Source organism: Eulemur rufifrons, chromosome 6 (assembly GCF_041146395.1).
Source record: "Eulemur rufifrons isolate Redbay chromosome 6, OSU_ERuf_1, whole genome shotgun sequence".
Classification (NCBI taxonomy): domain Eukaryota; kingdom Metazoa; phylum Chordata; class Mammalia; order Primates; family Lemuridae; genus Eulemur; species Eulemur rufifrons.
In genome coordinates this window covers 5,732,725-5,804,813 of record NC_090988.1, presented here as the reverse complement: position 1 = coordinate 5,804,813, position 72,089 = coordinate 5,732,725, and the positions used below count along the sequence as shown (strand labels likewise).

At 42.2% G+C, this 72,089-nt stretch overlaps 2 protein-coding genes across 2 annotated transcripts in view; both read left to right on the top strand.

Moving 5' to 3' along the window:
* LOC138383637 (beta-galactosidase-1-like protein 2) overlaps positions 1-2,084 on the top strand; it is a 3,046-nt gene extending 962 nt beyond the window's left edge. The window contains exons 3-6 of the mRNA XM_069468634.1: positions 137-245; positions 883-999; positions 1,108-1,171; positions 1,806-2,084. Of these exons, the coding sequence (XP_069324735.1) occupies positions 137-245; positions 883-999; positions 1,108-1,171; positions 1,806-1,813 (298 nt within the window). The 3' untranslated portion in view covers positions 1,814-2,084. The remainder of the gene's footprint in view (positions 1-136; positions 246-882; positions 1,000-1,107; positions 1,172-1,805) is intronic.
* Positions 2,085-38,623: 36,539 nt separating this feature from the next.
* Positions 38,624-71,553, top strand: GLB1L3 (galactosidase beta 1 like 3). The gene is made up of 20 exons (XM_069468632.1): positions 38,624-38,655; positions 39,330-39,455; positions 39,612-39,824; positions 43,032-43,100; positions 43,693-43,788; positions 45,090-45,198; positions 48,581-48,673; positions 51,173-51,254; positions 52,194-52,258; positions 59,567-59,651; positions 61,552-61,689; positions 62,230-62,310; positions 63,005-63,111; positions 63,964-64,104; positions 64,443-64,514; positions 65,026-65,104; positions 65,560-65,647; positions 65,968-66,079; positions 71,253-71,369; positions 71,500-71,553. The coding sequence occupies exons 1-20, from the start codon at positions 38,633-38,635 to the stop codon at positions 71,551-71,553; spliced, it is 1,950 nt and encodes a 649-aa protein (XP_069324733.1). The 5' UTR covers positions 38,624-38,632.
* Positions 71,554-72,089: the final 536 nt, after the last annotated feature.

Here is a 72,089-nt window from a genome sequence, read left to right as displayed (position 1 = left end):
GACTATCCAGATGAACCCCTCAGTTACTGAGGGGAGAGGGAGTACCAGGCTCCAGGGAAGAGGCTCACCTCCAAGGTCACAGATGACGCATTAGAGAGAAAGGTGTGACCATTCTCCTGGTCCTTGACTCTCTTAGGACAATTCCCAGGATCTGGAAACCAGTCTCATACCAAATTGAGGGTCCTGCCTTCTTCCTCGGTTTCCTGAAAGTTGGGGAGCCCAAAGACACCTTCATAAAACTGACGGTTAGTGCCATTTCTCTCCTGTCTATGTCCCCCCAACCTGCTATCCCCAAAGGACCTGTAGAAAAAAGGCTCCTTGGTGCGTGGGCTCTGCCTTGCATGAGGGAATACCAGGGCCCTCAGCCACTCTACAGCCATCCAGGCGGCTGCCCAATCCCGTGCTCCCTGGGTGGGGTGGGAGGAGTGTGGGGCTGGCTGGAGGAGCCACTGCCTGGGGACTGTGGGGAGAATTGCCCAGTAGTGCCCAGATATCATCCACCATCCAGCCTGTGGTGGGATGTTATAGGTAGGATGCCAACACACAGCTGCTGCCACTCCTGAAATTCTCCAATGCTAGCAATGTTTTGGGCCCAGCAGGTTTTGAGGAACAGCCTATGGGGAACAGGCATGGGAGGTGTGGTGGAAAGCAGAGCCCTCCCCGCGAGGCCTGCCCGCTGAGCCAGCCCTAGGCCGACGGCTACTGCACAGAACTCTCAGGGCCTCCCCCCCGGCCTTGGTTGGTCATCCGTCCTGGCCAGGCATATCTGTGATTTGGTGTGTCTGGGGTGTGAGGGGTATGTGTATGTGTGTGGTATCTTCTCCCCTTGGGTCTTTACTTCTAGAACTCAGGTCTTGAGTCCTCCATTCCACTTTTTTTCAGGGCTGGACAAAAGGGGTTGTCTTCATCAATGGACAAAACCTAGGACGCTATTGGAATTTAGGTCCCCAGGAGACCCTTTACCTTCCAGGACCATGGCTTCATTCTGGGCCAAATGAGGTGAACACTGCTCATGGCACCACACACCTCCCCGTCCACTTCCATGGGTCTGCCCGGCCTCAGAGGCAGAATGTGAATCTCACGACCACCCCACCTTCTTCTTGACAGATCGTCGTGTTTGAGGAGTTGAAAGGTGGCCTAGAGATCCAGTTCACAACAACACCTTTTCTAGGTATGGCATTCTGAAGAGTCATTTGCAGCATTGCAGACAATACTTGTGGGTCTTTCTAGCTGAGACAAAGGTGAAGTAGGCGTGGTGTGCACCATCTCCGAGGACCCTGCCTGGCATGATAGATAAGCTTTCTCTTAGGCCACCCATTTTAAGTTGACCTGACTAACCTGTTCCTCTAACAGCCTAAATCTAACTCCCTCGACCTCCCTTCCAGACATTTCCACGGTATTTTTGGGATCTCTGTCTCACTGTATACTGATTCCAGCACCCTCCACTTCTTGCAGTTTCTGAAACGCATCAAGCCTCCTACTGCCCTTTCTCCTGCTGCCATGTTGGATAACTCCAAAGCACTTTTCCCTGCACCCTCCCTGGGTGGCCACAGCCAGAGAATGCATGGACCAGTTACACTGGGCCCAAGTGCTACAGACCTCCTGTGCCTTCCTACTGATGCCTGTTGCCTGCAGCCCCTGCTGCCCCGGCTCCTTTTGTTGAAAGCAGGATTCAGACATCCTTTTGGAGAGTGGCCATCCCTCCCTCCTTCCCATAGAATCTTTGTGGGCCTAAGCTGCCACTTCTCCACCCTCCCTTGTTGGGCGTGCGATCTGTAATAAGCCAATCATACTTTCTTCTCCAGGATACTGAGTCTCGCATGGTGTGGAAATGGGAAATGGGGTGAGCTGAGTCATTTCAACAGTGGTGCCGTGAGTAGCTATCAGTCCTGACACCCAGGTCATGGGAACTGTCCTGGCTTCTCTGTCTGTGCCAAGCCCTGCCGGGGTCTGCCATCCACCCCTAACCTGCCCATTCCTTCCTCTTGTGGCTTCAGTTGGCTAACCCATCTCTGATGTTTACAACAAGATAAATCTACCCAATGCACACCTTTGTCATATTGCTATGGTAATAGCTGTTTGACCCCCAAATCGCATGTTGAAAAAAATGAGAAGGTGTTCAGAATATTTGACTTCACAAGTGTAAACCTGGAAAAAAGTGATCTTTGTAAGAAATCAAATAAAATATAAAAGTTAATGCAGGAAATGTCAGGAAGCTCATATATACTTTGTGTTTTCAGTGTTTAAGAAAAGTGCTTTCTTTTTACTTTTCAGTGGTCTTTCCATTCCATTGGGTTTCCTTACTCAGGGGAAGCCCTGCTTCTTTGAGACTCGTGGCAGCTGGCTCTGCCTTTCCTTATCATCATTGGCACCTGATTCCCCTCCCTGATGATCCCCCGTCCTACTGCCATCCTCCTGCCGATGGCTCCAAGCCTTCTGAACCATTGCAGAAGGCAGAGAGAGCCATTTGAGCCCCTGGGGTGATCTCCTGATGGCACAGCACGGGCAGGTGGAGGGAAGACCTCTGGAGTTTTACTCTTTCAAGCCACTACAGGTTCCAGTGTGGTATAAACAGGCCCGGGCTTAGCTGACAAGCTCTCTGTGAGGCTTGGCAGAGTGCGTCACCATAGAGGCAGCTGGCACTGCACTGGGGGCCGCACAGGGGAGCCCAAGCCAAGACCAAAAGGAATCCAGCCAGACCCCAGAGGCTCGGTGAGCTCCCATGGGAGCTGGGGTGAGGCCATTGCACAGGGGCCGCCAGACCGCGGTTGGCCCAGAGAGTTAAGGTCATGAGTACACCCCTCGCAAGCTGCACCTGTAAATAAATGCCAGGGGCCAGCAGTGCCCACATGGACAAGGTCCTTCACAGTCCAAGCAGGTCATAGGGCAAGAGCTGTCTGCTCAGGGGTCTCCCTCGCTGCGCCACCCCAACCCTGTCTCTCAGCTGAAGCCCACGGAGGAGGAAGCAGTACAGATGGCAGCTCAGCTCCATTTGTCCATCTCTTCCTTCTCTTTCCCCCATTACCCAGAGCCCAGAAGCATTCCCATGTCATAGCCTTGTCCTTCCACAAACCTTAGTGTGCAGCACAGTCACCTGGAGGGCTTGTTCAAACATGGACTGTTGGGCCCTGTCCCCAGGATTATTGATTTGGTGTGTCTGGGGCCTGAGGATTTGCATTTTTGGCAAGGTCCCAGGTGATGCTCCTATTGCTGATGTGAGGATCCCACTTTGAGAACTTTTTCCATAAAGCAGGATCTCAACCTCAGCACTCTTGGCCCTTGGGACAGATAATTCTTTGTGGTGGGGGCAGACCTGTGCATTGCCAGATGTTTAGCAATATTCCTTGGTCTCTACTCCCTAGGGGCCAAAAATGTCTGCCGGCATTGACAGGTGTCCTCTGGGGATCAGAATCCCGCAGGGTGAGAACCACTTCCGCGGGGCATACCTGATTCTCGCAGTCAGAAATGGTACTTTTCCTATCGTCCAGGAAAGCACTAGGAGTTGGAGCCTCATGGGTCAACCCTTAATAAATAAAGGGCAAAGATGAAGGAATTTGGAAAATCCTCTCTCAAGACAATAGTCGATCTGTGACCCTATTTTTCTTCTGCACAATCCTAGTTCTGAATAACAAACAGTTTGCTATTTCTTTATTTCTCTTTGTTCTAGTTTTGAAACAAATTCTGATATTCCCACAGATAAATGGATTCCTTGGGTAAATTGGGGTAAAGTTCATGTATGTGGGAGGCTGAAGGGAAAATCATCACATTGCACTTTTACAAATATTTCTCCCTTTATACATATAAACAAACAAGCATGGGAAGGGGGGTGCTGCAGTCCTGTCTATAAAAGGGACAGCTCGTCTGCTGCCAGGCCCTCTTTTCCTCTTCATGACCTCTCAGGGGGACCGTCAAGTATGCTCTTCTGAGCACTGGGAGAGTGTTAAGGGGGATATAATGGAGGTGATGGAGGTGGTGGTGGTTTTTCCCTGATAACCTGAGGTCCATGCCTTGGTGGAATGCCAGATCACAGTATAGAAGCTGCAATTTCTCTGAGTTGAAGCATGAACATTCATCTATATGAATTTATTATTTATTTACTTAGTTTTAGAGACAAGGTCTCACTCTGTCACCCAGGCTGGAGCACAGTGGCTCGATGATAGCTCACTGTAACCTCAAACTCCTAGGCTCAGGTGATCCTCCCACCTCAGCCTCCCAAGTAGCTAAGACTTCGCGTGCATGCCACTACACCCAGCTAACTTTAAAAAAAAAAAATTTTGTAGAGACAGGATTTTTCTGTGTTGCCCAGGCTGGTCTCAAACTCCTGGCTTCAAGTTATCCTCCTGCCTCGGCCTCCTGAAGCGCTGGGATTACAGGTGTGAGCCACCACGCCCAGCCTCATCTATATGCATTTAGATTTGACATTTTAAGTAACCTTTAAAAAAACTTCTTGTAAAATATTAGTGGACTATGAAAGAAGAATATCCATCATAATTATCTAGAAAGGCTATTAAGATACTTCTTTTTCCAGTTACATATTTGTGTGAGGCTAGATCTTCACATATGTCAATCAAAACAATGGAAACACTCTTCCCCTGGGTTACCTACTTGGCTTACTCTCTCACCTCCTTCCAGTCTTTGCTCAAGTCACATCCTAGAACAATGCTGAACAGTTATATTAAAATCCATTGGTCTAATTTTGCATGGATCTTTTACTCAAAGCATGATTTTGTAACATCATGCATTAGGTCACTGAATTATGCAGATCTTCAAAATTTCATTATCCAATATGAAAACATTCAGTCATCAATATCACCACCAATCTCACTGGGAAAGAATTTAAGATTTGAGAAGCTGTCAAGCTACTGGATAGCAGCCACAAATTTTCCAAAATACTAAGTTTTAATTGAAAGCTTGAGTTTTGTCATTGACAACAAGTATAGTCAGTTGTTATACTTGAAGTGACAGGCTCACTTCATTCATTTTTTTCTCTGTTTTTAAATGACAACTTATTGAGATAAAATTCGCGTAACATAACATTAATCCTCTTAAGTTATAAAATTCAGTGGCTTTTAGTATATTCACAAAGTCGTGCAACCATCACAACTACCTAACCTTAGACCATTTTCATCACCCCAGAAAGAAACTCCGACACTTTAGCACTCTTTCCCCCTCCCCCGGCCACTGGCATCCACTAATCTACTTTCTGTCTCTGTGGATTTGCCTGTTCTGGACTTGTAACTGGCTCCATAAGCAAGAAAATATTTTTTAAAATAGTTTTTCTTACAATACACAAAACAAAACAAACAGTTTCTTAAAAACTATGTTTAAAATAGTTTTTCTTATGTTTCAGGCCAGTAGATTTGCTGACCAGAATTTTCTGACTTTCTATTGCACTGATGCGTTCCTTTTTGAGTTTCTTTCCCAGAAACGTGGAACCTCCTTGCAGCCATGGGATAACTACAAAGCCTTACAACACCTGTTTGGAGAAGAGGAGATAATTGACAACCTAGCACAGATTGTGCCCAAGGACCCGCTGAGCGGCCTACTCCCCACATCCTACCTGCACACAAGGCTGAAAGAATGACCAGTATTAACCCCTAGCTCATCATACTACTAAAATCCCTACCCTGGGAGGGACTTATCCACCATTTTTGATCATGAGATTATATGTACGTGCACAATTTCTCACTGTGCTTGTATTCCTTGCACTCTGCCCCAGAGATGTAACGATGTTCACTTAATGCATTATTCAGTTTACCTCCAGAAAAACCCCTGATGCCATTGGTCAGGGAGGTGAATTTGAAGCTGTCCATTCCTCCCACCTCCACAATAAATCCTTTCTTCTTTGACAATCCTCATTGTCTCAGTAATTGGCTTTCTGTGCGGCAAGCAACAGAGAGAACCTCCCCGAAGCGTTCATTAACAGACTTTTCTCCCATCCAAGTACTAACCAAGACCCACCCTGCTTAGCTTCCGAGATCAGATGAGATCTGGCGAGTTCAGGGTGGTATCACCACAGACAACAAACTTTTCTTATACATAGAATCATACAATATGGAGTCTTTTGTGACTGGTTTCTTTCACTTGGCACATTTTAAAGGTTCATCCATGTTGTAGCATGTACCAGTATTTCATTCATTGTTTTTGGCTGAATATTCCATTGTATGGCTATAGTACATTTTATTTATTCTTTCATTAGTTGATGGACATTTGGGTTGTTTCCACTTTCTGGCTGTTATGAATAATGCTACTATGAACACTTGTGTGCAAGTTTTTGTGTGGATATATATTTTCACTTCTCTTGGATAAATACCTAGGAGTAGAATTGCTGGATCATATGGTAACTCTATGTTTACCATATCAAGGAGATGCCAAGCTGCCTTCCAAATTAGCTGTACCATTTTATGATCCCACCAGGAATATAGGAGGTATCCAGTATCTCCATAGCCTCACCAACATTGTTAGCTGTCATCTTGATTTTAACCAACTTAGTGGTAGTGAAGTGGTATCTCATTGTGGTTTTGATTTGTACTTCCCTGATGACTAATATTGTTGAGCGTCTTTCCTGTGCCAATAGGCCATTTGTTTGCAATCTTTGGAGAAATAGCTTTTCAAATACTTTGCTCATTTAAAAATTTGAGTTGTCATGCCTGTAGTCCCAGCTACTCGGGAGGCTGAGGCAGTAGGATTGCTTGAGCCCAGGATTGCTGTGAGCTAGGCTGATGCCAGGGCACTCTAGCCCAGGCAACAAAGTGAGACTCTGTATCCAAAAAAAAAAAAATGGGTTGTCTTTTTTATTGCTGAGTTATGAGTTTATATACTCTAGATACAAGTCCCTTATCAAGTATATGATTTGTAAATATTTCCTTCCATTCTGTTGGATTTCTTTTCACTTTCTTGATAGTTCCATCTGAAGCACCAAAGTTTTAAATTTTTATGAATTCCAGTTTATCTATTATTTTTCTTTTATTGCTTGTGTTTGGTATCATATATAATAAGCTATTGCCTAATCTAAGATCACAAAAATTTACTCCTATGTTTTCTTCTAAGAGATTCATAGTTTTTAGATTTTATACACATAGATCTAGGATACATTTTGAGTTACTTTTTAGATCCAACTTTATTCTTTTGGAAGTAGACATCCATTTATCTTATCCCTGTTTGTTGAAATGACTATTCTCTTGCCTTTGTGTTGTCTTGGCACCCTTGTGAAAAATTAATGAACCATAAATGTATGTATTTATCTGTAGATTCTCAGTTCTGTTCCATTCATTTTTATATGGGTCTTTAGGCCAGCACCACACTGTATTGGTTACTGTAGCTTCGTAATGAGCTTTGAAATCGGAAATGTGAATCCTCTGACTTTGTTCTTCTTTTCCAAAACTGTTTTGGCTATTCTGATGGACATAGAGACTTTCTAAAGTTCCTCAAGTGATTCTATTTTGCAGCTAAGTTTGAGAACCACTGCTTCTAGGGGCCTCAAATAGCTTGGATTATAATAGTTTGTTAGCTGTCTTTTAAATCTTTTATCTGCAAATTATGCCACTTTCTATGCTACTTTTCAACATTTTTATCTTACTTCTCCTTTTCCTTGTGTTATTGAATTGGCTATAATGACAATAAAATTGTTGCCCATCAATGATCTCTTCCCTTTTTCCTTGCTAACAGAACTATGATTTTGTTGGGTGGCAATGTGCTCAGCTCCAAATGATGAACTGTGATTGGTCTAATCCAATTTAGTAATCATATTACCCTTTGGTAGTTATGGGTTGGTAGGTGAGCAAGTGACCTGGTTCTGGCAAAACCTTCTAAGGGTTTCTGGGGAAGATTTTCCTCACTCTCCCTGCCCTCTGTCTTCCTGCTGGAGATACTGTGACGTGGGACTGATGTATGGAGCCAAGTATCCACCAAGTGACCACCATGGAGCCGCCGAGGATGGCTGAGCAGAAAGAGAGCTCCTGTGCATTGACTCTTCTGTCATAGACTTCCAGGTTTTTGTTTATGTGAGATAAGTTATTTGAGTATGTTACTTGCAACCAAAATCATACTAATTGATAGAATTTTCAGAATTTGGTTAAGTAATGCTGTGTGGCCCATTCTGGAGATGGTAAATTTTGAATTGCATCAAATAATTTGTTACTAATAAGAAAATTTCCTGAATATGTAAATGATATAGTAAAACAGTTTTACATCTAGCAATTTTACTTGCACATATCTGCATATGCTTTCTTACATGGGAAGGGAAAAGAGCAGCACTCCAGAGAACGCCACGGCATAACCTTCTTTTCTCCACGCTGTCAATATAGCGAGCCCCTGCCGGGTCCATGGCAACGTAACAGACATGAGGACATCATCTGTCTAGTATGGTTTGGTAGCAAAAATCAGGGAATGATGTTTTAGACCATTGTATTTTAAGGCATGAATTTCAAATCCTCAGCTCTTTGTGGGTTAAACCCACCACAAGTGAAATGGTAGAGGAAGAGGCCCAGGCATCTGTTCCTGGCCACATCACCCACTTTTGTTGTTCTTAAGATAATAAATTTGTACATCCAATTGCCTATTTGGCAGCTCCACTCAGATGACCTGCCTCATTTCTTCACCTTGTCACCCCCTCTGTCTTCACTAGCTTGCCAATGGCCGATCGCTGCACACGCCCGATTGTTTCCTTTCCTGTGTGCGCAAGTCCCAGCCAGCACAGGACCGTCTGCTCCTGGCCTCTAAAACCCTTTAAGTCCATTCACTTACCCGTCTTCCCTGCCTCCACCCCAGCCCAAGCCCCTGTTCTCTCCAGCCTGAAGCATAACCACAGACCCCGAAGTTTTCTTATTTCCGTTCATTATTTCTCTTTTCTCTCCTTTCTGAAGCTGGAGTGAACTTTTAGAAATAGAACTCTGATCAAGCCACACCCTCTCTTGAGACTTGTCAATGGCTTCCTGTTGTATGTCAGAAAAAACTCCACTCCTTCCCTCTGGGCCCCTCAGCTCCCTGTCCCATCCTCAGTGCACTCAGCACACTTGGCACTTGTACCCTGGGCCACAGGACCGGCCACCCCTCCCTGGAGCGCTCACTGCCGGGCTGGGAGGCTGCCCTCCTGCTACATCTCATTCCTGGCCGACCTGTCTGTTGTCCACTCACACTGCCCATTCTCTCAGCCCTGTTTGTTCCCAGGCAAGTTTTCTGTGTCTGTTGTCTTTCTCTCCCCTCTCTGTAAGCTCCAGAAGAGGAGGGACCTTATCTGTCCCTTCTTGCTGTTCTTGTTCACCACTATGCCTCAGTGTTTACTCACTATTCCTGGCACACAGTGGGTGCTAGACAAATATTTGTGGAATGCTTTAATGCAGTATTCCTGTCGTGGCCCGTGGCCCGATTACAGAATGGGGGGATGAACACAAAACATAAAGAAACAAACAGACACACAAAAAAACACACACAGACGCGCAAAGACGGTTCAAGGCTGCAGCGCCCCAAAGCGCCAGTGGCTTTATTTTTATACTTTCTGCCCCGCAGCTACTTCCTGGTGTGTGACTTTCTTTGATGCCTTGATGTAACCTGTTCCATTCGTTAAGAGTGATTGCTCAAGGGAGGTGAATGTTTGCATCTCAACCTCCTGACCTCATCACTGCGTGCAGACAATGAGACGCCTTGGCTTGCGTGCAAGACCACAGGCCCTTGGCTATCAGTCACAGGGAACAGGTTACATGATCAGCAGGCTGTGTGCGGACCTATCGATCATCAACAGACCGTGTGCAGGACCTATTGATCTCTGGCCTCAAGAAGCACGTCCAGTTTCACTGACTCTGGGCAAAAACCAATTTCCTGCCCAGGAGCGGCCCCTACAATTCCTTCTTAAGGACCAGTGTTGTATAGAATGCCCCCATCATTGCCTCGAACTGCCCTGTATAAAAGAGACTCAATTCATTTATTTCACTGGCCTGTACTTGTATTAATAGTATTGTACAGGCAGCTCCCTTTTCTTTGATCTTTGATTACCTATTCAGAGAAATGTCACTCGATGAATGTCAGCCATTAGGTCAGGATGAAGGAGCCCTTTAAGGCTCAGGGTGTCCTGGAGGGGAGGTGGGGGCCCTATGGGGCCACGAGTCTGTCTTAGGCTGCTCAGACCAGCTTTGTTTTGTCATTCTGATACTGCCTCTTTAATTCTTGAGTAGTGCTTGTTCCAGGTTTGGAAGCTCTTATGACACATTTAAGTGACTCTGTGCTCAGGGTTCTTAAAGCAAAACAGATGTATTTCCATTTTAAGACCCAGTAACAAAAACTCATGCTTAAAAACGGAGCCATTAAAAAAAAATTCTTTTTAAAAAAAAATTTCTCTTTTTATAAGTTTCTCATTTTTGCCTTGGGCAGCAATAGGAAACATCAGGCATGAATCACATACTTACTATGGGTCATGTACAGTTCACCATTTATTTTTGGAGTTGTAACAACCTTATACTCCTTAATATTTTGTTTTTCACACTTGCATATGGAATCATTATTACGTCTTTTGCATGTGCATTAAGCTTTGAAATGAAAACTCTAATCTCCATGCATCTTGTTCTTTTCTCATTAAAAAAGTTTTTAAATATAGAAAAACATGGCAGTTCCTGACTTCTGGTTCCTGACAAGATGCCGTGTTAGCAGGCGCCAAGCCCTCACACAGTTGCACAGAGGCGGTGAGCAGCTGTGTGTAGCTCTGTGACGGCCACCTTAGCTGATCTGGCGTGTGAAGGAAACTGCGGCCTAGAGACAGAAAGAGCGGTGATGTTGAAAATCCAAAGAGTGGAGATGGGGGCGGGCGTCTTGATGTTTTGATGCCTGGCACTATAATGAACACTATATAAGTATTTGCCATTATTGCTATGCATTTTAATAGGTGCCAGGGGCAATCTTACTTTCTTATTGGACTATATAAATTTTAGAATAACTTTGACAAGTGCCATGGCTTCTTGAGATTGTGATTGGAATTACATTAAAGTATACATTAATTCAACTTTTTTACAATGTTGAGCCTTCATATTCATAAACATGGTACATCTTTCCACTTTTTAATGTTGTGTTTTATGCATTTCAATTGAAATTTATGGTTTTTTCATGACAGTCTTGCACATTTGCATTAGGCTTATTCCCAGAAAGCTTGTAGGTCTGTTATCATGAACAGTAGCCCTTTCCTAGTTCGCGTCATATCTGATGCTTGCTGGTGTGTAGGCTATTAGTTTTTGTATGTCAACCTTGGATCTAGTAACTTACAGATTTCTAATAGATTGTCAATAGACTCTCTTGAGTTTTGTACAAAGGTGATCATGTTGTTTACAATGACAATTTTATATCATGTGTTTCGATCATTTTTCCCCATTTTTTGTTGTTGGCTTATCGTTTAAGATCTCCAATGTAATGATGAAGAGTGGTGATACTGAAAATCCTATGTTTATCCAGAATTTAATGTGACTATAAATTTTCACCATTAAGATGTTGGGCAGAGGATTTGGTAGGTAATATTGATTGCCTACCCGATGAGAGGTAAGTCTGATGACCTAGGGACTCATCTCCTCCCGCTCCTGGTAGCTGAGCACAGAGCAGATCTTCGGTAGCACACCTGAACAGACTGAGACCTGGTGGACTCCTGAGATTCCCCCTTTCTAACAAGGCTGCTTCCTGGAGCTCCCCCTTTGGAATAGCCACATGGAAGTGCTTTGCCTCTCTGACCTAAAAATAGGTAGAGTATTATGGGAGTAGGGCCCAGCCACAGGAGCATTGCCCTGGCACATACAGTCTATGTCTGGCTGTCTTTGGCCATTTGTGTTGCTATAAAGGAACACTGGAAGCTGGGTAATTTATAAAGAAAAGAGGTTTATTTGGCTCACAGTTCTGAAGGCTGTACAAGAAGGGTGGCATCAGCATCTGCTTCTGGTGAGGGTCTCAGGCTGCTTCACTCATGGCGAAAGGCAAAGGGGAGCTGATGTGTGCAGATCACATGGTTAGGTAGGAAGAAAGAGGGAGAGGAGGAGGAGGTGCCAGGCTCTTTCGACAACCAGTTCTCATGGGAACCAGGTGAGAACTCACTCACTCCCTAGGGAATGGCACCAAGCCATTCATGAGGAATCTGCTTCCATGACCAAACACCTTCTACCAGGTGCCACCTCCAACATTGGGATCAAATTTCAACATGGGACTTGGTGGGGCCAAACAAACCCTATCCAAACCATAGCACCAGACAACGCTGTGAGAAGATAAGAGCTGGGGAGGTGTGAGTGCATCCTACAGCCTCTATTTTATCTGCATTGAGCCACTAGCAGCGTGTGTAGGGCCCTTGTGTAGCAGTTGGGATGACTGGGACAAGGACGGGGGCAGGATCTGTACCTTCTGCCAGCCACATATATGGCTGCTGTTTTGATGTGTGTGTGTGTGTGTGGACTTTACTGGCTATTCTTTCGTCAACCTGTATAATTGCTGTGGTTGGTTGTTCTCAGTACTGGAGTGCACAGACTTATGAGTGGTTACGTGTACTGTGACCCCTGTTATTTGAACCTGCAAAGTCAGCCAAATACACGGCCAGGAATGACCTATAAATCTTGTCAAGGTCGCACAATTGAAACAACATCTCAGACCAGGAGAAGAAAGTGTACTTAGTCTTTTCACACAAGATTGAACACAGGCAGGGATGCCATCCAGCACTGTCTGCAAGTTCAGCAGCCCTTTCTGGCCAGTGGAAACCACTTCTTGGAGTTTTACCAAACACTATGGAAGATTAGACAAGGAAGTGACCACTGCCACTCCCAGTGTCCTGGTATCGTAATAGTGGCTGAGTGGGCCTCTAATTGGGAGTTGGCTTAAGGAGTGGGATGATAAGAGTTTAGGGGATTGTGTAAATTCTGCTACTTCCCTGCTGGTGAGTTTGTCCCCAAAATACATTGTGTATCTGTATCTCATGTCACCAGTGGTGTGTTCAGGATTTCTTTGCCCAACACGCCCTAATATCCATGCTTCCACTCTTCCTGGTTTGTATGACTCAAGTTTTGTTGTGGAATATACACCTTAGAAAATATAAACCTAACTTCTCTGCAGAGCTAAATTCTAATTGATCTAAGCCAATCATGTAATCCTATTGTGTTTGTCAGTGACGGGTTTGGGGCAGGTCTGTGACCCTGCAGTGAACCCTGAGACATACCAGAAAGCCTCCTGAGGGCTCCAGGGGAACTCGCTCACTCTAAAAAGACACAAGGACAGACAGTGGAGCTGGATGTCACAGAGTCTGTATTAGATGCCTGGAACCATTGAAGCCACCAGGACACTATGAGGGGACCAGCCTTAGAACAAGTCAACTCTCCAGCGGTAGCAGAGAGAAAAGGTAGAAGGTATTTGGGTCCTTGATGATTTATGAACCACTGTAATAAATGATCCTAGAATCATTCTCATCCAATTTCTTGTTTTTAGAAATTACACAATTTTCTTATTGGTTAAGCCAACTTAATAAAAACTTTCTATACTGGTGCAGCCTTGATCATGTAAAAGAATTTCTACCCTATTTCTAGTTTCTGAAAGTGTTATTTGTGATTTTATAATGATTATTGAGTGCTTTTTCTGCATCTATTGAGATGATTATGTGGCATTTCTCTTTTGATTTGCTAACGAGGGAAATTATATGGTTTTCCATGTTGAAAATGAACACTTGCATTTTTCTGATAAACCCTACTAATCATTATGTTTTGGCTTTTTACAACACTGTTGGATTGGATTTACTACATGTACTTAGAAATTTTACATCTCTATTTATGAGTGATATTTGCTGTGATTTTCTTTTTTTTTTCTTACATTCCCCTTGTTTAGTTGGTTTGCCTCATAAAATGAGGTTGGTAGATTTCTGCCTTTTCGTATTATCTGGGACAATTTGAGCGAGAGATGATCTATTTTTGTAGAAATCTCCTGTAGCTTTGCTTGGGCCTGGAGCCCTACAGCCTCTGAAACAGACATGAGTGTGCAGGACATTGATGAGGAGCTCTCGGAGTCAATACCTGTGAAAAGGAAGGAGAGATCAGGTTGGGGAGAGTAGGGCAGTGACATGTCCTCAGTGGAGCCCTCGCAGACCTGACAGGGAGCTCTGATGCTTGCACGGCCTTTCTGATGTCCCAGGTTGGGGTGAGGGGGTGGAACATTATAGGGCCCCAAGGATCAGTGGAGTGGGCTTCCCTTGGAGGAGGCATAGCTTTGGGGGCTGCACCTAGTCTTTCCAGGAAGGCAGTCCCTACAGAGGGCTGACAGCAGGGGGCCCTCAGAAGCTGGGGGGATGAGTTTTGGTTTTGTTTTTGTTTTTAAGTTTTTTTATACTTAATTATTGGGTGGTTTGGGTAATTTGAGTTTTCTTTATCTACTTAAGTCAATTTTAATAATTTATATTTTTTTCTGACACTCTTTAATGTGGAGCCTGTTTTCTCCTGGCCTGGGCCGTGAGCTTCACGGCAGACTGTGGTGAGGCCGGCGTGGCTGACGTAGAGGAGGTTGCCGGGATTTGTTCTCAGCCGTATCCGGTCTGCCAGTGCCATGACTCGGAGTCCACTCGGGTTCCCCCAGCACCTCATCAAAGACTTTCTGGTTTTCCACCCTTTCCCTGCGTTGGGCATTCAAAGATTTTAAGTTCTCTTTTTTCCATGTATACTTTTCTTGGGCTGCAGAGTCATCCTGATCATATCTATATCTTCTCTAATTCTGTATTTCAGAAAGTAAGATGATTTTTAAAAACATACCTATTTTCTCTAGTTAAAAGCAATCCTTTTGAAGACTTTTGCCAGATCTTATTTGTTGCTGCTTCCTCATTGTCTTGCAAGATGAATAGGCTATGAAAAAAATGACAGAATAGGACTAAATTTAACCATGAGGACAAATATCTCAGACAATTTAGTAAATTCTCTAAAGTAATGCATTTAGACAGTGGAGGATCTGGGGTTAGAACTCTGGTCTTGGGATTCACGGGGAAGTACTTTTTCTTCTCTTTGCAAATATCCTTTCTGCAGTTACTTGCTCTCTGCTGACCATTTGATGTGATTTCTCCTCTGTCACCTATAAGTTTATTCAGTTCTTTACTTGTTCTCATGTAGTATTTTAATTTTTAAGGGAACTTCTTTTCTTTCTTTTTGGTCAACCCAAATTACTCTCAAAGCAAGTTGCTTGCTGGGTTTGTTTTCTATAGTTGTTACATCAGGGAGCTTTAACAGAATCTCTGTAATTGTTCAGTAATTAAATAAAGCAGCCACAGTTATCTAGCAGCAGCAACATAGAATCTTCTATTTCTCTATAATTTCTCCAATTAATTCTCTCCACAGAGTCTGATTTCTGTATCATCAGTACTGCTGTATGGGTTGAAGGGGTGTCTGTGAAGAAAATAGCAGGGAATTTAAGTCTCTTTTTCGGCTTTCTCTTTGCTTTCTCTGGATATATTCAAACCAGGGTGGGAGGAGTTAAGGGCTGGCCAGGGGAAATCTCACCCTTCCCCACCTCTGCCTTTCTGTGGGCCAGGAACTTATGCCTCGCTCTCTTTGTCACAATTCCCTGGACATTTCCTCCTCCCTCCCTCCCCATCTTACCCCTACTCAGTTCCAGCATCTTGCTGGTTTGTGACCTGTTGGTCTGTTGGCCTGTCTCCCTCATCTGGTTCCACCTCCATCATCTTCCCTCCTGGCTGTATCATATGCCTTTTCTTTTTTTTTTTTTTTAACCAAAAGGGACTTTCTGGACCCTAATCCTGGTACTGATCCACTTGAAAGGCCCTTAGAAGACTGCTCTTTTTCATTACAGTGCCTTAGGTTCTACTGTTCAGATCCTTCCATGAACTGATTTGTCTCACGTTTGGACAGTATCTCTTTTTGCCGTAGATTCTCCAAGACCCATTCTCAGAGTGGTTGAACAGGAAACTCCTTAACTGAGGAGAGCTATCAGATGTATGATCTTATCTCTGGATATCCCCTTCTAGTGTTCAGAGAATCCTTACAAAATACCCACCCCTGTCTTCAGTAACAGCATCTGTTTCTAAAACCCCTTTTCACCATGGCCATGAACTTTTTGATGAGTTTCCTTGGGCTACAAGCCCTCTGATAAAACAGTTCTAATCCCCACTCGTGGGAGAGCCTCGCAGTTGCAAACTGGCTCTCACTGAGTTAAGTCTGAATTTTAGAATGCACTAACCTCAGATCACAGAATTTGTACAGAGACATTTGAGCTTATAGTTCTTCATTTAATAGATATTAATTTCAGCCTCCATAGTAAGATTAGAGTGTGCATTATTCTCAAGACCAAAGCATCAATGTGGGAAGATTGTTCAAAACCAAGAATACCTTTGATGACTCAATTCAAATAATATGCCTGCTAAATCATGCACATTCTTTCTTAGCCTGGGGTAGTTGGCATAGTTTGACTAAACTAGTTTCACAAAGACCAATAACTTGCTTTCTTTTTATCTTAAGGGATGAGATAAAAAAATCCTGTCTTCTCTGCTTTTTCTGGCCAAAACTCTTTTCCCAAGCCTCCGAGGCCTCCCTCATTCTGAGCCATGTGTTTCACATCTTGGGTTGCCCTTGCATGAGGAGAACTCAGCCCTCTTCCTACAGCTCCCTAAATCATTTGCATAGCCAACAAGCACACATCGAGGGCCCCTGATACTTCAGGTAGGGCTAGGATCCAGTGATGAACTAGATATTCACACTCCCTGTTCTCACAGAGCATAGACTTGGGGGAATTGAATATCATAACCTCCAAATACATTGGTCCAGTCTTGTTCAAGAAGTGCAGTTGGAATCAAGCTGACAACTCACGATGGTATTTGAGAGAAAAGATGGTGGTTGACCTAGGTGCCCTTAGAATGCAAAGCGCTGTACTAGTGTTTCCCTTCGTTCTAAAGATAAAGGAGACAGTGCTGGGGAAGGTTACAGTTGGTTCTCATACAGGCATGTAGAGAGCATCAGCCATGTGGGGTGGTGGGACTGCCTGTTCTCTATCTCTGGTCACCATAAAACACCTAAGTGTCACTGTGCATATCAGCTGTATGAAGTTAATTATGTCCTAATCCATGAAAGGGTGATTCATCTGTTAGTCATAAAGCAACAGGTCCTTTGTTTTGACTTTCTGCTCACAATGTTGATCACGAAGAAATAATTTTGTGATTTTAACAAATTAATTTCTCAATGCCATGAGAGGCTTGTTTATCTACCAATTATAGTGAGGAACAGGCCAAAACAATAAAACAAGAAGTGAGCAGAAAGTAAAGCAATTAAACACCTGATAAGGCCATAAAGGAGGTAAACAGGAGATGCGTTATGAAAGAAATGTAGTCAGCCTCCATTTCTCTGGGTTTCACATCTGTGGATTCGACCAACCTCAGATCGAAAATATTTGGAAAACAAAAAGGATGGGTGTGGCTACACAGAACCATACAGACTTATTTTTCTTGTCATTATTCCCTAAACAGTAGAGTATAACAAGTATTTACATAGCATTTACATTGAATTAGGAATTATAAGTAACCTAGATTTGACTTAAAGTATACAGGAGGATGTATGCAGGTTATATGCAAATACTATGTCATTTTGTATAAAGGACCTGAGCATCTGAGAATTTGGGTATCCACGGGGGTCCTGGAACCAATTGTCCATGGATACCGAGGGAGGACTGTAATAAAATGGGTCACGGTCCTATTTAGATTTAGCTTAGTCAGAGAAGGCCACCCTGAGGAAGTGACATTGAATGTGTTTCTTAAAGGATGAAAGGAATCAGCTGTACAAGGGGTGGGGGAGCGTCATTTCGACACTAGAAGCAGCACGTACAATGCCTCTGGGACAGGAGGGACGTGTGTAGCTTCAGGAAGGGAACAGAGGCCAGAGAGGCTGGGGAGTGGCGCCCACCTCTGCAGCGGCTCCTAGATGGCCCAACCTTATGTGTCACAGGAGACACTTTGAGTTTCTTTTCAGTGGTGTGGGCAGTCACTCACTGGGGACTCATATGACGTGGTCTCTGTTTTAAGACAACCACTCCTGCTCCTCTGTGGAGGAATGATGGGGAAAGAGCGGGAAAGGAGAGAAGAGTTAGGGGTCATTGCAGAGGATGGACAGGAAGATGGTGGAAGAACTAGACAGATTGAAAATTTATTTGGGAGGTAGAATTGACACAGTTTGCTGATGTTAGCCTTTGCTGTGTAACAAATTGCCCCCAAAATTTCATGACATAAGATAACACATATTTATTACCTTACAGTTTCTGCGAGTCAAGAATCTGAACACAGCTTGGCTGGGTCCTGTGTGCCAGGGCCTCTCAAGAGGCTAAAATCAAGATGTCAGGGTCACATCTTATCTCAGTGTTCACCTGGGGGAGGATCCACTTCTGAGTTCACTCGGTGGTTTGTGGTGGACTCAGTTCCTCCCCGCATGTTGGTCCGAGGCCGCCCTCAGTCCTTGCCAGGTAGCCCTCTCCAGCAGAGCAAGCATGAGAACACAGAGAAGACCAACGAAATGGAAGCCAATGTCTTGCGTAGCCTCATCTTAGAAGTGACATCTCATCATTTCTACTGTGTTCTGTTCATCAGAAGCAAGTGCTAGGCCCAGTCCACATTCCAGAAGAAGGGATTATACGAGGGTGTGAGCCAAGAGGTGGGGGTCGAGAGGGGCCGTGTCAGAGGATGCCACCTGGGCTGCATATTGGAGGGCGAGAAGGGAGGAGTAAAGGAAGAACCTCAGAGCAACTGGGCAATCGGTGGCCTGAGTACTGAAATACAAAAGAATGGGAGAGAGAAATGTGTGCAGGGGAACTTCCCATGGGATGTCCAAGTCAATATTTTTAGTGACAGACATCTGTTCACATGGAGTAGGAGGGCTTTCCCAGCTCTTTCCTGGTTGACATGCCATCAGGCAGTTGGATGTATCACTAAGTAGGAATAAAAGGAAGACACCTTGTCAAAACCCAGCACTCTCGCTCTCAGGGCTTTTCCTATGTAAAGAAGGACAGTGAGGTAGACATTTGTTTCTTAGAGATTGACTTTCTCTCTTTATCTTTTTAGGAAACCTTCCCTCCCGGAAAATCCCATTTTAAGTAGCAAAAACTTGGCCTGGTTGTTCTTTTGCATCAGGTTGGGCCCTTGCCAGGGCTCTTACAATCGTGGGTGCTGCCGCTCAGGGTTAGGAGCACAGGCTTCCAAGCCAGATATCCTAGTTTCAAATCCCTGATCTGTCACTGACTGGTTGTGAGATTTGCGTAAATTACTTAACAGCTATGTGCCTCAGTTTCTTCATCTATAAATTAGGCTAACAGCTCCTGCCTCATAAGAGTTGTTATTCTGTTTAAATGAGTTAATTCACACAGGGCACTTGGGACAGTGCTTGGTGCAGAATAATCACTCAGGAATGTTAGTTATTATGTTATTATATTTATGTGCTCACTTAACAAATATTTATTGAGCCACTACTCTAACATAGTACTAGGGACTGTGCGTGTGTGCGTGTGTGTGTGTGTGTGTGTGAATTCCTGCTGTCTTGGAACTTACACTAGTAATGAAGGGGAAACAGAAAATAAACAAACAAGTAAAATAATGTTGAATGTTGCAAAATAGTAAATTAGAGGCCAGTTTATCTGTGCAGTATGCCAGTGTCTTAAAATGTAGGTTTTATTATGATCCAGGTATGGTGAGGCCAACAGATCAGGAGATGCTGCCATCGAAAGGACGGTTTGTTCCTCCCAGCTCCCAAGAGGAAGGGGCATTCCATGCCATGCAGGGCCACATGGGGAGCCCCATGGCAGAGGGAGCTGGAGGAAAATGTGGGCAAGAACCTTTATTGTGGTTTCCGTGGGAAGGAACGAGTGCGGCAGGGTAAACAGGTTTGGGACTGGCTAGTTTGGATAATTTCATGGGCTCTGGTACGTAGGGGCTTTCCTGGGTTGTTTGGTACCTGGCCCTGGAGTGATCGGGGCAGGGGAATAGTGGCCCTGAGGGTGAGGTCCCGATAGAGGAGGTGGGGTGGTAGGTGGGCTCCACATTGGTTGGCATGAATATGAAAGATGCTGACAGGGCAGCCGTTTAATCTCTAGGAACTGGCTGGCCCTGGGAGGGGCAGTCTCCCATGCTCAGTAAGGCCCCAGATAGCAAAGCATTACAAAGGCATCCTTAATGCAGCCAGCTTTTGGAGTCTTGGATCCATTATCGGGGTTATTTCAGAAGTTCTCATACCCACAGACCCCCCTCCAAATTAAAAATATTTGTTAAAGATATTCACAAACGTTAATCCTCATTTTCTGTGTTGCTCTGCGTTACAGTGAGAAGGTATGCCAAGCTGCCTGTCCTGCAGCTGTGGCACCTTGCTTGGCCTGTCTTGCGCTCCAGTTTGATACTTCACTGTTGTGCATGCCCTGCTTCCTGTACCATGATGTGGGGTCATTGATGACTTTTGGTTTCAAAGAACGTGTGGGTTTGCATTTTTCGCTCTCATTTCCTTATTGATTTGGGGTGATTTCTAAGAGGATGAGAGGGAAACCACAATCTTTACCCCACCATTTAAACAAGGGAAGCCTCCCTAATTGCTTGTTTCTTTTGGCATTTAGATTCAATTAAACATTTGGCAAATTCTCGGGAGAGACAAGGAGAAACCTCTTTCTGAACAATTTCACTCATAAAAAACCAGCTGCTTTTTATTATTACCAGAAAGCAACATATGGATACCAAAATCTACTTTTTGACTGTAGTAAGTTTTATTTGTTAAATGAATTCTGCATTGGAGGAACTCAGATTCTGGAAGGGGGCAGGATAAAAGGCTGGTTTGAAACACACTGTCTGCCTCCAGAAGGCTCACAGGGGAGTTATAGCTACAATGTTATATTGTGATATATTCCCATTAGAGGGAGAAAATATTTCCAGCTGGAAGGATTTGAAAAGAAAGGATTCAGAAGGAGGTATAGATTTGAGTTAAATCTTTACAAATAGGTGCAATGTCTGAAGTGAAAGAAGATAATCCCAACCAGGCAAGGGTGGGAGGAGAGGCCCAGAGTGTGCAGGGGGCGGAGGCTGCTTATTTTTCAGCTTATGGTGGTCGGGGTGAGCATGGGGAAGAAAACTAAATCAGGTTGGGAAGGTAAGATGAGTGTGAATTTAGAAGGCTACACATGCCAGACTAAGAAGTTTGAATTTAATTTGGTAAGCAAAATATACAATTATTTTTTGCATCAGGAGATATGCAGAGAATAAAACATTTGAAAGAGAATTTGAAGAATGATAGGAAGAGGTATGAATGATAGATATCATTCATATCTATAAGCCACCCAATCAGGAGGTGATGATGCTAGTCAAGGTGTATAGTAAACTGATCTTGAAGTTGACCTGGGGCAAGAAGGGGTGGCTGTGAGGGAGGAGGAGGGGGGCCGGTGCTCAGCATGTCCTGCAGTGGTGTTGCCTCTTGGGGCTCGCATGTGGAGAGGTCCTTCCACAGTCTTACACAGGAGTAAGGGCTCTCTGAATTCATACTCACCTCATGCATTTTCCACCCACTTAAGTTCACTTGGCCAAACTGTAGCATTATTACATTTCTCACGAACACCCTCAATTTTGTTTTCAGAGAAAGTTCCCAAACAGAATCAACAGCTGGGCAAGAATTTGTTGCCTGTGGCAGAAGGCTGGAACACTTTGAGCTATTTTCTGGCATTGTTCAGTTAGATATATCAAAATAATACACATGAAACTATACACATGAAAAAACAAAAAATAAAATGTTAGTCAACAAACTTTTATTAAAGAAGACCTTCTGTGTGCCAGGAGCCATTCTAGATCCTGAGACACATAGCTGAGCCGAAGACAATCCTTACCCTTTGAGGGGCTCAGTGTTCTAGGAGGGTGGAAAACACACCACTCGGATACAGAATGGCGATACAGAGACAGATGTGCACAGAGGTTTGGGCATCACAAGAAGCCTTTCGGTAACCAACCACACAGTGAGTTGGATTATTAAAAACTGCTGTAATTATCAACTTTTCAAATTATTCTATTTTAGTCTAACTAGATTGAGGAAAGGAAAGTCAGATTGCTTTAGTAATAAGAAAAACAGGAGAATTTTCAAACCTTCTAATCATCTAATACAGTTTTCCATGTCAACAGAATTTATTTTATAGACCTGCTGGTTTAGAAGCATTTTACTTTCCCTTGTGCTAGTCACATGGTTATACTTTCATTTTAAATGTATTTGGATGCTTTTTCTTAAGCACTCTCCCCTGGGTCATCTCACTTGGTTTGAACAAGAGCAGTACTTTGCACGTGACTGCCAGTGCAGGTCCAAAGGTACCTGCTGAGCAGAGTCCAGCCAAGCCGTATTAAGTCGTGAGCACCTGTGCAATGAGACTGAATCTATCACGGGGCATTCAATCCCAGCTCCGTCACCAGCCTGCTGTGTGGCAGTACACAAGTCACTGAGACTCTCTGTGTCCTAACTTCCTCATTGATAAAAGAGGGATAATGATGGTACCTGCTCTATGGGGCTATTAAGAGTTAAGAGACAATAAATGCTAACACTTAGAACAGTGCCTAGCACACGAGCGCTCAGTAAATGTTAGCTATTAATAACAGAGGAAAAAACCCAATGGCAATAAATCACTTTGGGACAAAGCTTTTAATATTCTTACAGACGATCCCAACCCAACTCTTAGCTCAGTGGGTCAGGTTATCTGCAAGGACAGCAGTCTGCTTAATGGATGCCCCACAGGGTGACAGTAATTCTCCCTTCTCTCTTACACCGGTTCAAGGGTTGGCACTTTTCCGTCATCACACCTGCACTGGCACAGAAAGAAATCTTTCTGCCTCAACCTGATCACACTGATTAACTTCAATGCAGAGGAGAAAACACTCTTGATAACACATTTTAACCTTAGGTTCTCACCTAGAGTTTTGCATGATTTTTCATGTCTGTAATTAATGAACGCATCTAGCAGATTGAATACCAAAAAAAAAAAGACACTTTTGAGTGATACCAAAGCAGAGCTAGGTGGCTGAGCTGGGCTCCTACCACCGAGCACGTCATTCAGAGGTTCTTGCCTCTGAGGGTGGTCAGGCGAGGGACAGCGCAGGAGCAGTCTGCTTCGTTTCCCTTTGCGGGGAGCTGCCCTGTGCGATACGCCGCATATCCATTTCCGTTGTGTCTGAATCTGTTGGAGGCAATTATTAATTTACTTCAAGTTTGAATGTCTATAAGGAGAAAATTTAAAACTAGGGATTAGAAGATTTCTGACTAACAGTAAGGTATTTGTCATGTACCTATCCCTCCATCTGCCTCAATCTGTCAAATATATTTCATCATTAAAGTAATTACTGGGAGACCACTGAGTCCATTTTATAGCTCAGATGAGCATTTTCTATTTTCTTCAATAAACATCTTATGATTTAGGCCGGGCGTGGTGGCTCACGCCTGTAATCCTAGCTCTCTGGGAGGCCGAGGCGGGTGGATTGCTCAAGGTCAGGAGTTCGAGACCAGCCTGAGCAAGAGTGAGACCCCGTCTCTACTAAAAATAGAAAGAAATTATATGGACAACTAAAAATATATATAGAAAAAAAAATTAGCCGCGCATGGTGGTGCATGCCTGTAGTCCTAGCTACTTGGGAGGCTGAGGCAGGAGGATCGCTTAAGCCCAGGAGTTTGAGGTTGCTGTGAGCTAGGCTGACGCCACGGCACTCACTCTAGCCCGGGCAACAGAGCGAGACTCTGTCTCAAAAAAAAAAAAAAAACCTTATGATTTAATTAAACCAGTAGTTTTCTATAACAAGGATAGCTTACAATTAAAGTGGCTGCATTTTATTTAATAATAAACCTTTCTAGGTTTCATAAACCTAGGATGATATAATTAGACAACAGATTTTGCATACTTTAATCTTAAAATACTTCTGCCTCAACTGGCTCTTTGTTCACAGTTCTCTGATCACTGGACTATTAATAATTGATCATCTTTCCCTTTAATTTTTCACTGAAAAAATCAAATTTTAACCCAGAATTTTTTGCTTTCCCAAGGTTTCTTATTATATAATTGCCAGGTACATTTCCTTAAGAAGTTCAACCTAAGAAAAAATAAAAAATTGTGGTTTTTTGGCTCATACACTAATTCCTATAGGGTCATTCACTAAGGCAACAGAATATCTTGCTCTCTTTTTCTGGAAGCTGCTGTTCTTACAATAGAGCAATTTAGGAGCAGGAATTGTGCCTAAAACATCAAAGTGCTGGCAAGGAAAGTTCGCACAGTCAGTTCTGGAAGCCCTTTCCCATTCTCTGCCAGCTTTGGTGCATCATCAGTTATTTGGATGGCAACGGAAGGGGATAATATTGATTTTTTTTTTTTTTTTTTTTTAGCAAAGTGTATCAGGATCTGGGATTTCAGCCCCAGTGGCTGGTCTTTCCTGTATTTGGGATGTTGCATGTTGGGCGTTTGTTTTGTAGACTTCTTCGACCTCAAGACATAAACCGACAGCTTTGTCTGATCAAAAATTTTACTTTACCTTGCATGTTTTCAAAATTTCTATAGGTTTAGTGGACATGAAAATCTGGGAAACTTTCAAACTCTTTTCAGGGCTCATTTGTAGAGGTTCTCAAATACCCCATCAGCAGATGGGAGCCAAAGATGGCAAAAGGACACAGGGTCAGTCCTTTTTAAAATGAACCAACAACTCAATCTCTCATTCTTCCACCTTTGTTAAAATTCCTGCATCAGGCTCCATAGAAAATCATGATTCCTGATATATAATTTGTTTCCATGAGGCACATCAGCATTGCTGGTAACTGTAGACCCAGCTATCAAGTGAATAACTATGGTACTAAATATTCAGGGTATGTAGAAGCCAATCTTTTTAAAAAATCTAACACTGTTTATTAGAAATATAGCATAATTCACAAATGTAATTTAAAATTTTCTAGTAACCACATTTAAAAAACATTTTAAATTAATTAATAAATAATTAATTTGGTGGCTTAAACCTGATGGATATTTATTTCTTCTTAATGTAATATAGTCCAGAAACTGGCATCCAGGGTTTGTAACTCAGTCATCAGAGACTTAGGCTTCTTCTACCTTTCTGCTCCATAATTTTTTTGGATAGCTTCTATCCTTAGAGTCACTTCTTGGCCCAAAATGGCTGCAAGAACTCTAGACATTACATCCAAGTTCTAGGTAGTACAGGGCTCCTCACCAGCCAACTCAGCTGCCTTTAAGTAGCCTCCTGGAAAGTCCCACATAACACTTATGCTTTGGTGTAGCGGGACATACTCAGCTTCAAAGGAGGAACTCAGGAACAGCCAAATGGAAGAAATGCATAGGGCAGGGGTGGGGAACATTTTCATGCTGGAAGGTCACCGTATGCAAATTTAGCTGTAATCAAATAAGGCCACATTCAAGAAATTTCAATTAGGTATACTTAAAAATGTACATTGTTTTGTAAAAAATCTAACTACTATGTACTTAATAATTTCAAAAAATGAAAACCATTCATTAATTTTAAAGTTAACTAAGCTTTTAATGACTTTGTTATATATGCTTTTTGTTGAAAAGCATTTGCATATTTGTTTGCAGCATGGAGGTCTGCAGTCTCTGTTGATCCCCTAGATGGGTATCAGTCATTTGGGACCTTAAGGGCATCTTGATTTGGGTCAGTTAGGAAAATGTAGATTCTCAGCAATAAGTGGTTGAAAAGTAAGAAAGCATTTTTTGGGCATGTTGCCAAAGGTGTGGCTATTCATTCTACTGCATTTTTTCCATAATTCAATTGGATCTTTCTTAGCATCAAACAATGAGTTTAAAATGCCATCTACTGAGAGAGCTCAATCAATTCCATCTGTAGTTCTTTAGGTGCCTTGGTGATATCAACCTGGTGAGGCTGAAATGCTAATTTGAGTGTGATGTAATGATTCTTAAAGTCAGTGAACCTTTCATTGTATTCTCCAATTAATAGTTCTATAACAGCTGTGTATTCTTCAAATGATTTTCCTATATCATCCTGCTCATCAATGATCTTTGCTAACTGAGGGAAATGTTCATCCAAAATTTCCTTTTGAAGAAGTGTTTTGAAAAAAGAGCATTTTTCAAAATGCATGGATTTTTTTGGTCACATATCATATATAGACTTAGTTTTATCTTTCAAAGAAATATTTGTTTGATTTGACATGATATCACACAGAAATGCTACATTCCTATAGAAATTTTCTTTCAATAACTCACATTGCTGATTCTGTTCTTCATAAAATTTAACTATTGCTCTTGCAGAGATAAAATTTTGGCTAACACCTGTCCATGAAATACCCAATGCATTTTAGAATAAAACAGCAAATCCACACTGAATACCTCATGTTATGAAACTGATAATGCCGTGTTGCATTTGCATGAATATGGTTAACAATACTTATAACTTGTTGCAAAGTGTCACTTAAAATAGTAGCTTTAGCTCAGAGATCTTGCTAATGCAAGATACAATGAAAAGAAATGAGAGCATCTGGATCTGTTAATACTTTTTTTTTGTCTGTGAAATAAACCCTTCATGTTTTCCTGTCACAGAAGGTGTACCGTCTGTACATACACTCACTAAATTTACCAAATTCAGTCCAACTTCACAACATTCATCTTGAAAGTTGTTGAAGATACCTGTTCCCCGTATTCTGTTCACAAGGGTGCCCAAAGCGAGTAACTCTTCATAGCAAAGAAAATCTTCTATTATTACCTAAATCAAGTATAAAACCTGTGCTGAGTCAGTAGTATCCATTGATTCATCCAAAGTGATTGAATAATATATATTTTCCTTTTGAAGTATTGCATGAAGTTGTTCTGTTAAGTTGAAGGCTAATTCATGCTGCTGATCAGTTATGGTTCTGCTTGAAAGAGGTAGTTATTTGTACTTTGAAACATTATTGGGGTCTAAGCATCCTACAACTTCGACAATGCATTCTTTCACAATTTCTACATCACCATGTGGCTTTCCTTTTTTCGCAAGTATATAAGCTACTTTATAAGTTGCTCAGGGCTTTTGGTGCGCCCATTACCAGAATAGTGTTCATTGTATCCATGAACACCATTCCCCCTCCTACACTCCCCCTTTCTTGGTTTCTCATGTCCTAAATTATATCGCTTTATGCCCATGTGTACCCACTGTTTAGCTTCCACTTATTAATGAGAACATATGTTGTTTGGTTTTCCATTCCTAAGATACTTCACTTAGGATAATGGTCTCCAGTTCCATCTAAGTTGCTGAAAATGACATTATTTCATTCCATTTTATGGCTGAGTAGTACCCCATGGTATATATATACCACATTTTCTTTGTGCACTCATGAACTGATGGGCCCTTAGATTGATTCCACATCTTTGTAATTGTGAATTTTGCTGCGATAAACTTTTGCATGCAGGTGTCTTTTTGATAGAATGACTTCATTTTCTTTGGGTGGATACCCAACAGTAGGATTACTTGATTGAATAGTGGGTCTCCATTTAATCCTTTGAAGAATCTCCATACTGTTTTCCATAAAAGTTGTACTAATTTGCAGTCTAATCAACAGTGTATAAGCATTTCTTTCTCCCTGCATCCCTACCAGCATCTATTGTTTTTTGACTCTTCAGTAAAGGCCATTCTGATAGGGGTAAGGTGGTATCTCATTGTAGTTTAAATTTGTATTTCCCTGATGATTAGTGATCTTGAGCATTTTTCATATGTATGTCAGTCATTTGTCTATCTTCTTTTGAAAAACTTCTGTTCATATCTTTTGCCCACTTTTTTGATGGGATGGTTTGTTTTTATCTTGATCATTTGTTTGAGTTCTTTGTAGATTCTGGATATTAGACCCTTGTCAGATGTATAGTTTGCAAATATTTTCTCCCATTCTGTAGGTTGTGTATTCATTCTATTGATTATTTCCTTTCCTGTGCAGAAGCTTTTTAATTTAATTAAGCCCCATTTATTTATTTATTTATTTATTTTTGTTGCTGTATTGGCCTTTGGGGTCTTAGCCATAAATTCTTTGCCTAGGCTGATGTCTAGGAAAGTTTTTTCTATGTTTTCTTCTAGCATTTTCATGGTTTTATGTTTTACATTTAAGTCTTTCATCCATATTGAATTAATTTTTGTATGTGGTCCTGTTCCATTCTTCTGCATGTGGCCATCTAATTTTCTCAGCACCATTTATTGAATAGAGCTTCCTTTCCCCAGTATATATTGTTGTCTGCTTTGTTGAAGATCAATTGGTTGTAGGTAGATGATTTTATTTCTGGGTTCTCTATTCTGTTCCACTGGTCTATGTCTCTACTTTTTACCAGTACTATGCTGTTTTGATTACCATAGGCTTGTAGTATAATTTGAAGTAAGGTAATGTGAGGCCTCCAGGTTTGTTCTTTTTGCTTAATATTGCTTTGGCTATTTATGCTCTTTTTTGGTTCCAAATGAAGCTTAGGATTATTTTTTCTATATCTGTGAAAAATGACATTGCCATTTTGATGGGGATTGCACTGAATCTGTAAATCACTTTGGGCAGTATGGATCTTTTAACAAGGCTGATTCTACCAGTCTATGAGCAAGAAATGTTTTTCCATTTGTTTGTGTCAGCTGTGATTTCTTTCATCAGTGTTTTGTAGTTCTCTTTGTAGAGCTCTTTCACCTCTTTGATTAATACATTGACTACCACACACAAAAAAATCAGAAACTTTTCCTTGGGGCCACAGTGTTTTATTACAAAAATAGAATAAAAACTTGGAGTGTAATTTAAAGGTCAACATAAATAGAAAAATGAAATTTATTGGCTTCTATTCATTTAATCCATGTTTTTAGAATTAAACTGTCAATATTAATTGTAACAATAAGAACATCAACAAGTAAGATTTTACATATGCTTCATATGACATGAAACTAGAATGAGTTAAATACAACTCTCATGGCAGTTAGTGTGTTAAGTATATTCCTAGGTATTTTATTTATTTATTTATTTTGTAGCTATTGTGAATGCTATTGCTTCCTTTATTTGACTCTCAGCTTGACTATTATTTGTATATAGAAATGCTACTGATTTGTGTACATTGTAACATTTGTATGGCATTCATGATGTTTAAGTCTAGGTGTCATCTTGGCTGGATTAAGGGATACCCACATAGCTACTAAAGCATTATTTCTGAGTATGTCTGTGATGGTATTTCTGGAAGAGACTGCATTTGTATCAGTGGCCTGAGTGAGGAAGATCTACTCTCACCCAGTGTGGGCAGACACCATCCAATCAGTTGAGGGTTCAACAGAACAAAAAGACACCGAAAAGGCAAATTCTCTCTCTCTCTCTTCTGGGGCTGGGACATTCTCCTGCCCTTGGACATCAGAACTCCAGGTTTTCTGGCCTTTGGACTTGGTCTGAGCCATGCTACCAACTTCCCTGGTTCTCCAGCTTGCAGACAGCATGTTATGGGACTTCTCAGCCTCCTTGTGATTAACATGAGCCAGTTCCCACAGTAAATCCCCTCTCATCCATCCATCCATCCTACTGGTTCTGCCTCTCTGGAAGACCCTGACTAGTACAGCAGTTTACTATATGCATGTTCTTAATCACTGTCATACTGAGGACCATTTCAGCCATCTCCAAAGTTTTATTACAATAAACAATCTTTAATGATCATCCTTGGTTATGGATGTTTTTCTCACCTTTTTGTGATTAACATTTTGAAGTAAATTTCTAGAAATATGATGAATCAGCAGGCGTAAGAGAATGACAGTTTACTAATATCCTCATAAAACTGTTTTTGTCAGTGCGCCAAAGCCTTTCCACATAGGCTGGGCATGATGGCTCATGCTTGTAATCCCAGCACTTTCAGAGACGGAGGCAGGAGGATTGCTCAAGGCCAGAAGTCCATGACCAGCCTGGGTAATGTAGTGAGATCCCTATCTCTACAAAACAAAAACCAAAAAACTTTTCTATATAAATGACATTCTATTTATATTTGGTTCATTATTGTTGATGCTAAACCTTTATTCACATATTTTGAACACTTGTATTTCCTTTCTGTGAATTTATTATTTATACATATTTCAATTTTTGTTTTTTTCCCCTACACTATTTCTACTGTTTCATTTTTTACATGTTAATCTTTGGTAAGTGTGAACATTATGATGTTGTAAGGAACAAGGTAGGGATCAAGTCTTGCCATTATTTCTTGAATAATTCATCTTTTCACCACATTTTTCATAAAGGGGAGAGTAAATTTTAATTTTTAAGAACCTGGATTTTGTGATTAGGTACACCAGGGTTTGAGTCCCAAGTTCAGCCCCTTCCAGGCTGTATGACTTAGGATAAATTACCTACCCTTTCTATCTTTCATTTTATTCTTGAAAAGTGGGGATAATATTAATAGCCACCTCATATAGTTGTGAGGTTAAAATAAGAAAATTTATATGGAGTGCTCATCAAAATGTCTACTATTAAATGATGAATAAGTGGTAGTTATTATTAACAGTCATTATTAACATTAATGTTTTATTATCATTATTTTTGTTATATGTTAAATTCTCAAGTATAGTTAGGTCTCTAATGTCGTGATTAAAATCATGGGCTCTGGAATCAGACTATCTGTATTCAAAAATCTATCTCCGGTGTGAACCTGGGCAAGGGCCATGGAAGTGTAGAACAGGAGAGATACAGGAGAGAAAGTATCCGAGCAGCAACCCCCCAGAAACCCTGGGAGACCCATCAGATTGCTGGGCTTGGGCAGGGGTCAAGACCTGGATAGCCGCACTTCTCAGAATGTCCCCACCTATGCTTCTACAGCCATCACAGCAGACAGAAAGCAGGTGCCGGAACACTTTCTCACCCAGCTACAATTCCTTTTCTTCTGGGTGTGGAATTTACTGATTTGCTTTCTGTTACTATAGTTTTGCATTTTCTAGAACTTATATACATGGACTCATCAGTATGGTCTCTTTTGGGTTTGGGTTCTTTTCATTTAGCATAATCCTTTGAGAACTATCCATGATGTTGTGTGTGTTGATAATTTCTTTATTTTTATTGCTACATAGTATTCTGCTATATAGAACTACCACAGTTTTTTTTTTTTTAACCCATTCACTGGCTGATAGGTGTTTGGTTTGTTTCCAGTTTTTGGCTATTATTTGTAAAACTGCTATGAATATTTGAGTACAAATCTTTGTCACTGGTTTCATGCAATTTGATTCTTATGTGATTTTTCCTTATGATTATACTGTTTAGGGATTAAACATCTTGGATCTGAGGTAAACATCTTTACATCCAATTTGAAAAATTTGGGCCATTATTTCTTCAAATATTTTTTCTGCCCTGCTTCCACTTGGGACTCAAATTACACAAACCCGGGACCCCTTGATATTGTCCCAAAGGACGCTAGTGCTCTGTTCATCATTTTTCTCTGTTCTTCATTTTGGAAAATTATCCATTGTATTTTTTGTTTAAGATATTGTATTTTTGGTCACTGGAAGTTCCATTTGAATATTTTCAAAATCTTCAATTTTTTTTTCTATATCATGCTCATGTTTTCCTCAACTTTCTTGAACATGTAGAACATAACTATCATAACTATTTTAACATCTTTTTCTGCTAGATCCTTCATTTTTGTCACAATTCATATGTTTCTATGGATTGAGTTTTCTCCTTGCTATGCATCACACTTTCCTGCTTCTTGCTTTGCTGGTTGTTTTTGATTGAACAGTACACATTGTGAATTGGATGTTGTTTGCTAGATTTGTTGTAATTTTTCAAATAACTTTGAGTGTTGTTATGACATGCTGCTAAGTGACTTGTAATTAGCCTGATCCTTTCAAGAATTATTTATAAGCTTTGTTGGGGTGAGAATAGATGAACACCCTTACTAGGACTCTGTTGGACTCCCCTAGCATGGGAATGTGAATTATTCCCAGCCCTGTGCAAGCCCTGATATTTTTCTGCCTACTCCTTTTTAATGGTCTTTCCCTGGCTTTGGTAGTTTCTTCACATGCATGCACAGTTCAAACTCAGCCAAAGACTCAAGGAGACCTCTCTGTAGATCTCTGGAACCATTTGTGCAGATTTCTCCTCTCTGGTACTTTGTTCCACAAAGTAGCTGCCTTGGTCCTTCTGTACTATGTTCTCTGTCTCCTCAACCTAGCAAGAATTCTGGGCTCTATTTGGATTCCCCTCCCTATGCTGCCCCTGAAAACTGCTTGCAGACAGGAAGCTCATGCAATCACAGGGCTTATTTTGTTCCCTTCTCTCAGGGATCACAGTCCTGTGCTGCCTGCTGTGCGATGTTGGAAAATTATTATTTCAAATATTCTTATCTGGTCTGGTTTTCTAACTATTTAAGGCAAGAGGGTACATCTTTTCCATGACAAAGGGTAAAATCAATACCATTACCCTTCATTGTATTGAAAATTTTTTCTTGATGATCACTAGAAGCATAGCGGGTAAACTATATCCTAGACCTAATATTTTCTCACTCACAAAAAGACATTGGGCACATATTTTTATTACAGATTATTTCCATTTCTCACATTTTTTATTTTTTTATTTCACTATTTATGGGGGTACAAATGTTTAGGTTACATATATTGCCTTTGCCCCACCCACATCAGAGCTTCAAGTGTGTCCATTCCCTAGACGGTACACACTGCACTCATTAGGTGTGAATATACCCATCTCCTCCTCCCTCTTCCATCTGCCCCACACCTGATGAATGTTATTACTATATGTGCACTTAAGTGTTGATCAATTTGATGGTGAGTACATGTGGTGCTTGTTTTTCCATTCTTGTGATACTTCACTTAATAGAATGGGTTCCAGCTCTATCCAGGATAATACAAGAGTTGCTAGATCACCACTGTTTTTTGTGGCTCCTTGGTATACATATATGACATTTTATTAATCCACTCATGTATTGATGGGCATTTAGGTTGTTTCCACATCTTTGCAATTGTGAATTGTGCTGCTATAAACATTCCAGTGCAGATGTCTTTTTTATAGAATGTCTTTTGTTCTTTTGGGTAGATGCCCAGTAATCGAATTGCCAGATCAAATGGTATTTCTACTTGTAGCTCTTTGAGGTATCTCCACGTTACTTTCCACAGAAGTGGTACTAGTTTGCAGTCCCACCAACAGTGTATGAGTGTTCCTATCTCTCCACATCCACGCCAACATTTATTGTTTTGGGACTTTTTGATAAAGGCCATTCTCACTGGAGATAAGTGATATCTCATTGTGGTTTTGATTTGCATTTGCTTGATGATTAGAGATGTTGAGCATTTTTTCATACGTTTGTTGGCAATTAGTCTATCTTCTTTTGAAAAGTTTCTGTTCATGTCCTTTGCCCTAACCCTAACCCAACCCTAACCTTAACCCTAACCCTAACCTGTAGAAGCTTTTTAATTTGATCAGTTCCCATTTATTTATTTTTGTTGTTGCTGTGATAGCCTTTGGGTCTTCTTCATAAATTCTTTGCCTAGGCCAATGTCTATAAGAGTTTTTCCAACATTTTCTTCTAGAATTCTTATAGTTTCATGCCTTGGGTTCAAGTCTATTGTCCACTGTGAGTTGATTTTTGTGAGAGGTGAAAGGTGAGGACCCTGTTTCAGTCTTCTACATGTGGCTATACAATTTTCTCAGCACCATTTATCTGAATAAGGATCCTTTTCCCCAGTGTATGTTTTTGTCTGCTTTGTCAAAGATTAGATGGCTATATGAAGTTGGTTGTACATCTGGGTTCTCAGTTCTGTTCCATTGGTCTATGTCTCTGTTCTTGTGCCAGTACCATGCTGTTTTAGTTACTATAACCTTGTAGTATAGCTTGAAATCTGGTAAATTGATGTCTCCCAATTTGTTCTTTTTGGTTAAGATTGCTTTTGCTAAACAGGGTCTTCTCTGGTTCCATACAAAGCGTAGAATTATTTTTTCTAGACCTGTGAAAAATGATGTGGTATTTTAATAGGGATTGCATTGAATCTGTAGATCACTTTGGGTAGTATAGACATTTTAACAATGTTGATTCTTCTGACCCGTGAGCATAGTATGGTTTTCCACCTGTTTGCATCCTCTGCTATTTACTTCCTCAGTGTTTCATAGTTCTCCCTGTAGAGAGAGGTCTTTTACCTCCTTAGTTAAATATATTCCTAGGTATTTTATTTTCTTTGTTGCTATTATGAAGGGTATTGAGTCTTTGATTTGGTTCTCAGTTTGACTGTTGTTGGTGTATGGGAATGCTACTGATTTCTGTACGTTGATTTTGTAACCTGAGACTTTGCTGAATTTGTTTGTCAATTCCAGTAGTCTCAGGGCAGAATCTTTGGGGTTTTCTAGATATAAGATCAAATCATCAGCAAAGAGCGATAGTTTGACCTCTTCTGCCCCCATTTGGATGCCCTTGATTTCCTGTTCTTGCCTGATTGTTCTGGCTTTCCAGCATTATGTTGAGTAGAAGCAGTGATAGAGGGCAACCTTGTCTGGTTCCAGTTCTTTGTGGGAATGATTTCAGTTTTTCCCCATTCAGTATGATGTTGGCTGTGGGTTTGTTATTCATGGCTTGTATTATTTTTAGGTAAGTCCTGTCTATACCTATTTTGTTAAGAGTTCTCATTATAAAAGGGTGCTGAATTTTGTCAAATGCTTTTTCTGCGCTTATTGAAAGGATCATATGGTCTTTGTTTTTGCTTTCATTTATGTGGTGAATTACATTTATAGATTTGCATATGTTGAACCATCCCTGCATCTCTGGGATGAAGGAAATTCTCAAGAAAATCCTAGCAAACCGAATTCAGGTGTTCATCAAAAAAATAATCCACCATTTCTCACTTCTTAAGATCACGTAACATTTTATTCCTTCAGTCCAATAACTTTTCCTCCTCAGTACATTCAGAATATGCTAAAAATCTACTTTTTCCCTCCTGCAACCAAACATCCACATTTTTAGAGTTTTGAGACATCACTAGATGTTATAACTTTTTATAAAAGTTATAATTTTAACTATTTTTATTATCCTTACTCATATCTTAGTGCAACTACTTTTTAATTTCTATATACAGGACAGTTCTTCCAAAATTGAAAGTGTGGCAGATTGCGTGCACATTTCTTTTAGGTTTCAATTTGATTACTAATACTACAAATAAAATACTGTGTTGTTATTAGGAATATGAATACTACTTCCCCTTGCAGTGACACCAAGACAGTTGTCACTTGCTGTTGCTGCTTGCCACAACAGCAAGTGGCCTGCTTGTTGAAGCCTCTATCCTTGCAGACCTGAGACTCTCCTCCTCTCCCAGGGACACTGGGGTGGGCAGGGACCCAGTCACAGCATGCAGCTCCTAGGAGGAAGAGGAAAGAGTACATGAACTTGAGGAAAGAATAATAGAACTCACCAAATCTGAAAATGCAGAGTAAATAGACTAAATAAACAAAAAAGTAGATGCTCAGAAATCTATGGGAAAATAAAAGATCCAACATTTATATCATTGGAGTCACAGAAAGAGAAGAGAAAGAAAATGGCCTGAAAGGCTATTTAAAAAAATAATGGATATCCACTTCTAGGAGCATGCCCAAGAGAATTGCAAGAACGTGTTCCCACAAAAATTTGTACACAAATGTTCATAGCAGCATTATTTATAATAGGAAAAAAGTGGAAACAACTCAAATGTCTGAAGAATGGATAAACAGCATTCCATACAGTGGAATGTTACTCAGCCATAAAAAGGACTGAAATGCTGATACATGCTACAGTATGAATGAACCTTGAAAATATTGTGTTCAGTAAAAGAAGCCAGTCACAAAAGATCACATATTATATGATTCTGTTTTAATGAAATGTCCCAATTAGGCAAATCCACAGAACCAGAAAATAGATTCATGGTTACTAGAGGCTGGAGGGAGGGAGAAATGGGGATTGATCACTAATGGCTATGGGGATTCTTCTTGGAGTGATGAAAATTCCCTGGACCTAATGATGACGGTTGTACAACCTTGAGAATATACCAAAAGCCACTGAATTGTATGCTTTAAAATTGAAACTTTTTATGGTTGTGAATTATATCCCAGTTTTAAAAAATGGATTAAAAATCTCTAAATCTGACAAAATGCCCAAACCTTAAATCCAAGATGTTAAACCCAAACAGGATAAACTCAAAAAATACACAGTAAGACACATCATATTTAAATTGAAAACTAGAAATAAAGAAAAAATCTTGAAAGCTGCCAGGGAGAAATGATACATTACCTTTAGGGGAACCCCACTTGGCATTAAAGCCAATTATGAGACATGGAATATAACTCTATGAAGACCAGAAGGAAGAGGCACAGTATTTTTCAAGTGCTTAAGGAAAAGAACTGCCAACTGAAGATTGTACATCAGGTGAAAGTTTTATTCCTTTCAGGAATAAAACCAGGATAGTTATGTTACAGAAAATAAGGAAAAAGATCACTCAAACACTTGACAAAATACAACATCCATTCATAATAAAAACTGTCAGAAAATTAGGAATAGAATGAAACTATTTCAACTTGATAGAGATATGTACACAAAACCTATAGCTAACATCATACTTAACGGTGAAAAACTGAATGTTTTCCACCTGACACTGGGAACAAGGTAAGGATGTTAGCTCTTGCCACTCTTGCCACAGACATTTTAGCCATTGTAATAAGACACGCCAAAGAAATAAACAGCCATACAGATTGGAAAGGTAGAAATAAAACTGTTCATATTTGCAGATGACATGATTGTCTATGTAGAAAACACCAAGTAATCTACAATCTCTTAGGATTAATAGGTGAGTTTTCCAAGGTAACAAGGTACAAGTTCAACATGAGAAACACAGGCACATTTCGATATACTAACAGCAAACATGTCAAAACTAAAATATAGTACCATTTAAAATTGCTGAAAAGAAAATGAAATGCTAAAGTATAAACCTACCAAAACATGCATGGGATCTCCATGTTGAAAAATCACAAAATTCCAGTGAAAAAAGTGAAAGAAGACCGACCTAATTAAATGCAGAGACATACCTTGTTCATGGGTTGGAAGACTTAACACAGTTAGGATGCCAATTCTCCTCAGTTTGATCATAGGTCTAATGCAATTCCTGTCAAAATTCCAGCATAGCTTCTTACAGAAATAGAAAAGCTTATTCTAAATTCTGGATATCAGCCCTAGAATAGTTTAATCTTGACAAAAAAGAATAAAGTTATGTGACTGTAAAACCAAGCTGTAAAAAGTCATAATAGTCCATTGCTTACAACCTAAGAATGAGGAAAAGAGGGAAAAATCTACAAAATTTTCAGGGAGCTGAGATTTCAAAGAGGAAAGTATACCTGTAATGAATGAGATGAGAGGAAAAAACCCCACAGTAGTCTCTGAGAACTATTATATATTTCTGATTTCAACCTGATGTCATAGGCTTTGTTCTTTCAAATGGGAGAGGAGATGCAGAGACTTCAAAGGGAGATCGGAAGATTTCTCTCTCTGAAGTCTCTTCACAGGAACTTCAAATTTAGCACTTCTGGAATTGAGTTCCTCACTCTTCTCTATTGAAACCTCTAATCACTTCCTGTGCTTCTGATCTCAATAAATGACAACACCAAGTGACTTAAGCCTGGAATGTGGTGGTCATCCCAGACTCCTCTCTCTGTCACTCACCTCACGCAGTCAGTGATCAGGAGCTACCAATTTACACACGTCTTCCTGAATCCATCTCCTCCTCTTGCTCAGTGTCACCACCATGAGAACAACTCCAGCCTTCATCCCGGGCTCACCAGGTCTGTTGGGATGACTTGTCTGTTTCCCATCTGGCTGCCATCTTGCAGGCAAGTAACCTCCATCACGCTAAAGTCTGAGTTTCTGCTTGGAATCTTAATAATGCCCCCCATTGTTCTCTAGAAAGAGGCTGAGCTGCTTGGTACCCCCGGACCTGCCCCTTGCTGGTCTCCCGCTACTTTATGACCACAGAATTCCAAACCGTAGTTCCTGCGCCTGCTATGTGGATGCCTCCTGCTACTCCCACTGATGGGGGCAGCGTTCCCACTTCTCTTCGCTCTGACAATTCTCACTCCTTTACCAAGACGGTTTGGGAAAACTGTAATTCTTAGCCTGGACTTCCATCGCACCCTGTGGAATCTTTATTTTAGCATTTACATCGTATTTAATTGTGCGTGTTTAGTTTGAAGCCCTGTCTGGACCCACGCGGGCCCGCGATGAAGGTGCTGAACCAGCGCTACGTGGCGGCTGAGTTCGCCCGCTCCCTTCCTCCCACTCCTGCTCGCCTTTTGGTGCCAGCTGGCTGTCGACACACAGTTTAGGAAACCCAAGGTCGCGGCGATAACCCAACGATCCTCCCGCTTTACTTCAAGGGCTGCAAAGCATCTGCGCCAAGACTGGCGGTCGGGGCACCCCGAGGTGGGTGCGGAGCTCTGCGGTCCCCTCCACCCAGACACGGACGGCGTCTCCTTGGCTCTGCCCGGGCTCCCGACCCCGGTTCCGGGCGCGGTGGCTGCCGGCAGCGGCTGGCAGGGTGACAGGCTCCCGGACCCAGAGCGCAGACCTGAGCCCAGCCCCGCCGTCGCGGAGTCCCGGCCGGAGCGCAGCCTCGGGGGCTGCGGAGAGGGGCGCGAGCAGCGCGGGACCTCGGCTCCCCCGCCTCGCCAAGATGGACTCCCCGCCCTTCCTCAGGTGACACCCGCCTTCAGGCGCGCGGCGGTCCTCACGCCCCTCCTAGGCTCCCCGTCACCGGGCGCGCCCCAGGCGTACCTGGGAGGACCCCAGACTTTCCCCTGGGTTCTATTGGTCAGCCAGTCATCAACAGGTATTTATTGCGACAGGTATTTATTGTCTCCAGGGCCTGGGGACATTACATGGATTGGGACACCCTCCTGGGCCCACAAATCTGCTGAGACTCTTCTCATCAACAAGCCTCTCCCCCAAGCTCTTTCTCCTGCGGATGCCTTCATTCCCCCACCCTGCTGAGGGTCTGGCCATTGAACCAGGTGCAAGAAATCAGGGCTGTGGATGCAGACAAGGCGCTCCAGATGGCCGCTGCGTCCTTCCGGAGCCTGGTGGTTGCGGTGCTCCCACCTGTCACTGGGCCTCCTCTCCTTCTTCTCCTTTCTGGGGACCCCTTCCCCTGGTGCTCAGCCCTGTCCTGCTCCTGTCTGTCCCCAGCCTCCAGTTCTCACTGACGAGGACTGCAGGACAGCCCTGGCGGTGGCCTTAGGCTGGTCTAGGAGAAGACCCACCTGTGACGTGGGCTCCTCTGTGGCTCTGGCCTCTGGAAGACATTCCTGACCCTTGTGGCCTGCTGAGGCCAGTGCCTTCTCTTTCTCACTGCCACCCCTTTCTCCTTTCAGCCAGTGTCTCTCCTGGAAGAGAATCGTCGGCCTCTTTTTCCTGCCGTATATTTTATCTGGTTTTGCTCCTCGGCTTAAACATAAAGAGGACGTTGTACCTGGAAGACCACATCAGCTCCAGTCCAGGTTTGCTTGAGTGGGAAAGGGAGGAGCTTTCTCTTTTTTCTCGGGGAAAATAATATTGCAAGTGTGCACAGAACATGTCCTGCTAACAAGAACTTCTTTTTCTGCTAAGGTTTCCAGCTGTCTCTCCTCTCTCTCTCTCTCTTCCTCTCCCTCCAGGTTTGATTGGTCTCATTTGACCCCTCTGGAGCTGAAGGACAGATCTGTGGGACTTCAAACTAAAAGCACAGGTGGGGGCAGGCCACACTTCACCCTGGAGGGGCACAAGTTCCTGATCTTTGGGGGCTCCATCCACTATTTCCGGGTGCCCAGGGAGTACTGGGGGGACCGCTTGCTGAAGCTGAAGGCCTGTGGCTTCAACACTGTCACCACGTGAGTGCTGGTTCCTCACCCTCATGACCTTGGTACCCTACAGGGGCTCCTATCATCGGCATCCTGGCTCAGAACCTGAGCTCTGGTGTGGGGGCCCAGAGTGAGGACTTACCTTCTAAATAGTTGTTTCTAGCACATGCCTTTTATGCTTAAGTGTCCAGCCATCACTTATGCCTCATACTTAGTTTGCTCTGTCATCAAAGCCTTGGATAGCGGTTAGTGGGAGAAATATAAAGGGAGTAGCCGATTTCCTCTGGAGTCTCTCTGTCCAATGGGGAGTACTGGAGGCCCTTAAGGGCACTCAGTTCAATGGCATAAACCCAAGGCGTACTTACTGCTAAATGCATACTTACGGAGGCACGCATGTTTTAAAACAATTCTTATTTATGTAATACGGAGGTGAACATGGAGAGGGATAATAGCAGTATCAAAAGATGAACTTGTAATGAAATACCAGTATCACTAAAATGAAGTTTAATGGCATAAAGAAAGTGAACACTGTGGGTTAATGAGTAAGACCATAGGGATTTAGTGTCAGGTAGATCTGGCCTTCAGTCCTGGCTTTGCCTCTAACAGTCACATCAAGGCTCTGGGGTCCTCGTCCGTAAATGGGCAGAATGAGAATTGCCTCAAGCCGGGCACAGTGGCACGTGCCTGTAGTCCCAGCTACTCGAGAGGCTAAAGCAGGAGTATCCCTTGAGACTAGGAGTTTGAGATCAGCCTGGGCGACATAGCGAGACCCTGTCTCTTTAAAAAAAAAAAAATAGCCTGGTAAGGTTGTGTTGATTAGAGGAAATAAAACCTTTATCTTATTTATATGAAAAATGCCTGTCACAATACCTGGCACACATATGTACTCAATAATGGTGGCGAAAAGAAATACAAATCCAGTTTAGTCTATCAGAAGAATTGAAATAAAAATGCACATGAATTTAACATGATTATGTATACAAGGTGATGTGTATTTAGGATGTGCTTTCAAAGTGTAGGCACTTTCTAAGCCTTTTCACAAAGCCCTTAACCCTCACGGCGGTCCTGTGAGATGGATAGCGTAATGCGCACTGCGCGGGGGAGAAACTGGGCACAGGGGTAGCCGCCTGCTGGGGAGGACGTGGGATGCCTGACAGTAACGCAGTGCAGGCAGCGGCTGCAGAGCCCACACCCCGCACTGCGCACTGTGGCAATTCCCCTCCTCGTGTGACCTCCGCCAGGCGTGGCATGCAGAGATGGGCCCGGAGATGACATGTCACACATGGAAGGAAGGCTCCAGTCAAGTAAAAATCATGCCCTAAGCCAAAATCGTATTTGAATTAGGAACAGTGGAGTTCCCTTCCTAACAGACCTAAACCAGAAAAATCTTGAAATTTGAAAAACTGGGAGTCATATACACTTGAAAGTTATGTATCATATGGTATACTTGGGCCATTTTTCCTGATTTCTTAATCTTATCTATTTTTTAAAACTTTTCAAATAACTAAATTGTAGCTTTGTTAATCTCTATCTTTTGGTTTATATTCCAGAATTTCTGAGTTATGTGTAATTTCCTTCCTTCTACTTTATTTAATTTAGTACCTTCTCGTCCTCATCCTCTTCCTCTTCCCTCTTCTTCTTCTTGTTTCCTGAGTTGAATATTTAGCTTGTGCTCTTTCCAGTCTTCGGTGTTTTCTAATGTATTCATTCAGAGGTATGACTGTTCCCGTAAGTATTGCTTTGGTTACATATCCCACAGCTTTTGCTATATAGTGCTTTAAATGTCATTTAGTTTCACATATTTACTAAGTTTTGTTGTAGTTTCCTCTTCAACCCATAAGCTATTTGGGAATATGCTTTCTAATTTACTTATTTATTTATTTTAATTTTTGCTACTTTTAACTGTCATTTTCTGATTTAGTTTCATTTGTCTTGGGATCATGGACTACATGATACAGATTTTGGGAATTTGTTGAGATTTACTTTGTGGCATAATACATATCAGTATTTTACAAGTGTTCCATGCATTTTTAAAAAGAATATAAATGCTCCATCTGTTGGCTGCTGGGTTCTCTATGAATTTATTAGATCCAGGCTTTTTAATTGTGCTATTCAAATTCATAGCCTTGCAAGTTTTTTTGCTGCTTATTATCTTTGTTTCCTAGAGAAGTATTTTCAGTCCTCTCACTATGACTGTGAAATTGGTTTACCCCTTTCCTTTCTAACTCAGTCAGCTTCTCCTTGAAGCTATGCTGTTAAGAGCATAGGAGGTCATGGTTAGTATATCTTCTTGAAGGATCATTGCTTTTATTTTTTACTTGATGCCACTCCTATTACCTATTTGCAAGTTTTGCTTTAAAATCCATTTGCCTATTATTAGTATTGCTGGAATCATTTTGATTCATCTAATCTTTTCCCATCTTTTTTCCCAACTTTTTCCAGCCATTTTCCTTAAAGTTACTTGTAAGTAACATTTAGCAATTTTTTTTTTGTTCTATTCTCTCAGTGTATAGCAGTAAACTTTGCTGTGCATATTTAGTCTTCAGCAAAACGATTACTCATTCCTCCCCACAACAAAAGATCTTAAAATACAATGCATTCTGTTATAATGCAATGCATATATTGTCAAAAATCTCTGCACTGCACAAAATTGTGTAATAAAACCATGATGTTAGGGGTAGAACACTCAAAAATCTTGTCAGTGACACACAAAAAAGATAGTCACCTCATAAGAATAGCATCTAATAAAAATTTTACACATGTCCTTTTGACTTTCTGGACTCATACCCTGTGGGGGAGGCCCTTGCAGGGGCCCTCCTTGCTACATGCTAAAGGTAGTGCCCTCCTCTATTGTCACCATTGTCTATTCTTATTGTGATTAATTCATAGCAATAATTTATTGGGCAGATGTAGACTTTTTAAAATTCTTTTTCCTTTTCTTTACATTTTTAATGAGTGTTACAAAAAAGAAGGTGGTGAATGGGAGAATTTATATATAAATACATGAAATCTAGACTCATAGGAAGGTTGGTAGTTTGGAACACAATTGGGTAATAGGGCAAGGAACTATTGAAGATAGTCATCATTAGCATAACAGAAGCTTGATTTCCATTGTAATGTCCAACTTATTCCAAAACAGAGCTACCCAAGGTTTTGGCTTGGGTTTGGGCCCGACCTAGCAATGTGGAAGAAAGAAGTAAGAAGATGCTTATCACACTTCCCTCTTCCCTCTTCCAGCTATGTTCCGTGGAACCTGCACGAGCCAGAGAGAGGCAGATTTGACTTCTCCGGGAACCTGGACCTGGAGTACGTGGTGTTGCTGCCTCTGTGACCTGGCCCAGGGCGGGGGCAGACAGGTGGCTGCTGGGGGTGGATTAGGACCTATAGAGAACCAGAGAGGGACCTGCATCTGGAGCCTTGTTCTCAGGACCCTGTGAGAGGCCCTGTACCCAGGACCCAGATGCTTCCCAGCTGTGACCTCTCACCCCACGGGGCTGGGCCTGCAGCCTCTGGGCCCCACTCTGCAGGGCAGCCCAGAGGGGCCGAAGACCCTGGGTGCTGCCCGACTCCGTAGGAGGGTCCAGCACCTGTGCTAGGACAGGGGCTGCCTCTCTAGGGGAGCAGGGCCATTGGGGTGAGGTTCCCTGTTAAGCCCCGCTGTGTCTTGTCTGATGCCCTTCCTCCTCGGCCCGATGGGGCTGTGTGGATGGTCTGAGGCTGGGAGCAGCTCTGGCCTCAGCCTGGTGTGGGACTCCCTGCTGTGCGGGGTGGGCGGAGCCTTGGCTTCACCCAGGCTGTCTGTCTGGTTGAGAGAGGGGGCGAGGAGAGGAGCTGGACTCCCCCCACCAGCCTCTGCCCTGGGCCATCAAGGCAGGTGCTGACTTGTTTACCTCCCCAGGGCCTTTGTCCTGCTGGCCGCGGAGATCGGGCTGTGGGTGATCCTGCGTCCAGGCCCCTACATCTGCAGCGAGATCGACCTTGGGGGCTTGCCCAGGTACTCGGGGCTCCGAGTCCAGTTGGGGTCATAGTGAAGTATTTTGCTTTACAAAAAGTGAAATTTCAATCTAATAATGGTGACCTTTGTTTACAAAAATAACCTTTATTTATTGAGCCCGTGTTGTGTGTCTTGCACTGCCCCACGCATTTTACCTTCGTTGTCTCATGTGACCCCTTCAGTAATGTGGTGAGGTGTATCACTGTTGTCCCCATTTCACAGATGGGGAACTCAAGGCGTCGGGCCTGGTGCTTTGGGCCTATGGCCAAGAGCGAGTGCGAGGGCAGAAGCAGCCACAGATGTTTGTACTCTTCTTTCCCCACAGAGGAGGGGCTGTGGCCAGCTCTGTTCTTCCCATGCTCTGGGAAGAAAAGAAATGGAAGCTCCAGCACGTGCAAGGGAAGGTTCTGACAGTTCTGATCTTTCTCTTATTTCGTTGAGGAAGGCTGCCGTCTCCACTTACTGAGACCCTCAGCTCCCCTCCCTTCCTCTCACTCTTCTTTGCTCATTTCTTCCTCTGTGTTGCTGGCCCTCAGCCCAGCTACTGAGGTTTAGGCTGAGAATCCAGGAGTCCTCTCCCACTATCCCTGCGTGCCGACAGGCCTGCCCGGCCAGAGTTGTGGCTCTGACCCCAGAGGAGCACTTTTATCCCCAGAGTCAGGTGAAGACTTTGCTTTTCTCCATGATGGGCTCCTTCTCCCATCCAGCTTGGAAGCAGAAAAAGCCTGAGCTTGGGGAAGTGGGCATTTCAGGGAAGCGATTGCTCCCTGTGCAGGAGGAGACCTGGCCGGGCGCCTCGCCAGTGACCTGTGCGGGGGCAGGAGGTGTCATGGGCTTTTAGGCTCATGTCCTGTGCTTGAAGTCTTAGGTCTTAGTGGAAATGTGATCCTGTGCCTAAGGAACAGATGCTGTCCTCAAGTAAAGTGTTTCCAATAAACTCGAAAAGAATGGAGGAGAGTATTCAATAAATGGTAAAAGAAAAAGCTCATTCAGATATGGGTGTGAGAGCCTTGACGGCCCAGTCCCTCGGTCTGCGGGACGGGCTGAAGGCCCTGCTGAGGCTGTGACATGCCTTGGAGGTGGGGACGGGTGTTTTCCTCTGAACCTCAGGAGTCTGTGAGAGCCTGAAAAGCTCGCACAGCATGCATCTTTCCGGAGCCTTGAGTGCCCCAGGACCAAGGGCGTGGGACCTGAGGACAGACGTGAGCTGAGTGGAGGCAGCTCTGGGGAGGGCTGGTCGCCGGCTCCTCCTCCTCCTGCCTTCCTGTCGCAGACACCGAGCCTGCCTCTCTCGCCCCCAGCTGGCTCCTGAGAGACCCCCAGCTGAAACTGAGGACAACCAGCAAGGGCTTCATTGAAGCAGTTGATGAGTACTTTGATCATCTGATTCCCAAAGTGACTCCTCTCCAGGTACAGCCACATTTCCTTTTCCTTCTTGCTCACGAGCGTTTTAGGGAAACGGTTTGTTCTGGCTCGATCACCGAATAGGCCCCCTGCAGTCTCTATGAAAAATGAAGCTGACTTCCTCATAACTGAATTCTCTACCCTCACCTTAAGGACAGAAGCTCTTTCTTGTCCTGTTTTTGTATTTTTTCCCCAGGGCTTCTGGAAAGACTCTCATCCCATAAGACAGGGACTTCATGAATGTGTGTCAAGGTTGTGACATGCACTTGATATTCCCAAAGCTCTGCTTGCTTATTTCAACTCTTAACTTGGCAAAAAAAAAAAAAAAAAAAAAAAAAAAAAAGGCTCAGAAAGTACAACAGAGTTTATGGTCAAATAAAAGTCTCCCCTCCCACCCTCTCCCAAAGCTATTTAGTTGCCTTTTCAGGAGACAACCAATTTTCACCAGATTTTTGTGTATCTTTCCAGAGATTTTCTATACATATAGAAGCATATAATATAAACACACATATGTGTATATATTGTTTTTTGTATAAAAATATACAGTTTCCACAGGGCATTTTTCTTTTGTAATCTGAAAATATATTTTTGAAACCTGCCATTCTTTTTAATGGCTGCATGGTATTCCATAGTATGGATATATCATAATTTATTTAATTAGCACCCTAGTCATGGACATTTGGGTTTTCCAAGTTTATGGAAATAACTTGGAAAGTTATTAAATAACTTGGCTCACATGTCATTTTGTGTCTGTGTGAATGTACTTACTACTCCCTGTATTCCAGTTTGACTTAGTCCCAAGAGCGGGAAGAACACAGATGCCTTGCATTTCCTTCTTCATGGAGTTCCCAGACCTCATGCACTGGATAAAAAATTCCTTCATTTTCATAATGTCAACATATTAAAATGTCACAACCAGGCAGGTCTGTGTCTAAAACAATGAACGTTATACCCTGAAGTCTACAAGACAACAATTGTTTGATCATTGTGATATTCTTTTGTTTAATTTAAAAAATATGAATCTCTCTTCTAAACAAGAGGATGCACACTGTTACCATTTAAGTAAAAATAAATCTTAGTTTAAAAACACATTGCTTAATGTAGCTTGGGATGGGATAAGAACCTGGATTATTTCGTAGTAGACTAAGCTTATTGTTTTAGACTCTTCTGTTTTGGGGAAAATATTACAGGCATACAGAGCCAGCCCTGTATAACTAACCCTGAATTGTGAACTGCGAGTTATTCCTATTAGGATAATTATAAAGAGAAGAATCGGGGATTAGAAAGGAAAGTGAAGGATAGTTTAGGAACAATATTCCTGCAATACAGCTTTAGAAAGATGGGCACTGCGGAGACGAAGAGAACCCTGTCTTTGGGATTAAACTCTGGGTCTGTTAGATGTACTCAAGGTACATCTTTTGTACTAAGGGCTGAAGCCATGTGTTTCTGGTTGCATTTCTGCAATCTAGATGGGACATAGTAGCAGGAGTGAGCCTTAAAACTAGAAACACTTTAAATATTTGGATGGAAGTTCAAGCACAAGTACAAATGTCACTTAGCAGTCATACGTATGCAACAAGCAAAGCAAATGTATAAACATCCCATTGAAATCATGAGGGTGATAAATCCTAGAAAATTTTTAAGATGCAAGGAATTATATGTAAGTGAAATGTATAGGGCTCATTATTGATAAATTATGAGTACTTTAAGGTCTTATTTGATTGTCGTCATTGTTTTAATTATGTAAAAATAAGTTTTAAAGTGCATTTACTGGTTTACTTGGGTCTTTTATTCTTCTAATCCTGTTTATTTAATGAATTCAACTGTGAATTCTCCTACAACACGAGGTTTTTAGAAATGTCACCCTTTAGGTTGGAGAGAAGATACTGTTCAATAGTGAAAACAATTGTTCTCAATTCATTAGTTCAGAATATTTACGTCCATACAGTAAGTCATTATTGAGCACCGGGCACTGTGCGGTTATTACCGAGTATTTCGGGCACTGTGCCATGGCGAAGCTTCCTGTCCTGAGAAGGACAGGCGTGGTGTTCGCCCCATGAAGCCTGCAGTCCAACATGGAGACAAACAGCACTGCAGTAAGATCATGGCGGCTACCATGCAGGAGGTGCAGGAGCCCCCTAGCGGGCGGGGGTCCATAACAAGCTCTTGCTGAAAACGGGAGGTTCAGGGAATGTTTTCCAGAGAAAGTGACTTTTAGGCAGTGACTTGGAGAGTGGGCAGGCGTTAGCTAGGCAGGGGAAATGCTCATGAGTCCCCAGCATGGGTGAAGCAAAGATAGCGAGAGACAGAATGAAGAGTTTGAAGAACTGCGAGAAGTTCAGCGTGCCTGGGCAGAGAGCGTGAGGTGGGAGAGAGGCAGAAGGCGGATCTGCAAATGAAAACCTGCCAGTTACGCTCCTTCTCCTTTGTGCCCACTCGGGAGCCAGCGTCCCTTTGCCCCGACATGAATGCCGCACTCTGAGGCTGGCATTACTCTGTGGGCAGTAGGATCCACGGGATTGCGTTATGTTGGGACAGTAAAGACCAGACCTTTGCTTTCGAGAGCTCGCTCTGCCTTCTGTGTGGAGAGGCTCTAAGAAGAAAGAAACACTCTTGAGTGTGGAAGGACATTGGAAGATTAAATTAAGCTCTGAAAAGTGCTTTAATTTTAGCACAGCTAGGTCAGTGTTGATGGTTTATGTGGTGTGAGGGGCTGGAAGCTGTACTAAGGTCGCTTGAGGGGTGAGTTACAAGTGAGAAAGCAGAGCACGTGAGCACAGATGACCGGTAACTTCTGGAAAGTGTGGCTCCTAGAGAGGAGAGAGCAGGAGCACTTTGGAGCCCTCTCCCCCATGTCCCTCCGATGTGAAGGTCCCAAATACGTTCCCATGACAATGGAAGTCAGTCAGTTTGGAAGGAGAGGTGGAAGGCACCAGCGGAAGAGGGACTGTGCCAAGAGCTGAGCTCCTGAGCAGGTGGTGGAGGGCAATGGGACCGGCACACGAGCCACTTGGTGGCATTACCCTAGCATGGGGGGGATGGGGGGCATCTCTTTGATTCCTCAGGTGTGAAAGTGGATAGGATGGGCCTGGAAGCAGGTGAGTTTGTAGGTTTGAGAGATCAAATTTAAGTAGCTAATTAGTATGAGAAATAAAGGGGAAGCTGTGACAGCCACTTGTCTGCAACGTCCTAGGGAGGTAGGACTCCTGCAGCAGCTAGGTGTCTGAGGGGACTTTGACCCCAGGGCGGGGAGGAGAGAGAGCAGAAGACCGCAAGGAGCCTTGCACCAGAGCACGCCACACCAGCTGTGTGTCTCTAGCAGCAAGCCGGTGACTGCAGGCTTATGGCCCCAGGGGCGTCTCTCTTGTCTGCTCTGCTTGTCTCTCAGTACTGCCGGGGAGGCCCTGTCATCGCAGTGCAGGTGGAGAATGAATACGGTTCGTTTAATAAGGATAGAAACTACATGCCCTATCTTCACAAGGTGAGAAACGCTTGGTTCGTCTCCACATTTACATGTCTCCTTCCTTAATCTCTTTTCCAGCACACGTTTCTGATTCCCTGCTGCGCAGGTGACTGTGCTGGGCACTGTGCATTCTGAGAACATGCAGCTGACCCATGAACAACGTGGGCTTAGGGGTGTCCAGCCCCGGCACAGTCGAAAATCTCAGTATAACTTTTGACTCCCCCAGAACTTAACTACTAATAGCCTGCTGTTGGTTGGAAACCTTACTGGTAACATAAACAGTCAATTAACTCATATTTTGTATGTTATAGTATGTGCTGTGTTCTTACAATAAAGCAAGCTAGAGAGAAGAACACGTTATTAAGAAAATCATAAGGAAGAGAAAATATTTTTACTATTTATTAAGCGGAAGTGGATCATCAGAAAGGTCTTCATCTTCATCATCTTCACATTGAATAGGCCAAGAGGAGGAGGAAGAGGGGGGTGGGGCTTGCTGTCTCCGGGGTAGCAGAGGAGGGAAGCAGGAGAGTTACACTTGATGTAACTTTTATTGAAAAAATCTTCATATGAGCGCAGTTCAAATCCATGCAGAAGATCAAGTTCAAATTCTCTGTGAATTTGCCAGTATTGCCAGGACAATAAAGATGTACTTTAACAACTTTATGATGATACAAACATGGTATTAAAGATTATTCCTTTCTATTTGCTATTTCTATGATCCACAATTCTCATGAAAGCTGGGGCTGGTAACTCTATACTTATAGTAAATAACACTTCAAGAACTTAATGACGATGGCTAGCAGCTTATAGCTTTCTGGCCTGTAGTATTAACATCCTCTCTTCTGCTCCCTTTGCTTCTTCACAGAAGGACGTCTCAGGCCGGGGAATAACTGCAGTCCTACCTGCTGTCCTTTCTGGGCTCAGCCCCTCCCGGTCCCTGACTTCTCACATTCAGAAAGTTGATAAGGGCCCAGTCTCAGTGGGACCCCTCCTCAGGGCGCTAAGCAGGTTGCAGGGGCCGCCTGGTCTGGCCTGACCCTCCCAAATTTGCCCTTGCTGACCTAGCTCTGTTCACAAAGAGGCCTCTGGCTGAATGGCGTGGAGGGGAGAGGTTACCAGCTGGGCAAAGAAGGGGTCAGGAGGGCAGGGCTGGGCTCCACCCACGTGCTGGCTCCTGCCCTGCAGCTGTGGCTTCTGGAGTTGAACCAGGTCTGTGAGTAATTCCCCTCCTTATCTTTACTCGGGGGCTGGCATGACCTCCTCACATCAGTCTTATTCAGTTAGCATTATTTTTTCTTGATTTTAAAATTTGCCACTCAACTCTACCCCCAGGTCCAGATCTGGCTTGATGAACAGAGGAGACACAACGACGGGGTCCCCTGATCCCTGGCCTAGGAAATATAAATTTTCAGACTAGACCTCCTCCCCTGCCCAGAGCCAGTTCCTCTGACAGTGTCTAGGTGGGACCCAAGCTTTGCAAAGTTGATCTCTGCTCTTCCTCAGACCCGCAACCTCAGCCTCTCCCCTCCCAGCACAAAGTGTTTCCCAACTTGTCTTTCTCTCCCTTTCTGTGGTGTACATCCTCCTCAGGGTGTTTCCTGATAAACTCAGCTCTTTTTTCCCTGAAGGCTTTGACCATCAGCTGATTTTAAGGTCATTTCCCTCCAAAGAACACCAGGCTGAGACAGGGACAGTGACTTCTCCCAATCACTGAGCTGCAGATGGTCAGACTCCAAATTCAAGCCCGTCTCCAGCTCACACCCTGCCACCTGAACCCTGCTGTGATTATTTCCCAGTTTCCTTATGCAGCCATCCCTTGGTGTTCATTGGACCTCCGTAGATACCGAAATCTTTAGGTGTTCAAGTCCCTGACTTAAATGGTGTAGCATTTGCATATAACCTACGCACATCCTCCCCTATGCTTAACATTATCTCCAGATTACTTATAATACCTGACATAATGTAAATGTTACGTAAATAGTTGTTATACTGTATTGTTTAAGGAATAATGACAAGAAAAAAAAGTCTGTGCATGTTTAATACAGATGCAACGTCATTTTATTTATTTATTTATTTATTTATTTTTTGAGACAGGATCTCACTCTGTCGCCTGGGCTGGAGTGCAGTGACGTGATCATAGCTCATTATAGCCTTGAACTCCTGGGCTCAAGCGATCCTCCTGCCTCAGCCTCCTGAGCAGCTGGAACTACAGGCTCACACCACCATGCCCAGCTATTTTTAAAATTTTTTGTAGAGATGGGATCTTATTGTGTTGCCAGGCTGTTCTCAAACTCCTGGCCACAAGTGATCCTCCTGCCTTGGCCTCCCAAAGTGCTGGGATTACAGGCATGAGCCACCACACCCAGCCTTAAGATGCAATCTAAAACAAAATATTTTTGACCGGCAGTCGGTTGAATCCATGGTTGCAGAACCTACAGATACATAGGGCCAACTGTATTTCCTTCTTCCCCTGGGAGGCCAGGGAAGTGGGTTCATTCTGTTCAGTTTTTTCAACAGACCCTGCTGCAAAGAGGGATTGTGGAGCTGCTCTTGACCTCCGACAGTGAGACAGATGTGCTGAAAGGCCACATCAAAGGAGGTACAAATTTAGTTATTTCAAAGGAGAATGGAGGCTCTTAGCCAGCTGGTTTAAATCTTGAACAAACTTCAGAGAGAACCGAGTGTACTTCTGACGCCTCTCTTTCCCATGTCCATTGGCATGGATCCCAGAGGTTTGATATTACGGTAGATGAGGACTCAAGGTCAAAGGTCAGAGTTCACTCGCCAGCTCTATCGCTCATCCTTGCTCCTGTTGTCTAAAACAGCAGTAACAGAGTGAGCTCTCCCCAGTACACCTTTCTATCTTTCATAATGTCCTGTGGCTGGGGCCTGTGTTGGTGCTGGGCGTGGCTTCGGATCAGGGCTACCTCCACCAACATGGGGAGCCACATGGGAATCAGAAGATGGCAGAGTCCCATTCCTGGGATCCTACAGCTTCGGGCTCAGTGTAGACCCCTAGCAGACCCTAGGGAATAAAGTAGCAGGACAATTCAGGACAGAATCATAAGATGACAGAAGTGAGGCATATGACCAAGGTGTGAGCAGGCTGATGGGTCCAGAGGAGGTTCTGTCAGGTGATCTTTAGCTGGAGAGCAGCTGCTGCCCCAGCCTGCTGTGCTTTCCTTCATGGTGGCTCTTCCCCACATTATTATGGTACCCTGGAAAGGAGGCTGAGCTGGGGGCTGGGCAACCTGTGTTCACCTCCTAGGTCCGATCAAGTCAGATGGTCTTGGCCTGCTTCACTTCTCTGCACAAACTGTGGTTAATTTTAACTGCCCTTCTCAGTACAAATGATTGTCCTTGCAAGTGTCCAGTGATGTGGTGAAGGCTATGGCAGCACTTTGCTCGTTGCAAAGTGGGATGCACGCAGTATCTTGTCATCCTCACCGTGCAGCACGCCTTCCCTCCCGTGTGCAGGGTGGGCCTTCATCCCCTCCCTGATGACACTTGTCACAGTGCCTCTCCCTTCTCTCTACAGTGTTGGCCACTGTCAATTTGAAAAGACTTCACAAGGATGCTTTCAATCAGCTTTATAAAGTCCAGGTAAGACACCCTAGAGGTGAAGAGTTTTGTCTGTCCTCCTGCCATGACCCCTCTTGTCTGTGCAACTGGTGTTCACTGGAAACAAAAGGTTTGACAAGAAGTCTGCAACTTTTCACCCTGAGACTCCAGCATGTTCCAAAGCCATTTCAAGAGTATGCTGACTTTTGGCATGGGGAATGAGGAGGAACCCTGCTTGTGTCACCCCCGTCCGTGGGTCATATCATGGAGAGGCCCGTGGGAAGGGTGAGGGGTTTATGTGCTCTAAAACCTCACTATGGAATCAGAAGAAGTGACATTCTTTTCCTCTGTGAGGACAGAGCTCAGAAATGAGCTATATGTATTACTTACAGAGAACTCACTCGTGGTTTTGGTGGGGTTAGCCTTTTTCAGCCAGGCTGTGTTGAGTTATGGGAACAAGTGAGTATTACACGTGCATTTACTCAACAAATGTGCATTGAGCAGCGCTCCTTTCCTTTCCTCTCAGTGGGTGACCTCTTGTGACAGTTACAAAGGTGGACAAACCGTAGTCCATGCCTGCAGGAGATACATAGTTCCTTTTCCTACAGAATAGCAGTGTGCTCTTGAAGCCCAAATGCGATCACAGTCTCTGCTTAACACCCTTCCTTTGTGCCCAGGGCCCAGGATGGCATCCAAAGCCCTGACACGGCCTGCTAGGCCTGGTGGGACACCCCCGCTTCCATTCCTGGCCCTGCCCATGCTGCTCCTCCCCTTGGCATGAGGCCTTCCCTGCAGTCTGCATGCTGCAGTGCTCCCACCTGGCCAAAGATGCCCACAGCGCCAGTGCTGTCTCCTCAGTCTTACCTGCCCCCAAGTTGCATATTAAGAACTAATTAATCTTATTCCTTTTCTCATCAATTTCTACACAGTTTCCAACCAGGTAAAAGGAAGGGGCTCTGCCAGAGTGGACCCGTGGCTATCTCTGGTTTTCAATGCCTGTGCTAAGTCATCTTCTTTTTCTTCTTCCTTCTTCTTCTTCTTTTTTTAAGAGATGGGGTCTCCGAATGTTTATAGCAGCACAATTCACAATTGCAAAGATGTGGAAACAACCCAAGTGTTCATCAATACATGAGTGGATTAACAAAATGTGGTATATGTATACCATGGAGTACTACTCAGCTATAAGAAATAATGGGGATATAGGATCTCTTATGTTTTTCTGGATAGAGCGGGAACCCATTCTACTAAGTGAAGTATCCCAAGAATGGAAAAATAAGCACCACATGTACTCACCATCAAATTGGTTTCACTGATCATCACCTAAGATCACATTCAGGAATAACATTAATCGGGTGTTGGGTAGATGTGGGTGGGGGAGGGGATGGGTGTATACATACATAATGAGTGCGATGCGCACCGTCTAGGGGATGGACACGTTTGAAGCTCTGACTCGGGGGGGTAAGGGTAAGGGCAATATATGTAACCTAAACTTTTGTACCCCCACATTATGCTGAAATAATAATAAAAAAATAGAAAAAAATGGAAAGGCAGAAATGAAATTATCATTATGCAGGTGATATGAATGTCTAATAGAAAACCAAAGAAATATATAGACAAATTATTATAGTAATAAAAGCTTATACAAAAAACAAAGAGAGATGGGGTCTCACTATGTTACCCAGGCTGGACCCAAACTCCTGGGCTCAAGTGGTGTTCCCACCTCAGCTTCCTGGGTAGCTGGGACTACAGCTGCACCACCGTGCCCAGCTCTTGTCACTTTCTTTTAACAGTTTCACTGAAATCTAATAATACATTATTAAATTCATCTGATGTAAGTATAGGATTGAATATACTGAGGTCTACCACCATCACTGTGATCCAAACAGTTTCCTCATGTCCGTTTGCAGTTAATGCCCCGCTCCCTGCTCTAGCCCTGGGCAACCACCGATCTGCTTTCTATCTCTATAAATGTACCTTTTCTAGACATTTCATATAAATGGAATCATACAATATCTAGTCTTTTGCATCTGGCTTCTTTCATGTAGCATGGTGTTTTCGAGGTTCATCCATGTTGCAGCATGAATCAGTGCTTCATTCCTTTGGATAGCTCATTGGGTCATGTGTGGCTATCATATATATAAAGTCATAGGCAAATCCAAAGGTCATGCAGCTTTGCTCAGATGTCCTTCTTCTTTAGTATGCTAATATGGCTAATACGGTTTTGGAATGTTGAACCAGTCTTGCATTTCTGGTATGAATCTCACTTAATTGTGATGTGTTATTACTTTATATATTGCTGGATTCAATTTGTTCATATTTTGTTGAGAATTGTTGCTTCTGTCTTCATGAGGGATATTGGTCTAGGTTTTCTTTTCTTGAAATATCTTTGTTTGGTTTTGGAATTAGGATAATGTTGGCTTCATAAAATGAGTTTGGACGTATTCTCTGCTTTTCTATTTTCTGGAAAAGATTGTGTAGGATTATTAGTATTTCTTAATGTTCAGTAAATTTCATCAGTGAAACCATCTAGACCTGAAGTTTTCTTTTTTAAGAAGATTTTAAACTAGAAATTCAATTTCTCTAATAGATATATGACAATTCAGGTTATTTATTTCTTCTTGAGTGAGTTTTGGTAGTGTGTGTCTTTCAAGGATTTATTCTATGCATTCTATTATATTTTATTGAAGTTTTTGAATTCATGGGCACGGAGTTGTCTGTGATAATGCATTGTTATTCACGTAATGTTTTTGTTGTCAATAGTGATGGTTACTCTTCATTCCTGATGTTGGTAATTTTGTGTCTTTTTGTTTTGCTCAGTATGGCTAGAAGTTTGTCAGTTTTATTGATTTTTCATAGAACTAGCTTTTGGCTTCAATTTTTTCTCTATTTTTTTTTTTTTTTTGCTTTATCTTTCACTGACTTCTGCTTTGACCTTTAGCATTTTCTAACTTTTGCTTTCTTTGTATTGCATTTTCTCTTCTTTCTCTAGTTTTTTTTCTGGTGGAAGCTTAGATTACTAAGTTAAGACTTTCTTTTCGCTTTTAATGTAAGCATTTGCTGCCATAGATTTCCCTGTGTGCAATGGTTTTGCTACATCCCACTAATTTTGATATGCTGTATTTTCATTGAGTTCAAAGCATTTAAAAATTTAAAATTTTCCTTGATGATGATTCCATTCATCAGTTAGAAGTGTTGTGTAATTTCTGAATCGTTGGGGATTTTCCAGCTGTCATTCTGTTATTGGTTTCTGTTTAATACTGTTAAGGTCCATGAACATACTTTGTATGATTTCTGTTCTTTTACATTTGTTAAGGTTTGTGTTATGGATCATAATATGGTCATACTTGGTGAATGTTCCATGTGCATTTGAGAAGAATGTGTATTTTGCATTTGTTTATAAATTACCATTTATAAACAATTTGATTGATGGTATTGTTCAGGTAATCTTCATCCTTACTGATTTTCTGCCTACTTGTTCTATCAGTTATTATGAGAGGAATGTTGACATCTGTAAATATAATCATGGATTTGTTTATTTTTCCTTTTAATTCTATTAATTTAGTCTCATGTAATTTGAAGCTCTGTTATGTCAAATAAAATAATCAAAAGGGTGAGAATCTAGTTTAAAGAGCATGCCATCCAGGAAGCACAAACTCCAGAGAATGGAAGCCAGTGTTCTGAAGTGTAGAAGTTTGGGATCGTTTATACAGACAAAGTTTAGGGATGCTTAACAGAATCTCAACATCTTTCTGTACAAGGCTTAAGGCATAGTTACTATACAATGATCTGATGAGTTGAGGTGACCTTTTCCTTTTGAGAAAAAAGGTATATTTAACATTACACACTGAAGAAGTAAAAGTCATGGGGTCTTTTGCACCATCTGGTCTGCATTAGATACAGGACAATAGAGGAGGCAATTAAGCTATAACAAAGATCAGTGATTGGAAGTGGGGGGAGTCTGGTCTCTGGAAGCCAAAGTTGTAAACATGCTACATGACTCAGTCTCCGGGGCTTAACCTCCCCTTTGGCATAATCAATTTAGAGGGTCCTGAAATTTTATTTTCTTTTACAGTTTTTATGTACATATGCATTTAGGATTGTTATAGTTTGTTGGAAAATTGACCACTTTATAATTATGTAATGTCTCTCTTTCTTGTTCTGAATTCTACTTTGTCTGATATAAATATAGCAACTCCAGCTTTCCTTTAATTAGTATTTGCATGGTATATCTTTCTTTATTCTCTTACTTTTTATCTACCTTAAAGTCTTTGATTTAAAGTGGGTTTCTTGTAGACAGCATATATTTATATATTGCTTTTTTAAAAAATTCAATTTGATAGTTTTTATGTTTTAATTAATGTGGTTAGATCATTTATATTTAAAATGATTATTGATATGGTTTGATTAAAATCTACCTTCTTGCTAATTTTTTTCTATTTTTTTAATTCTTGGTTCCTTTTTTGTTCTTTTTTCTCCCATTTTCTTGAGCTAATTGAGCATTTTTAATGACTCTATTTTATCCTCTCTGTTGACTACTTATATCACATTTAAAAATTGCAGCTATTGCCCTAGAATTTAAAATATGCATTTTAAATTAATCTGAAACCACCTTCAAATACTAAAGTGCTTCCCATGTAGTATTAAGATCATACAACAGTATCTTCCTAATTCCTCACTTTAAATATGTCTCTCCATTGTCTTTTTTGCTTCCACAGTATCTGATGAGAAGTCTGTGTTGATTCTTATCTTTGTGGTTTTTGTATTTTTTTCCTCTGGCTGCCTTTAGAATTTTCTCTTGGTATTTAGCTTTCAAAAGTTTGATTGTAGTATGCTTAGATGTAGTTCATTTCTTAAAATGTATTCTGCTTGATGTTCACTGAGATTCTTAGATCTGTGGGTTGGTTTCACTGGTGAAATTTACCAAACATTAAGAAATACTGACAATTCTGCACAATCTCTTCCAGAAAACAGAAAGGAAGAGAATACTTCCAAACTTATTTTATGTGGCCAACATTATCCTAATTCCAAAATCAAACAAAGACATTTCGAGAAAAGAAAACCAAGGACCAATATCTTTCATGAACATGGAAGCAAAAATTTTTAACAAAATATGAACAAATTGATATATAAAATGATAATACATCACAATTAAGTGAGATGAAAGAATGGGTCATTAATTTTGGAGAATTCTCAGCTATCACTTTTTCAAATGTTTTCTCTGTGTGCTCTCTCCTTCTGCAATTCCAATTATATGTACAGTAGACCATTTAATGTGGTCTCACAACTCTTGGATATTATTTTCTTCCCCATTCTTTTTACACTTTGTTTTTCAGTTTGGTTAATTTCTACTGACTTATTTTTAAGTTGACCAACTCAATTCCTCACCCCTGTTGAGTTACTGATGAGCCCATTGAAGGAATTCTTCATTTCTGTTACTGTGCTTTTCATTTCTAGTAATTCCATTTGATTATTTCTCATAGTTTTCATCTCCCAGCTAAAATTGCCCATCTGATATTGCATGTTGTCTACCTTTTCCATTATAGCCTTAAATATATTAATCACAATTATTTTAAATTCCTGTCTGATAGTTACAACATCTGTGTCATATCTGAGTCTGTTTCTGAAGATTACTTTATGTTTTCCAAGTGTGATTTTTTTCTTGCCTCTTTGTATGGCTCATCTGAATATCTTTTTTTTTTTTTTTTTTTTTTTTTTTTTTTACTAAAAACTGATCATCTTGTATAGGACACAGATACTGTCTTGGAGATCAGCCTTCCTTTCCTTCTGCGAGGCCTTTGATGTGGGATTTTGTGTTTGCCTAGTCAGGAGTTGGGTGGGATTTGAGGTTTGTTGTTACTGTGTTATCCTCCGTGCATCACAGACTTTACATTTCTCTAGTGATACCTTGTTTCTGGGTAGGTGCTGGTTTGGCACCTCTATGTCTGTACTCCCCTCTGGGTCTTGCCTTTGCAATGTGCCCCATAGAGGATCTGTCTCTTCCAGCTCTCTCAGACATACTCTGTGTTACTTTTACTCCCCTTGGTTAGCCTGATGGTGAGGGAGGAAGGCGTTCCTCCTGGTGTGCAGATGAAAGCTCATTCTCAGGCAGGTGCTGTCGCTGCGTCTGAGGAGAGTGGCCTTTGCAGGAGCTCCTGTTCCTCTTCTAGCAGCAATTCTAATGCTGGCCTGTGCTCTTGCCCTCCTCCCAAGGGTAGTGTGCCTTTTCCCCTGCTCCCTTTCCCCAGATGCAGTGGGATCCTACCAGTGCCCTAAGGACACAGATTTTGTGCTCTTCTCTGCAGATTATGGCTTTTGTTCCTTAGGGGAGACGAGGCTGCGAGAAGATTTGGCAGTGGCCACTGCTCCCTCTCCTCAGTGAGTACCAGGAAGGAAGCGGCGTTACTTTGCTAGGGCTGCCTTGACAGAAGACCACAGGCCGTTGCTTAAACAGCACAAATATTTTTTTCTCACAATTCTGAGGCGAGACATCTGAGGTCAAGGAGCAGGTAGGGTTGGTTAGATATTAGATGGCTGTCTGCTCCTCCTGGTGCCCTCACGTGCTCTTTCCTCTGTGTGTGTCTGTGTCCAACATAGTTTCTTGTCTTCACTGAGATGGCTGGTTGGAAATTATAAGTCTTCTATTATATCTTTAAATATGTTTAAAACATGTTTTTATTTTCTTTGCGGACACGAGTTATGAGTAATGTAAAATGTCTTCTGTCTTCCTTTCACAGCTTTCTTGTCCATTTCTCTCTAATCCTTTCTTCTTTATGTTCATTTTTATTTGTGTTCACTTTTCATTACCTTTCTTTTCTATTTCTCACATTGTTTATTTTCCTTTTAGCTGCTTCTAGTCTTGACTTAATATTTTCTATTTTATCTGCCTTCTTGGAAAAAACTCTGCCAGGTTGTAAAGACACAGAGAAAGTGAACAATATATTTGACAGACAGTATGACTCAGTGCTGATAGCTGGACTCAGGTCTGGATTTCAGCTGTGATCTGTCCTTACCAGCAGTGTCATGTCGTAAGGAATTGCGGTCAGGTCCTTGTGTGTCCAAAACAAGTTCTTTCAACACCGGCCTTGGCTAAGACAAGATTGCACCTGCTGGTGTTGCTTTCCAAGTGTAGCAGGGAGGCGCACAAAGCTACTAGTCTGGAGACCTCAGGTGTTCAGGAGTGGAGAAGCCAGAGCCATGGATGATAGCGAAGGTGTAGTGGGCCGGGGGAGGTGTATAGAATTTTGGATAAAAAGCATGAGTTTTCCAAGTTCTCATATGTTGTATTTAATTTTTCTGATTTTTCTTTGTTGTTTTTTGTCAGACTTAGTATTTGATTTGGTTTGTTTCTAGAGGGATAAGCCACTTCTGATCATGGAATACTGGGTCGGCTGGTTCGACAAGTGGGGAGATACACACAATGTTAAAGATGCGAATGGTAAGCGTTCTGCAGTGAGTCGTGGATCATTCTCACAGTTCTCTGCTAATTAATTCGCTCATTCAGGCCCAAATATTCATCCGCTCAACCCCTGTTAGGTACAAGTACTCAGCAGGCCCTGAGGACATGCTGAGGAATAAAAATTACATGGTACCACCTGCCCCCGACAAGCTTATAATTTAGTAGAGTCGACAGATCATTGAAAAACAAAATAATCAATATATAGTTCCACATTTGGCAGGCACTTTGAAGCAAGCAAACAAGATGCAATGATAGGAAAGACAGGGGGCAGACCTGCCCAGGAAAGGTAAGGTGGCACAGAAGGTTCTCTGAAAAGATGACTTCTTTGAAGAAGGTGGTGCTAAAAGTCTTAATCATATCTGGAAAACGCATAGTCCCTTTCCACGGAGTTGTCAACTACATGGGAATCACGGTCAGGAGACAACAGGCAGGCGGCTGAGAGCAGGGATACTGGAGCCGAAGAGGTCAGGGTTTTTCTCTCCGCTCTGCAGCACTAGGCGTGTGACCAGAGACCGGCTGCTGTCACTGCTGAGTCTCAGTGTCCTCATCCAAGGGAGGGGCTGATCCTGAAACCTACCCCTTAGAGTGGTTTAGAGGATTAAATGCAGCTGCTTAGAACAATGCCTGGCAGTTGTAGTTTACTTAATAAAACTGTGTTGCTACTAGATATATTTTGCTGTAGCTATTATGAAAACAAGCTCACTTGTATATGAAGGAAAACCATTGAAAAATACGTGGTGACTGAAAAAATAGAAAAAAAAAAAAAAACCCAAAAGAAAACACTACTATCACCATGAATATCACCACCACCAAAATACCACTACACCACCAGCAGCAGCAATACAAACTACAATAACATCACCACCAAAACCAATAACACCGCAAAATAACACCACCAATAACTACATAACACTACCGCCAACTACAGTAACACCACCACCAACACCAATAACAGCACCACCACAAAATAACATCACCAACAACACCAATAACAATAACACCACCAGCAACTACAATAACACCACCACCACCACCAATAACAATAACACCACAAAATAACATCACCACCAACTACAATAACACCACCACCAACACCAATAACAATAACACCACCACCAACTACAATAATACTACCACCACCACCACCGTCACCACCAAACAACAGTTTTCTGATCTCTTGTATGTCAGGCACTATGCCATATTTCTTACATATATTATCTCATCAATGAATTTTCTCATCAGTCCCATGATGTAGTAGGAATTGATACCTTCACTTAACAGGTAAGGAAACAGGCTCTGAGAAAGACAATAGGCTGCCCAAGTTTGTACAGAGTAAAGAGCATGGCCAGAATCGAATCCCATGTCTAACTGACTTTGAACCTTCTTGCTTCTTATTGTGGCCTTTGGAAAGATGATTGTGTGTGTTAAAACAAGGTGGCCAAAAGAAAGCTTCTGTGGCTAAAGATTGAAAACAGCCATTTGACTATTGCAGTGGTTCTAAGCCAGTGTCCCCAGAGGCATTACACTAAAAGGTAGTAATGAGGGTAGACTAATTATTTTCACAATTCCAGAAACTTTAATGAAAATTAGATGTTTAAGTGACATAAGAGTTCTTAGGGTTTAAGCAAAATGATATATAACAAAATCAATGTTTTTCCTCATTAATGTTATAATGAAACATAGAAGGAACATTGTTATACAAGGACCTGCTATATGTCGTTTTGCTTAGAGTCAGTTTCCAAGAACCTGTGGCTGATGCTACATGAGGACTCACTATAATTGACTGTGGGCTGGGGATCTGGAAGTAAGATTGCACCAGAAACTTCTGCCTCTCCCTAATTTCTAACTTTCTCTATGTTCTCTTCTTCCCCTTCTACAGATGTTGAACACACTGTGTCTGAATTCATCAAATATGAGATCTCCTTCAACGTTTATATGTTCCATGGTGGAACCAACTTCGGGTTCATGAACGGGGCCTCATATGTCAGGAGGCACATTGGTGTTGTCACTAGCTATGGCAAGTGTCTGCTGGTGTGGCTGCTGGGGATTCATAGGGGAGGGTCCGGACGCATGTCCTGGCATTGTCCTGGCCTCTGCTGAGCACTGACGACTTCTGGATTTATTTTCCTTTCTTCTGTGATGTTCATACTGCCCCAGCAGGCGTTCATGGCAACAGACGGCTTCCCAGGCCTTAGAGCTCCACGTCACGCTCTCGTCCACTGACCCCCTTGATTGAACCTTCTCAGAGGGATAGGAAACACATGGTGGTTGCTGTCAGGCATGGTCAGGCAGGGCCAGGCAATCCAGACAGAGGAGAGAAAGAGGATCCACTAGAAAGGGAATGGAGGGAGGAGCCCAGTGCCCCCAGGAAGGGCTGTGGGGAATGTTCCTAGATGGGCCTGACACGTGCACACCCCAGCCCAGGATGGAATGGAGGTAGGGACATGTGTCTCCTTCCGTCTCACTCTCAGTGGCCCTGGCCCACCTTGTGCCAGCGGTGCTGAAACAGGGCTGCTTTGGGGGACCGGGTGGCCCCTGACAGGCTGGTGTCTTGCAGACTATGACGCTGTGCTGACAGAGGCCGGGGATTACACAGAAAAGTACTTCAAGCTTCGAAAACTTCTTGGAAGTGTCTCAGGTACTCAGCAAGCATGTAAAGAGAGGGCTAGCCCTCCTCATGGGGCATCTGTGTGCTGTGAAGAGTGAGGAAGGCAAAGATGTCCCCTATGGCAGCAGCTTAATGAAGCTCTTGAGGACAATAGTTCAAATCCTGGTTTCCCACTTCAAATCTGTGTGGTTTTCTTTTTTTAAGTGTCTCTAAACCCTTTAAGCTTCAGCTTCTTCCCTGAAACATGAAGGTAAGGATCCTGGTCTCCTGTGATGATTGTGAAGACTAAGGAAATTGCTATCTGTAAAGCTCTTAGTATCATGTATGGCATAGTAACCCCAAACAGAAAAGCAAAAATGATCCTGTTTAATTGTATTTATTTAAATGAAGTTAGTTAAGCATCTACTAAGGGCTAGAAACTAGTGAGCACTGGCATTGCCTAAAGGTATATGGCAAAATCCTTGCTCCCTAAGAGCTCTGAACTACAAGGCCATCAACCCTCAGAGGGCTCTGTGTCTATTGGGTGTGTGTGGCTACAAAAGCGTTCTAACTTAGTTATTGCATGTTTACCATCACCCTTGGAGAAGCACACCCATGTCCCAAAGTAGGACCCATTTCTCTTGTTGGCTCTGGGATGCAAGAGATAGGGATGGGGACGGGGAGGCTGAGGGAAGGCAGTGGTCATTTCAGGCACTTCTCACCCTGTGACCCATTTTCATTGCAGTAATTCCCCTGCCCAGCTTACCAAAACTTACTCCCAAGGCTGTGTATCCTCCTGTGACAATGACGCTCTACTTGCCACTGTGGGATGTCCTGCAGTACTTAAATGAGGTGAGTACTGCTTGAGAAGAGGAATAGGAGTGGCCACTGGAGAGATGGAACAGAGATTCCTTCAAGGAACTTTTCATTGGGAAGTGTGATAATTAATCCTCTGCATTTTGTCCAAATTTAGAACCACGAGCTCTTTCCAGGTGGACTGTGAGGGGATTTGAACTTGAAGAATCAGTGTGTGTAGGGAAGGGTAGTGGGATATTAGAGGATCCTGTTCCCAGCTCAGATGGAGCCATCTGGTGAAAGCTGTTTGGAACTGCATGAGCCACATGGGACCCACATGGGACCCACATGGGACCCACATGGGAAAGCTGCCGGGCTAGGAACCCATGAGACTGAGCGCCTCTCTTCCCTTCACCATCAACTAGGACATGTCACTGAACCCCTGTGGGTCCCTGCTCCCCCTTTAAAATGAGACTACCTGTCCTATTTTGAAGGAAATGTGAAAGTTGTTTGAAACTGGTACTCTTGATATTGGTTTCACTTCTGCTATCACTATTTTAAATAAAAAATAGTGACTGGCCCATTGTAGATGCTAAAAATGTTTGTTTAGTGCATGATTCACCACTCAACTTCAGCTATTTTAGAACACACTTCACTCACTCTGATAATTAATTCTTAATGATTATAGCCATTGCTCCCTCCTCACCATGCCCCACCATCCCCTGAGTTGCCTGGCGGTGGACATCTGAACCACGAGAGCATCCTCACATAGCATCTGTTTTATTATGTCCCATTCAAAGAACTGGGGGGACCATTAGGCAGGACCACACAAAGTGACCAGGATCTTAGGAAGAAGGATCCTGACTTCTCACCACTTTGGCTTCTGTTCCCACCATGTCTTCCTCATAGCCAGTCAAGTTGAATCAGCCAGTCAACATGGAGAATCTTCCTATAAACAATGGAAGTGGCCAGTCCTATGGGTTCATCCTCTACGAGACCCCCATCTGCTCCGGAGGTCACCTCCATGCTCTTGTTCATGACACAGCACAGGTAGGTTCAGCAGGCTCTCCGGGATGACATGCAAAACGTTTAGCCTAACTCTGCTGTTGGGGAAGGCAGTTCGTCACCAGCCCATGTTCCTATTTGACAGTATTCTGAAGCACCTACTACGTGGGAGGCATTGGGAATGATAAGTCAAGTCAAATAGACGCTCTTTCTGCTTTATCCCAACCTAAACTCTGCTGGGCCCCCCTAGCCAGCTTCTAGCCATCTGTGAGCACCATGGCTAGTCCCTGCCTTCATACTGACCTCCTCTGCCCCAGCCACAGCCTCTCGTCTCCCTTTCTTAAGGCGGGCCCAGCAGTCTGATGCCTGCTTTTCTTTTGCAGGTATTTTTGAGTGAGACAATTGTAGGAATTTTGAATGAAGATATTCGGGCTCTGCAAATTCCTCAATTCAGGGTATGTAATTCAAGAGTCCAGGTGATGCCCTGAACCTCTCACTCAAATGCAAACACAGCCCGTCCTGAGACAGACCACCTCCTTTCTCCACCACAGCCCTCTGCTTCTGCTTCTTGCTTAGGGGCACACCAGGGAGAGTGCAGGGCTGCAGGCGTGACTGCGTCTCCCAGGCCCTGGTGCGCGGGGAGCCACAGCCCATGCACGCTCTAGTGGGAGTGCAATTCCCAGCTAAGCCCTGAGTCAGTTGTCGGCCCCTGTTTGGGTCTCTGATTAAAGACACAACTGAGTTTCTCTGCCTTTCCTGATGGGATCAGCAGAGGAGAAGGGGAAGACTGAGTGTGGACTAGGAACGCAAAGGGGTCCTTGTGAGACAGGGAGGCCTGCTGGGCTCGGGAGCCTCCTTTTCTCCCATTTGCTCATCTTTCCATCTGGGACTCAGAGAAAACATGGGTTCTAGAGCAAGAGCCCCTCATGGTCATGTAGTCTCTGTGAACTGGTCTGTCCCGAGCAGGGCTGTCAACTTCTGAGGATCCTGGTGGAGAATCAAGGACGAGTCAATTTTTCCTGGAAAATACAAAATGAGCAGAAAGGTGGGCTCTCGGGCCTGAGAAGTGGGCTGTAACTCCTCTTCAGTGACTTGGGACCTAAGACTGTGGCTGTGTGGGGGTTGGGAGGAAAAATGGGCCCCTCAGCAGTGGGAGTACCTGGGTTCTAGGACCAAAGATGCAAATGTCTTCCCCGTCCATATCCTGCCTTCTCTGGTTCTCCAGGGCAGGAAAGCAGAACAGCTGTGTTGGGTGCTGGGTTTTCCTGGAGCAGGGCCCAGACTCCTTTTGGGGATTTCAGGGAAGTTCCAATGCTAAGAGGGGAACATTCTTGGTAGTATGGAAACACAGTAAGAAACCTTCAGCCATGGCAGCTCAGAAGAATGTGTGCCCTCCTGGCTGAGCCCTTGCTGCAGGCACACACGTGTCTGCCCTTTGCCCCGGACGCTGGAGAACATCCCGCCCTTGTTCAGATTCTCTTTCCTGCCTCCCATCTGCAGGATTAACTGGGTCTGTTACCATCAATAACACTCCCTTGGAAAACTTCACTGTCTATTCTCTGGAGATGAAAATGAGCTTCTTCGAGAGGTACGCTCTCACCTGCCCCCACGGACACTCTGAGCGTCAGGGAACTCTGAGATTTGAAACCCTTCACTTTGCAGATAAACAGCCCAAGATTCAGAGAACTGCAATGATTTACTCAAGGTTATCAGGTGCTTTGGAGTCAGGACTAGAGCCCCTAGAACAAGTCTGCTGATTTCAATGTAATGTTAACACTCCCAGTCTAATATAATACAATTGCCTGAAACAAACAGAGTCCTAGTCCTGGCTAGGGAAACCGGGCGTGGACACTGGGACTAGAGTTGGGAGGGGTTTTCCTTTCCCTCATGACTTGGCCCTTCTTCCAGGCTCCGCTCTGCCACCTGGAGGCCTGTCCCAGGTAGCTATCTGGGCCCTGCCTTCTACTGCGGTACCTTGAGGGCCGGCTCTTCTCCCAAGGACACCTTCCTGAGGCTGCTGGTAAGTGAGGTGCCCTCTGCGCTCTCCTGTTCCAAACACCTATTTTATTTTTAAAGAGTCTGGAAGCAAAGCCATAGTGTTCCTGGCAGGAATACTTCCCTTTCTTCCTTTCCTCTTCTTCCTCACCTCCAACCAAGACCTCCAACGTTTCTCAGTCTTCCTAACTTATTATTGTCTAGAAAACAACACATCAAAACACAATCGAAAAATTCAAACAATCACAAGATGTAGAGAGCAGAAGGTACAAGTTCTCCTTCAGATCCACCCCATTCCAATTCCTCTGCTTCTCAGGGCTAACCTCTGCCAACAGTTTGTGTGCGTTCATAATATAACTTTACCTAAATGCACACAGTCAGTCTTTTTTTACACTAATGGGATTATACGATAAATTATATCCTGCAACTTGCTTTTCTTTTGGGGGGGGTGGCAGGTTAGTTTTCACCTAGACTATTTTTATGCATAAACACACAAAAATGACATAAATGCACAAAATATGAATGTACAAATCAACAAATTATCACTAAGTGAACTAGTGAATAATCATCTAATTATCATTGAGATTAAAAAGTATTGTTGAGGGGATGGGGGTGGGGGGAGGGGATGGGTGCATACCTACGTGATGAGTGCAATGTGCACTGTCTAGGGAATGGACATGCTTGAAGCTCAGAGTCGGGGGATCGGGGGGCATGGGCAATATATATAACCTGAACTTTTGTACCCCCATAATGAACTGAAATAAAAAAAAAAAGTGCTCCTAAACAGGAACCCAGGAGAACCTCAGTGATGTTTGCTTGCACTTGGTTTCTTAAGGTGGCTATGTCAATTTTATCACGCTGTGGTTTCATCTCCAGTTATGTAAGAACAAACTCATTGCACATCTTTATATATACATCCTTTTTACCTAGCCAAAAGCATTGTAGTTTCATAAATATAGTTAATTCCTTATCAGCCTTGTCAGTGCTAAGCAGTAGGTTGGAGTAAGGTAATAAATCTCTTTGAATAAATTGGTTATTGTAGATGAACAGCATGATACATGAGGAAATATTGACTATTCATGTTTTTCTTGCAGAATGAGATTTGTATCAAAATAAAGAACTTCTGTACCAAAAAAAAAAAAAAAAAAAAAAGTATTGTTAGCACCCTTCCCAAATACTGACTCCCTTCTCCCCAAAGATAGCTGCTATCTTGACTTCTAACACTTTAGGCCAGTGTTTCCTATTTTCACTTTATATAATTGAGTCATATGGCATGTGTTCTTTTTTAATATGGCTTCTCTAATTCAACGTTGTTTGTGAGATTCAGCCATTTGTTGATGTTACAGTGATTTGTTCATTTCACTGTTGTATATATGTATTCACCTTTAATAAATATTCCATAAGTTATTTAATGATGGGCATTTGGATTACTTCCAGTGTTTGTCTATGATAAATAATTAAGTGAAGGTTTCTTTTGTGTTTATGTTCATGGCTGAGATATCTTTGTCAGGTTTTGGTACCAAGGTTTAGGACCTTCACAAATGACTTGGGAAATGAAGTTTGTGCAAAACTAGTGTTTCTTAAACATTTGATCAGTTTCATTAGTGAAGGCTTCTAGAGTTGGCATTTTCTTTGTGGGAAAGTTTATAAGTGTGGATTCAATTCTTTCAAGATTAAAGTATTATTCAGATTTTGTGGTTCTTTTAAAGTTTGTTTTGGTAAAATATATTTTCTAGGAATATTTCCATTTCATATAAATTTTCAAATAGCTTTAAATTTTCTGTTTTTGATGTCTAGATCATCTACAGTGGCATTTTCTTTTTCATTTCTGTTATAGGTTATTGGTGTATTCTCTTTTTTTTCCTTGATAAATCTCACCAGAACATTATCGATTTTATTAATCTTTCAAAAGCAGTGCTTGGCTGTGACTCTTACTATATTATGTATCTCTTTTCTGTTGTTTAAATTTCTGTCATTATCTTTATTATTTTGTGTATTTTTTAGTTTATGAGTAATTTGTTTAATTTTTTTTTTTTTTGGGTGTCAAAATCCGGGAATGAACCTGCTTGATTTTTAATAATTTCTTGAGATAGATACTTAGATAATTGATTTTCAGTCTTTATTCTTTTTTAATATATGAATTTTGGCCATTAATTATCATTTAAGCATGGATTTGGTTGAATTCTGTAACTTGTTACAAGATTTTTTATTGAGGTGAAATTCACATAACATTAACACTTTTAAAGTGAACAATTCAGTGGCACTTAGTACATTTACAGTGTTGTGTAACCACTACCTCTAGCTCCAAAACATTTTCATCACCCCAAAAGGAAAGGCTATACCCATTAAGCAGTCACTTCCCCATTTTCCCCTCCTCGCACCACCTGGCAACACCAATCTTCTCATTACCTTTATATTTGCCTATTTGGATATGAGCCTTATGCTTTTTATTTTATTTTTTACATAGAATAAGAATAAATTTAATACGTTTCATTTTTATAATTTAGGAATTGGATTCTTCCAAGCAAGAATTCAGCATGTACATTATCATAAGCCATGTTTTGTATCAGTGCATTAGTAATTTTGATACTATATTTTATATTATACAGGTAGTGTTTCATATGGAAGTATAGAAAAAAGTTATAGTAAGAAAAATGATGTTTACATAGAAAGAGACGAATCATTTTAGGGTGTTGTTAATTGGATAGTTGTTGCCTTTGGGTTACCATGTTAGCCTAAAAGTTTTATCATAGGTACAAATTCTATTTAAAAAAATATTTAATAAGAAACAGCGGATACTAAAGGTAAGCACTTCACACATAGGTGTGTGTGACTATAGTTAGCAAGTTGACTTCAGTATTGGCATTTTAGAACATCTGATTTGGTAAGGAACTGTCAGGCAAATTAAACCCAACCAAGAAGGAGAAGGTCTGTAAAGTATCCTGCAGATTATGGCCAATCTTCTTAAGACTGCTGGAATTACAGAACACCTACTCTTGCTCTTTTACTTCTGAACTTTAAGTTTGAACTTCACTTTCCCTTCATATGGCTGTGGGGATTGTCGAAGATCATATGCTCCACAAGGATTTGCACATGATGACAACTGCCATGTTCTTGGGGACATTGAGGAGCTTCCCTGGGACCAGAAGGTTTCTGCGGTGGGGCTGTGCTTCTTTCCTGTAGTAAGGGAAGTGGTGTAGACTGAAGGTGCCATTTGGCAGTAGTACTCAGCCTGCAGGGGCTGGATGTCCTGGTGCTGTTGTACAGAAAGGTGCAGTCTACTCTGGGGCCTGTGCTCTTGTTGGGGAGAAACTTGATGATTTTTTACCAATGAGTTTATACTTTTGTATGCTTCTCTGGTGCTGCTTAAAGTCCTTTCTTTTCAAGTTGAAGGACTCCCTTTAGCATTTTTTGTATGTCAGGTCTAAGGTGATGAACTGTCTCAGTTTTCACTTGTCTAGAAAAGTATTTATGTCTCCTTCATTTTCAAAAAAATTTCAAAGTATTATGGGGGTATAAATGTTTTTGGTTACATGGATTGTTTTTGTAAGAATGCTCAAGTCAGAGTTAAAATTGTGCCCGTCACCTAGATAGTGTTCATTGTATCTATTAGGTAGGTTTTCAACCCTCCCGTCTGCCCCTCTCCCCCTGCTTGATTTCCTTTGAGATTTACTACCCTATGTGCACATGTGTGCTCATCAGATAGTTCCAGTTTAATAGTGAGTACATGTGGTGTTTTTTTCCCCATTCTTTAGATACTTCACTTAGGATAATGGTCTTTATTTTTGAAGGACAGTTTTGCTGGGCATGGTATTCTTGGTTGACAGTTTTTTTTTGTTTGTTTTGTTTTTTTTCTTTTAGCATTTTGACCATATCATCCCACTCCCTTCTGGTCTGCAAAGTTTCTGCTGAAAATTCTTCTGATAGTCTTATACCCCACAAATATTTTTGTATTTTATTTTCATCATCAATGAATTCAAATATTTTCTAACTTTCCTTGTGGTTTCTTTTTTGACCTGTGGATTTCTTAGAAGTATTTTTCTTAATTTCCCAGTATTTGAATATTTTATGGTTATCTTTGTGCTATCAATTTCTTGTTTAATTACACTGTAGTCTGAGAACTGTAAAATATGTGAGGACTTGTTTAGTTCAACATGAGATCAAACTTGTAAATATTCTGATGTGCACATGAAAGAATATGTGTATACTATTACATGTTAGATCAATATTCTATATATGTCAATTAGTTCAATTTTGTTGATTATCTTGTTTCAAATATTTTATATCTTTATTGATTTTTGTTTGCTTTGTCGATCAGTTAGTAAAAGGTTATATGGAAAATTCCCACTACAGTTGTGAATTTGTTTATTTTTCCTTATTCTGTCAATTTTGCTTATATACTTTGCATTTGTATTTTTAGCTTCCCTGTATATGACATATACATTCATGGTAAATTAAGGATTTTATTATCATGAAATGTTCCTTTTTATCTCTAATAATGCTTCTTACCTTAAAGTCTCATTTTACTGACATTAACAGAGCTATAACAACTTTCTTTTGGTTAGAGTTTACATGTTTCATCTTTTTCCACTGTTATTCTTTTATTTTTTTCAATGCCTTTATGTCTTTGATGATTCTCTTATACATAGCATACAACTGCTTTATTTAAAATCCAATTCAGCAATCTTTGTCTTTTAATTTAGAGCATTTCAGAGATGCCAATTTTATGTTTTACATTTTGCTTTAACCCTGAATAAGCAGAGGCCTCTAGTGGACAAACTGCCTGGTTGCATCCTTGTTTCTCCATTTTCTTTCCCTAGCTCTTGGTCCTGTAATTCTTCATTATATTGCAAGCAGATTTTTAAAAACTGAGTATCTTTGATAGCTCTTGTCAGTAGTAGTGTTCATCTCTATTACCTTGTATTTATTTCTGGAAGTAGAAGACCTGACTTTTAAAAAAATGTAACATTATATATCACAGGACAGGAACAACAGTAGTATTACTATTAAAGGGTTGGTTCCATTCATGTTTTTTTCTTTCATTCCTAGATGGCAGGATAGAAGTTCTAGAATATATCCCATTCTAAACTCATTTCCATGTTGAGTGCCATAATCATGTCAGTCTTGCTCTCACTCCCCAAGTGCCTTAGATTTTACCTTGCCAGTGTTCCTATGTCTTAAGTCACCATCCCTTCCAGAACTGGAATTATGGATTTGTGTTTATCAATGGACGAAACCTTGGGCGATATTGGAATATTGGGCCTCAGGAATCACTTTACCTTCCTGGCACCTGGCTTCATCCAGAAGACAATGAGGTGCGTAATCCCAACTTCTACCTTGAAATCTCATAAAATTTCAAAGATCGAAATGCAAATTGCAGCACCTTTCCCCTCCTGTACTGAATAGGCTTCACCTTCTTACTTTTAGCCTCTCTTTTCTTCCCAGATCATCCTGTTTGAGAAGATGAAGAGTGGCTCAGACATCCAATCTATAGACTAGCCCAAGCTGAAAAACTGTCTTCTATCACATTTCCTGGATTGTTGCAGTTCATTTATAAGTTGATTTTGAGGAAGAAGATTTATGTGAAGACCATCAAACACAGTATTGCTTAGAATAGCAAAAATGTGAAAATCTAAACAATCAACAGATGAATTGTTACATATGTTATAGTATTTCTACATGATGCCTATTGTTAGGTTTTAAAAAGTCTTCAAAATATTTAATGAGTTATTTATCTAGTTAAATGCTTAATCCTTAGCAGGTTCTTATTCTCTAATTGAATGTACCTTTAGCCAGATATGAATAAAATAAAAATAAATTTTACTTCTGCTTCCCATAATCAATTGGAAGGAAGGGAGAGGTCCCTAGCCTGGGGGAGAGTAAGGATACTGCTCTTGCCATGCCAGAGAGTATTGCATATGCTGACTGGCAAACTTGTGGTATTGCTCTCTCTCTCTGTGCATGTGCGTGTGCGTAGGAGCATGGGAGAGCAAAGGGCAATGAACAATGTCTTTAGGCATGTCCCTGCAGCTGTG

Excerpts from the sequence above, each read along its gene's own strand:
- GLB1L3 (XM_069468632.1), top strand. The coding sequence starts at position 38,633 with ATGGACTCCCCGCCCTTCCTCAG. Across the intron at positions 59,652-61,551 it reads CAATGTTAAAGATGCGAATG|ATGTTGAACACACTGTGTCT; the intron begins GTAAGCGTTCTG and ends CCCCTTCTACAG. Across the intron at positions 62,311-63,004 it reads ACTTCTTGGAAGTGTCTCAG|TAATTCCCCTGCCCAGCTTA; the intron begins GTACTCAGCAAG and ends TTTTCATTGCAG.